This window comes from Melospiza melodia, chromosome 16, assembly GCF_035770615.1.
Source record: "Melospiza melodia melodia isolate bMelMel2 chromosome 16, bMelMel2.pri, whole genome shotgun sequence".
Lineage (NCBI taxonomy): Eukaryota > Metazoa > Chordata > Aves > Passeriformes > Passerellidae > Melospiza > Melospiza melodia.
Window position 1 is genome coordinate 13,973,613 of NC_086209.1, and position 67,334 is coordinate 14,040,946.

Sequence of the window (67,334 nt, forward strand, 5' to 3'; positions counted from 1 at the left end):
TCCTTTATTGAATCCTCAGTCTGAAGAAGTCACATGGATTAAATTGTATTTTTACAAAATCTGATGTGAAAACAACGAGCAGATAGGAGAGAGCTAAACACTTTATATATCTGAATCTTACCTATGGCTTGTAATGCATTTAATTCTTACTAATCAATATGCTTAATGTGATGTTTTGGGGTTTTTTTGACAGTTCCCCTCTCCATGGCACAATGTGGCAGATCCTCTTTGGCTTTGAATTAAGTCAGGAAAGGGAGTGGCATGTCTGACTTTCCATTTGGCCTCATGTTATCTTTCTGTAGAAAATTATTGGAGTTTTCTTTCTAATTACTACCAACTTATTAAAAAGTCTCCATAACAAATATTTTTTTTACTTTTAAAGACTAGCAGAAGAAACAATACTGCATTTAAACTACCACCCTAAAGCAGCATACATGTTCTGACTTACAATAGATGCAAGAATTGTTTACCCTAAATTGTCTGAGCTGTTTGTGTAACTTTAATTCACCAGCAAAAAGTGTTTTGGTTTTTTTTGACTTGCTTATGTGGCAGGTTTTCAAATTTCCCCCCTCCAGTGGCAGTGAGCTGTATTTCCATTCCCTGTCACTGGGGACTTAAACGAACTTGTGTGTATTTTTTGTTTCAGTTGTTTGTTTTTATGACTAATGATGTGGACCTTGGGAGCCACATATCACAGCACCATTGAGGAAATATCTAGACTTCTGTTAAAATGTAATCCTTTCCAGGGCATGCCTCTACAGGAGAGTTAAAGACAGCTCGAAGCTCTCTCTGCCACGCTCTCCGCTGGCTGGAGCCAAGCCAGTTCCATCTTAGGAATCTTTTAGCTCAAATCTCTGCCTGTGCTGCTGGGTCCCTGAGGTGTGCCTATGGACACAGTGAGCACAGCATGCCCGAGAGCCACATTTGCTGCAGAACAGATAAAATTATTTGAGGAAAATGCATCTTAAAGTGTTGCTGGCTTTAAAATACTCAGTGTAAACAAGGGCAGGTTTCATGCATGCTCAGTGAATAAGGCTAAGTGTAAGATCTAAGGGATCAAGTCCCCCTCTCAGATCTCATACTGAGTGAATTTTGCCCAAAATGTGTTTGCATTACACCTCAGGCAGGCATCAGGGTTCACTTCCTTGTACTTGGTGTTTTATGGTTCTTCATGTGGGAGCTCCTGACGTACTGTGCTCCTAAGCTGTATGAAAGAAGCCATAATTGAGTCTTAGACACCGTGGTATTTATAATAATTTTGAAACCTCAGAGAGAACAAACACTTAGAGGTTTATAGACAGTCATCATCTTTATGAAGTGTAGGATCTATTTCTGCATTGTCTGCAGGACCCTGCTGAGAATCTCCATGTCCTGCTCATCAGAAAGCTGCAAACCCAGCATGGGCTCTACTTTTTTCCAAGGATGTGCGCATACATCTCTTATAAATAAGCAGTTATGGTTGTTTCATTAGACCTCTAATAACATCTCTATTTTATTTTCCTTTCAAAGATGTTTATTCAGTGTTGACACATATTTATAATATCATCTCAACAGTAAGAGTCTATCCTGTCAGATTTACAGCTATTATAAAATATGATGCTATCTGCATACAAATGGATGGTGGGAGCCCTACAGACATTTCTCCTATTATTACTGCCTAAGGAAGCAATAAAAATTTAACATTTACCATGGGGAAACACCTGCAGAGATTAAATTAAAACTAGATTATATGCTTATCAGTTATATGTTACAAAGGCAAACTCTTTAGAGATTAACATAAAAATCATTGTTATCAAAATCTTATTAAAAGCTTCAGTTAATACGCTCCATTTTGCACCTCCACTGCTCAAGCATTCTCTGTGTGTGACTTACTGAGTCTTTGTGCAGCTGTGGGGAGGGGAGGCAGGGCAGCCTCACAACAGCTTTGCTATCGCCTCAGCAAACGCCTGCCCTGATATTTGGATTTGCTGCTGAAAGCTGCTGCAGGTACCGTTTGTGCTTCCCCCTGTGCTCCTGGCTGCTCTCTGAAGGGCTCTCCACACTGCACGCTCTGTTTCTTGAGCATGGCGCCAAGGCAGGCTCCAGGCTTCCCCATGGGGTTCTGCTGGGAATTACTCTGGAGAGCTCTCGTCCTTCCTGCTGAACTCGTTCTTAATGTGGTCAGCAGGACCAAGACAAGGGATTTTCTAAGGCTAGAAGTCGAAGACAAGGAGCTGCTGTTGCTGCTAAGCAGATGGTCTTGTGTTTAGTTTGTGCAGCTTTTGACACGTTCCAAACATGATGCAGAAAAGAGAGACCAGGAGGCAAATGGGCTGGAGCTGATCTCTGACCTGGAATTCAAAATGCTTCTGGATTTGGGCTTTGCTGCCACCAACGACTGAGAAGCTTAGAGAGCAGATAATCTACCTGCTCTGGCTCAAAGAGGACATGCAGATCCTACCTGTGCCTGATTTGCACACACACTGGTTAGGCTTTATTTCTCCATCTGGTATTACAGTGACCCTTTTACCTCCAGGAATTAGAAGCAACCTGCCTTGGCATGTTCCAAACTGTGCATGGGAGGGTATCACTCGTGAACAGCCTGAACTGCTTATGTGAAAGCCCAGGCGAAAACCCCCTTTGTGGAGAACCTGCCAAGTTTGGTGGATCTGGAGGAGGTCACACTAAGAAGAAGTTAAGATCATTGTTTCTGTGACTGTAAAATAACCATGTAGTTTACCAAAGGCCAAACCCAAAAGAGGATTAGGGTGTGTTAGACCATGGTTTCCTCAAGACATTTATTCTAAACACAAAGATGATGTAGGGAATTTTTTGGTAATTTTTTCCAACCCCTCTGACGTGTTGGCACAGACTGTAACATTTATTTAAGTGAATGAGGAGTGTTGGGGGAATCAAACTTAAAAAAACCCCCAACAACTTAGGTTTACAGAAATAGACAAAATAGTGCATAGACCTGTGGGGTGGGAATGCAGAGCCAAAGCATACGCAAAGAAAGGGAGATTGCTTTACAGGGAAGAAAAAATGTCTGTGCAACCATGGCCTAACATTTTAAGTAATAATGGTTTGCTGGCCCAGATGATTTTTTTCTGAAATAGGTTAAGGAGTGTTCAAACAAGTATATCCAGATCAGAGGGGTGGTAACCTATTGCTGGGCAATGCTCACCAGCCTCTGGGCAGACTGGGGGAGGACTGTGCTGTCAACAGAGCTGCATTTGGGAGGAGACACGTGTCCACAGCCTGACTCTCAGCCCTGTCACAGCCTCACCCAGGCCTGCTGTGTGTGCCTCCCTCTCAGAACAGCTGGAGTGTGCGCTCTGCCTTCCCTCCTGCCTGCAGGGACAGGCTGCACATTTGCATTTTTATAACAAGCTCTCCTTTGAGGGGAGGCAATGGCCAGACCCCATCGCTTCAGCCCAGCCACGGGTGCATCCCAGCTCTGTGTGGAAGCCTCAGTTCTGTCATTTTACTTGGGCAAATCACCATATTTAACTTGGAAAGGCTTGCTCATCCTCTCTTGCTCCACTTTCGGGCTCTGAGCAATGTGAATTATTGACAGGGGGATTTAAGGTTTCATTTTTCAAAACTGACGCACATTTTTGTATGTACACACCTATAGCCAAGATGTAGAAACTCCTTAACTGTAGTCTGAATTTTCCATCGTCATTATGCTAAATAATTCACTTCTGCTGCCACTAGAGGTATAACATTCACTTGAACAAATACCAAAGGAAACATTTAGTTGGAAATCTTGCCCATATTAATATTTCATTTTTCAAATAATGTTTTTGATCTTGGTTCTTTTGGAGGCCTCAGTCTACTTTGCCTATTCCTGTTGGGCAGCCTTTCTTTTATTGAACTACAGCTGGCTACTCCTGAGATGAAATGCCACTTTGTGATTAAAGGGTACAGAATTGAGTGCTCATTTAAACTGCATAAAAAGCTAAATTATAGTATCAGTCATTGTATCAATCATCTGTGACTACCTCATGTGCAGCTGTGTACCAACACATTTGTAAGTCTCATTCCACATCAATTCTGGTGCAAATTTACATTTATTCTGAAATGCAAACATAACAAAATTTATTTTAAATTACTTTGCTTTTTTTCCCCCCCCATGTAATAACCAGCTCTCAGATATAATCTCCCTCTTGAAAGTCATGAAAATGGCAGTGAGGACAAGAGTAGCAATGAAGTTCCCAGATTTCCTTTGGCACTGGTAGGAGAATTGCTGCATAACCTGGATTTTCACAGCAGATCTGCAGTGCCTACATGGGATGGCTCAGCTCAGGGGTGATGGCTTCTTGTAAGGGATCTAAACTACACCTGGTGGCAACCTATTCTTTGTCTGTCTGAAGTGTGTAACCCTTCTTTCAAAATGCTCTGCCACGCTCAGAGCCGGGCTCTGGGCGCTGAGGGCCTCGGGGAGGTTCCTGTGGGCATTGCCCGCTGTGCCACCACCAGCAGCAGCTCTCCTGCTGCCTTCCCACTGCAGTCCCACGGGCTGCTTCCCACCTCCCCCTCAGCTGTGCCCGAGCAGCCCGGCCAGACGCCAGCCCCAGCTCGGGAAGGAGCGTGGGGACAGCGAGTGACGCCAGCTGAGCTGCAAACCTGTGTGGAGAGCAAGCCCCAAAACTGCCTCCTTCCCTGCCGTGTTCTCCCTGCTGGGCTGCACCCACCTCACCCCAGGGACGGCTGGGAGAAACAGAAACAGCGTCAGCAGTGCCACAGGGAGAGATCTCTTGCACCTGTTTTGTGAAGTTTAATTTGTTATTTGGGTAAAATTGCAGCGCTCAGAAGGTGCAGGTGTGATGGTTAGACTGAAACGTGGGCTTTAATTTAGAATCCCCTGCACTGCAGCATGGTGTTCCCCCTGTTTATAGGCACTGTGCTACTTGTCACAGGAAAATTATTTTGGAGAGAAAATATAGAAACAAGACACCAGATGATCTCAGAAGTTTTCCTCTAAAATGAAATTTTGAGAAAGTTATTGATTGCTTGAAGCATTTAATTCCAGTCAAAGTGGGCTTTAGCTGGGAGAGGTGTTCCCAGCATAAATGAAACACAGATCCTCATAAAACCCCTGGCCCAGTGCAGTCTTTCCCCAATATAACTCTAATAGCACAGTTCAGTATAGAGCACATACATATTGCAGTTGGTATCTTATTTTTAATTTCTTTGTATTTTTTGTAGTAATACTGATAAATTCACCAAAGTCTTCCTACACTCACAAGAAATATTTACTAAGAGAAACAATGAACAGTCGGGATACTTTGGATTATATTAGGATAAAAGTCGATAAAGTAATACCACTGAAATTATAGTGATGGGAGATAAAAATTAGATCCACTAAATTCAGTGAAAACAACAGCACTGCTGCCTGGCCTTATTTCTGCCCTCTACACAGCCATTAGCAAGACTGTGCCATTTATTTACAGCTTCCTCCTGTTGCAGGCCCAATCTTAGGCAGTAAATTCAATTGCAGAAGTATTTTCACTGAAGCAGTTACATTTAGAATAAAGTTACCAACATACTTTCTCCCAAAATTCAAGAAAATGTGTGGCAACCTTGTATGCTTTGTCTGCAATTTTGATAACTCTTCCCAGTGATACAGTTTAGAGTCAAGTTGACCTTTATGGGTTTCACAGCTGAGGCAACAGTTACATAAAAAGGATGAACGAGCAACAACAAAACAGGAAGGCTGGGATCGTGTAATCTGAACACCAGAACTGCCTGCACTTCCATTTTACTGTTTCAGTGAGGGAGGCAGCACTGGAGAGTGGTAAAGCTCATAACTTTGGGTAAGGAAATGGAAGTTCTGCTTTAATTTCTGCCTTTTATTCTCTGTATTACCCTAAGTCATTTAAACTGCAAATGTTACCTGTTTTAGATTTAAAAGGCAGAAAGTGTACAATTAAAAAGAACAAATAATCAAACCAAACCTGTTACCGATAGTCAAAGAAAAGGGGGCACACAGCAAAGTGATTTTCAATGACAAAAGTGCCTTTGGCTCCTACAAATTAGACACTGATTTCTTCCTCAGTGAATGAGAATAAAACACTGACACCACATGAAACATGTTGGATGTGAATTGATTTATACAACTGTTAACAGTTGGGACTAATATCTGTCACTAAACTAAAATATTGGCAACTGCACCAGTAACAGGAGTGTCTCTGTTGCTCAGTCTCACTGGTTGGTTATGCTCCCTGCTTTAGTTTTTTGCTAAGATACAAAAGGCTCCATTTTCAAGCCAATTAATAATTTAATTATGACAAGAGATGTATGACATGCCCATAGCCATGGCTGGTAGAAGTGTTTCCATTTGTTATGATCCTAGGCCAGGTCCAGGCTCATCTGGAGATCTTCTTCCAGCATGGTGATACTTGGTTTTTATGGGACTTCCTTTCCTTTCTCTGCAGGATTCTGGGACACACATCTGGGATGGCTTAAGGACTGGGTAAAGTTTGGGTCCCCTTGGGGGAGCAGCAGAGAGTCCCTAGCCTTTGAGGGCAGAAATTCATGCTTTCTTCATTGAGTTTGCAAAAATTGACCTGTTTGTCCTTCTCTCCCAAGATTCAGAAAGGGAGGGACACTTTTGGAGAGGCAGCAGATTGGCCTCAATGCCACTCAAGCCAACAGAGTTTTTGTTCTGCTGCTGTATTTGAGGCCTGCCTACTTCTGATTTTAACTGTTCTTAAAATATTTCTGCACTAACAATGAGGAATATTAGCACACACAAATCTGCTGGGCTTGCTGAAACAGTTTGCTTATAGTTTCATTGACCCTGACAGCAACAACAATAGTGTTTCCAGGGGGAGAGCTGACTTTTTCTGTATGTTTGTTGTGCTAGTTCTTGGTTCAGAAATTTTTTCCACTATTGTCCGTTAAAATTTGTTTAATGGCCTGTGTGACACAAGTGACTGATGCTGAAATCCTCTGATGTCTTTTGGAAATGCAGTAGAAGCAATTTCCAGCCCATGTCACAGGAAATTTACATATTCCAATGAATAAAAATTAAGATGAAAGCAGGATGTGTGGGAAGACCTGGTAGTGACAGAATCATTCCCAGCTGCTTTCTCAGTTGCAGAGTAATCACAAAACGAGGTTTTTAACCAAGCTTGTTTAATCCTCATCACTGGATTTTGGAGGGATGTGGCCACTGCCAGCTGTCTTGCTGAGTTATGTGTATATTCTGTACCACTGGAAAACTCATGATTAGGCTCTGGCCAGAAAACAAACCTCAGTGAGAAAGAACTGTCACCAAACCCCTGAAGTCCACTGTCTACAGGGTCCTATTTCTTAGATGAGCTGGCTTTGTTTTAATGGTGTTAGGGAAAAGCTCTGTTTGGAGGCAGAAGGCAGAGTGCAGCCCTGGCCTCTGAAATCAGATCACACTCCTTTGCCTATCTGCTGGGAAAGGAGCAGCTGAGGATAAAGCTTGCACACAGGCAGCTCTGTCTAGTGTTTCAAGGAAAGCTTTGGGGAAGATAAGATTCTCATTTTGTACTTGGACAAAGAGCTGCACTGACTGCAGGAGTCTCCATGTTACACTCACAGCAAGTGCAGCAGTTTTCCATGGTGCTGCTGAAGCACTGCCCCACCTCATTTTATTGCCCTCCCTGTTTGCCACATCACCAGCTCCAGGGAGCTGGGGGTGCTGTGGCTGTGCCAGTCCCAGAGCCTGGAAGCAAAAGGTTCATGGGAGAGTTCTGAGTCTCTGCAAGCAATGGGAAGAGTCCAGACAGCCTTTGCTGCTTTTACTTGAAAATAGTAAACAAGTAAGAAAAATATTATGGTCATAGCTGGTATACAGTAAGGCTTTAAATTCGAGTTTACTTACCTTTCAAGTGTTCCACATATCCTACATTTGACCAGAGGTTTGCAAACGTGGCCCTGGGAGGGTTGCAGGGGTAATTGGCTGGCAGCCTAGGACTGTATTTAATTAGCAAGGAATGCACCGGCCCTAACTGCATTCCCTGCAGGAGCCACAACCCACATGGCTACAGGTGCTGTCCTGCTGGCTCCTCACCCCTGGGACTCTTCCTCAGGCAGGGGTGCTGCATGTTGCAGCTTGTGCTGCATTTGGAAAAGAACATATTTGGCTATCACTATCAGGACATAGGTCTTTCTTTTTTCTGTATTTTGCTCTGCCATGATGTCAGGCAGTATCATCAGATTTAGGATCTTGCTGCCCTCTGAGTACATGAACCCCTGGTTGCCACAACCTTGCTGGATTCACATTTTTTAATGCCTCTTTGATTAACCGTTTTGATACAGCTGGGCCTGACTCTGACTATCATCAGCTGCTGATATTCCTGAGTTCATCTGGAGTTTCGAGTGATTGATACCTCAGAGAATTAAGCTCAAAGTGCACCAGGCGAGACTGCCTAGAGCTAAAATACCCACAGTCAAAGCCCATTAACTGAAACGTCTGTGTTTCACTGAAAGTGTCTTTGGAAAGCTGAGGCTAATTTTTCCTTTGTTACCACCGCTCTAAAGTGTTCTGCCTTGATACACTAAGATATAATGTACTGTTCTGTTTTTTTAAGCAGTCTGATGGCTAAATATTTTCTTTAGTGCTAATTTCTGAATTTCAAAAGTTAACTTCTATTTTTATGGTGATTTTAGTTTTATCAGCTGATTGTTCTCCTGAGACATGATTCAGGTAAGCTCCTGTTATGTGTATCAAAGGGTAATTTATGGTTTCAACACATTAAGTTATGTATTTTGCATCATAGTGATTCCTCCTCAAAACAGCAGGAACCTTGTCCTTGTAGAACTGTTTTTCTCTCTGCTTGTTTTCCTTCTGATCTATGCTGTTTTTTTCATAACTCCTTTTCAAAGGTTTATTCCTTTAGCTTGTCTCTATCCATTTTCCTGCATCTTATTTTCTGTGTTCCTTAACGTGTGAGCACTGAGGAGACCTGAGCAAGTGCAGAAGGGAAGAGGCTTTGTGAGCACTTAGCTGGAAACCCCACGGCACTGTGCTGAGATACAAACCCCTGAGGGGCACAGTCCAGTCTCAGTGACTCCCTTCCCAGAGAACCCAAACCACCAGGGGTGCTGAGCAACTCAGGATCCCCCTGCCTTAGTGTAAGTCTAACCACTTGCCTCTATTTTTCATTTTAACCTGCTCCTAAACTGAGAATACAAGTGCTGTGGAAACCTTGATCCACCAGCAGCTCATCACAGCTTTCCACTGTGCCACACTGTCACTAGGCTTTTGAGGTCTTCCCCCTTGAATTTTTAATTACATTTCTTGTCAATATACATATATAAGGCCTGTACCCAGCATTGATTACCCACCATGTCCTTTTCCCTTCCTCCTTCTTTCCCTTTTCCCTTCCTCCTTGTCTGCTGCTTTCTTCTCTCCTCTGCTTTTCTGCTGGATGGTAAAATGAGGGAACATGATGTGTGTGCTGGGAGGAAAGGGGATGTGGCACAGGGGGTGGCAGGAGGATGGGGCTGCTGGGGATAAGGGACAAGCTGCCTGTCCCTGGCTCGGTGGTGATGCAGAGTGTGTGTTGTGACATGGGAAAGGGCTGGCACAAACTCCCTGTTCACTTGGATTTTCCTTGCAAACACAGTGGGTTTAGCTGAATAGGGAATAATTGAAGTTTGAAAATGTTTGGATGAGAACTGGTGTTATTACAGTTGGTTTTTTAATAAAAGGGTGAGCATAATCATAATTGGAAAATTTCGTCCTTTATATGAATGTTGAATATAAAATCTTTTATTGCAGATACTGTTTTGTAAAAATTAAACTGAGTGACTTCAGGGTGGAGTTTCTTGTTTTTCTGTTTGGTTGGTTGGTTTTTCTTGCTGTCTGAGGTAAATCATTACTTTCACTTGGCTATGGAGACCAGTTGTTTGGTTGTCTTTCTTTATTTTGTAGAACATACTGAATTATTATTTGGGACTGACAAGCATTTTGATGAATAATGGGGGTAGCTACATTTTCTACCCTTTAAATATGAGATAAATGCTACAATTAAATACCAAAACATAGGATTGAAACTTTCTTTGGTTTAAGCTGAGCTAGCACAATATTCTCTCTCTGCACAGTTATAAGTGTGGTTGCTCTAGGGAAAATGTGGGGAGGGTTGGATTGCAAAGCTCTGTCAGCAGCATCTCTGAGGGAGTCTGCTGGAAGTCAGAGTCAGGCAGGAGAATGCCGAGAACATTTCTGCTCTCAGTGATGTGCAAACCCGGCTCACAGAACAACAGGAACTGCCACGCTGCTTCCAGGAACAGGCAGCAGCGCTCAGGGAGGGAGGAAAAGGCCACACACCGAATCATCATGACTTGGTGCCTCCTCCCAGCTCGGGGGAAGGGTTTGAAAGCACAAAAGTTTCACCAAAGCTACAGTGTTTATTCGCTGTTGATCACACCGTCCCCCATGAATTTCTTTAATGCCTTTTAAAATCCATTTTCAGTCTCCACAACCTCCTGAGGCACTGAGTGCCACAATGCAATTATGGATGGTAGGAAAGAGTATTTCCTTTTGGGTGTGTCTGTTTTAAACCTGCTGCTAAATGCCTTTGTTGGATGCCCCCTCAGCTTTTGTACTGCAAGAGAAAGTGAACAATTACTCTGCATTTACCTTCTCCATTCGGTTTTACAGACTGCCATCATTTTCCTCTGCAGTCATCTTTTTTTTCCAACCTGAAGGGCCTTTGTCTATTTAATTTCTTCTTGCAGTGAAACTTCTGTATCTCAAAAAAGATAAATGTGAGCTTTTTATTACTCCTCTCTTTTTTTCTCCATTCAGACAAAAGTGTCAAGGAAACCCTATACAGGAATGCCATGGTTAAAGGTTTCTTTGGTGATTCTTTGTGCCAAAATAATTAGCTTTTGGCTCTTGGAAATTACCAAAAGGTTCTGAAAGGGGGAGAAAATGTTGTTCTTGTAATCTCCTCCAGTCTGAGATTGTGTTCATGTACAAAACTAGGAAAGAGAATGCAGCAAATAAACAGAAGTGTCTGGGTTTGAAGTTCTCCTTTGTTGCCAAGAAACCTTCCAACTTAAAATACAAAAATTGAGTGAGTGTGAGGAAGTGACAAAACTGGGACCTGAGAGTTCAGGAAGTTCAGTAATTCAGTCTGTACTCAGCAAGGTCGGCAGCACTACCAGGACACAGCATCTCCAGAGAGAGTGGGGCTGTTTTATTCTACTTAGGCCAGAATAAGCACAGTGTCTTCTATTATGTCTAAATCTGAAGGGACAGAGGAGTAAAAGAGAGCACATTTTTATTTGAAGTTTCTGTGCTCCTATCTGGCACAAATACTCCATCTGAGAGAGACAAATGCAAATGTCTCCAGATCTGAGCACAGCCATCTGCAGGGAGCACCTTGCTGTCCTTTCAGTCTGGCAAAGTCACAAAGCTCCTCCACCTTGTGCCCTTTTTTCCTACCTTGTCGCATTCGAGCTGACTCTTCAAGACTCTGTACACCTACTTCTTGCTTCCTGCTGTGTCTCAGTTCTTTGGATTTCCCATCTGCCGTGTGCTGCTGGCAGTGCTGCTGCCCTGCACTGTCTCCTCCTGCCATCTCTCCTTTCCATGCCCCTACACAGAGAGCTGCTCTCAAAAGATGAGGTTGTGTCCCTGCCTAAGGTCTTCCTGGAAAATTGTTTCTTACAAACAAGATACCAGATATATCAGGAGAGGAGCTTTCACTTCTTCTTCGTCACTGTCTATCTAAAAAAATATATTTTTAAAAAGATATGTTTATAAAAATATATATTGAAGAATGAAAAGATCTTTGTTTCATTTTCCCATGCACTTGCTTTTTGCTGAGTTTCCTGCTAAGCTTCCAGTGCTGCTTGGGCCTTTCCATCCTGTCCCGCCTTGTGTTCTTGTTACCACCCACTCATTAGATCATGGCTGAAATTAGCTGGTGAGAACTACAGGGCAGGGCTGATACGATTTTGGTTTTTTTTTTAAATAGTGAAAACAACAAAATTAGCACTTCTTCAACTGGGGCAACCAAGGTAGGAAACCATGGAAAGTGCTGGTGAATGTCTGTAATAGAATCAGCGAGAGCTCACGTGGCACCTTGTGTTCCAAGCAGATCATTCTGTTTGCTTTTGTAACTCTCTTTAATGATAAATAGTCTTTAGGATTAAATATGGGATACCTTTGGGAGAAAAAAATATTTTGTGAAAATTGCTTACAGTAAAATGCAATTATAATTAAACAATTAAATCATGATAAACATACTCCCTTCATGGAAGTGTTTGCTTTCAGTAAGATGATGATGATCTGTTAAGGATATGTTGGAAATGTTAATATTCATCCCTAAATGATAATATTTCCTGTTTGGGACCAGTAAGTTACTTTAGGTGCCCTGAGCACAGAGTTAACATCCCATGGAGTGGTGTCCCATTAATATTTTGGAAACTGTCCCCAAATTTTTTTTAAGACACAAGGTGCCGTGGCAGTGAGGGACAGTGGGTGCTCCCAGGGCAGTGAAATGATGGTGAGGGGTGAAAGGTGACTTGCTGAGCTGAAATCAGAGGGCTGGGGCTTCCAGCAGGGTCTGATCTGCTTTGGATCAGGCACAAGCATCATGTGGAGTGCAGTCAGGTTAGCTAAACTTTCTCTGTGGGAGATACTTTGAACTCTGCAAGGGAGAATTTCTGTTGCAGGCAAGCCATGTATATAGTAAAAAATCATAACTGTGTCCAGAAATGAAACAGCCAAGTGTGGCTTTTGCTTTATGATAAATCCTGTCAGTTCAGAGCAGGTCCCCAGCCCATGAGTATTCTTTGCCATAAAATAAATTCTGATAGGTAATAGATGGAACAGTGTGAACTTCTCACTTGGTGGCACAAATCTGTGTAGCACAGCCTGGTAAAACGACTCTCCCAACCAGTCCCTGTTGGCTCCAGTCTATTTAAACATATGTATTTTCAGGTTTCAGTTCTGGTAACGAAATGCTGCTTTTATGACTCTTCCTCACAGGAACCCAGGTAGAAGGATGTAGTTTTCCTCAGAAGTGGCAAGTTTTTAGCCTGTCTTTATATTTTACATTGTAGAATGTAATAAAATCCAAATCCTACCACTTGTGCATTAATTTAATTCATATTGTTGCTTTCCACATTGGTAATACTCTGGATTTTTTTTTTCTGTTTCGTTTTTTTTTTTTTTTTTAATGCTTTTCATCCCAAGATCCCAAGCTGATTTGGCCTGATTCCCAGGTACAGCTTAGCAACACTTAGCATAAGACCAGTAAAAGGAAGTAACAGGGAATTTCACGCAGTTCTTGGCTGGCTGTCAATCCAAATGCACCTACAGTGGGAGCATCCCCTGCCCGTGAGCCCCTGCTTCCATGGCTCTGACTGCCTGATGCAGGGCTCCTGTCTCAGCCACAAATCCCTCTCTCTTACCCCAAAGAACAAGCTCTGTTGTCTCCCAGTGTTTATCAGCAAGAGATGATAAATCTTTCCTAGGGGAGAACTTGGCAGGACATATGGCAGCTTGGGGCTGGGGCCATTAATCTGATGATGTTTGCTGCTGGATCACAAACATGCACCAGGCTGAAGCACACACTTTCGGTTTTGTGTCTCCCTGCATAGGTATGTGCACAATTTTAATTTTTTTCCTTATCTTCTGAGGTTTAGAGTAACACAATTCTCCAGTTTGCTAAACAGGAGAAGGTTTCAGTTTCCTTTTCAGCAGCCAGAACATTTTTCAAACTTTTATTCTGAGTGTTGTTTCTTCCTTGGCGAGACTCTTGGACTTTGAAACCTGTTCTCATATGGAAAGCCTTGCCTATCTGGAAATCTGTTCTGGCTTGCTTCGCTGTTCAAAGTGCTGCTTCGTGGGTTCATTTCATGCCTCCTCGGAGACATTTTGTCAGAATTTTGCTTATCTACCAGTATTGCAAAACGATCCCCCATCTTAGGCAACCAATCACTTCCTCATCCCCTTCTCATTGGTCTTTTAAGCAAAATGGAAATTAAACTGTCTGCTGTTATGCAGGCTGTGGATCTGGCTTTCACCTTTGGACTCTGGGCAGTGTTAGCTGTGCTTGCATAAAAACTTTGCAGGAAGAGGAAACCTTGCTGAACTGTGCACAGCAAAGGGTTAACACATCTGAGGGAGAAGGGGAGAAAATCAGGATGGCTGGACTCTGCCCCTTTGCTAAGTGGCTGCTTTTTCTGAAGTACATGGAAGACAGATGAAAAACCTCAGAGTTGCCCTGAATTATCTTCCTGAGCATAGAGCTTTCTCTTTTTGTAGTTAAATATGACAGTTATAGTGCAGTATTTATGCACAGTCAATAAATCAGCAGAAAACGTGCTGCAGTCAGGGCATGTATCCATAGCCTGTTCTTTACATTTTAGCTGAAAATGGAATTCCTGAATTTGCTGAAGCTTGGAAAAAGAAATTCAGGTGCACATCTGCACCGGAGGCTTACACAAAGTCTGATGGCTCACAGTAGCCAGGGTTTGCTCCTCAGCTTCCATTACTGTCCTCCCATCTGCAAATCCAGATTCCTGAAAAGCAGTGAAAAGGCAAATTTTGAATCAGGCTCCCAAACTCTTGAGTGGAATCATTGCAGAAAGGAGACAGAGCAAGTGAAAGGGGCAGAAATCTTTAAGGATGAGTTACAATTTTGTGGAAGTTTGTAGTGTAGTAACAAAATAGAAAAAAGGTCTTGCTGAGCAATATCCTGGAAAATACTGGTTTGGGGGTTTTGTTTGTGTTTGTCGGTTTGGGGTTTTTTTTTCTGTTTTGTTTTTCCAGAAGGGGCTGTGTGACACATTGGCAGAAGCAGCCTGGCCTTTTCTAGAGTGTGGCTTAAGAGCAGCTAACTGCTGACGGGGGAGAATATTTTGCCCTGATACAGCACACACAATATCACAGGACTTGAATTTGCTCAGCTTCTGCCATCTTGAATATAACTGTGAAGGAGCTGTTATTTAGAACAATTTCTTACCTTCCACACCCGGCTCCAGCTGCACACAAATTCTTTAAGTTAACAGCGGATTTCACCTTTCTGAAAGGGACAGCACAGATCTATGATTGCCTAAGAGCTAAACCCTTCTAAATTCTCACTGTGGCACTGAAAAATAGACCTTGTGTGGTGCCAAATAAGTCTCTTAGATGTGGTGACAGCCTCTTTTTTTGTGTGTGATAGGGATCATACCTCCCAGCTCCCAGCATGGATTAATCTGTATTTTTGTAGTGATTTAGCAGTGACCATTTCTGTTCTGGCTGGAAGTGTTTTAAATTAAGCAAAAAGTCATCAGGGCAGCTGTATTACGTGACCAAGACAGGGAGCCACAGCAGCAGAGGGAGGTTTGAAGGGTTTAGCTGTTGATCCAGATTTTAAGTAGATAATTTCTGCCTAATGTATCCAGTGTGCCCCAAATTCAGGTGGCTAATCAGTGCCAAAGCTGAGCGCCTTCAGTGTCTAAAGCAGCATGGCTTCTGTCTCACAGGTGTATTACTTGTTCAGGGCAGAAGGCAGCTAGGTGAGAAAAAAGTAAGGTGAAGCAATGTAAAAGTGTTAAGAAACAAACTGTTAGTGCTAAAATCCTGTTAGAGGCAACAGCTTAGATATTAAGCTGTGTTAGAACAAGAAACAGAAAAATAATACTTTATCAGCACAACAGGGAAAAATACCACTGATCTGTTTTGTTCAAAAATTGACTAGAATTAGCAATCCAGAATCCTGTTCCTTTTTATTATGGGATAGAATACCTACACAGAAGTTATTTCAAAATATTTAATTATAGGAGAGCTTAACCTGCTGTACCTGTTGTGATTAATTTCCCCATAAAGACAATTTCTTTAACTATTGCAGCTGAAGAAATGTAGTTGATGAGCATATTTTCAATTAAAAACCAAGAAAAGTTTAAACTTTATGGAGATGATAAATGTCCACTGCCACAGCTGCCAGAAAGTCAGCACTGAAAAAATAAACTGTATGGAGGAGGAGTAAAAGCCACTCTAGCTGTATTCATGCATGTTAGCAACCATGGTGTCTGTAATCTCAGGAACAAAAAGTGTCTCATTAAACTAAATAAATGTCTTGCATTGTACCTAGAAGATTGCTAGACTTTAACTCTTGTGGTGTCCAGCTGGAGCAGGATCTAAAAACAAGATCCTTAAGAGAGAAAGAGGAAGAGTATGTGAAGCTTGCCTGCTGCTGCCCTTGGAAAGGTCAGCCTGTGAATTGGGAAACAAGAGTTTCATCTTGACCTTTAAATACTATGTTTGGATAGCAAAGAAGCAGCTTTTAGGTATCTGGTGGTCTGGAATTATAAAAAAAATGGTGAGGATATGAACTTGTAATTGTTTAGCATTTCATAGAGCCAGTCAGGGAGGCTGCAGGACACGGGCATCAGGCTGCCAGCTGGAATTGGCTGAGGTCAGCTGGAGGCAGAAGGAGTCTCTGAGCTCATCTGGCTGCCATGAGAGCAATGCATAGGTGGCCTCATCGAGTTCCCCGTGCCAGGACCTGGCGGTGTTAGGTGGCATCTTCTACCAATCCTTCAGTTTCCATTCAGGCCTTCGCAAATCCATTCCTGACCAGGAGTTATCTTTCCAGGCTAACATGCAGCAGTACAAAAATACCGTATCTGCATTTTTATCTTATCTATAGAGATTCAAATCCCATTTGTTTCAGTCTGGCTCCATTCATGTGCACTAATGACTTGCGTAAAAATATTTATCTGTTTATCCCTCCTGGCCTTTCTGCTATGATTGTTAAAATTCAGAAACCTTAATTGCAGATACACATGCACAACTTATGGAGGGCCTGGATAATGGAATGGAGTCTCCATGTTTGACAGGATTCTTTTTCAACTATTTAACTTACCTACTTTTGGTTCAATAGAATTAATTAATGAGATAATGTTATTTGAAAAATATCTGCAGGGGATTTTTTTAAAAGACAATAGTCTTTCTAAAGTCAATATGAAGATGTGGCAAGTCCTGTGTGCAGGTGTTGGGCTTTTTCTGGTGACAAAAGGGATGAGTACATGCCTGAATCAAATTAGCTTACATCTCGTGATTATTCTGAGCAAAATGAGCAATGGTATCTTTACCAACATTTGTAATGGGGCATTAGAATTCACCTGTAATGTTGTGCAACAACAGTATTGTCCAAGTGCTTCACAAAAATGGAGTGAGAACTGAAGTTGATTCTGCCTGCTGTTGAAATGAATGGCAAAACAATACATGGAAAAAGCCTTTGAATTTAAAAGCACTGGAAAATATTATCAGTTTCTTTATTAATTTAAAGTAAGATACATGCTGGCAGTGATTGTTTTGTGTGTTTTGGATTTGCTCCTAGAAGAAAACAAGCATTCATGAGTGCACATAGTGCTAAATACTTCCTCAGCCTCCTTCCCCTTATCTGGTTGCTGTCGGTGGTGGCTGCCAGGCCTGTTGGAGCAGGACACCTTGAAGAGGAGGCTCAGGGAGGACTTTATTTCTCTCCAAAATTACCTGAAAGGAGGCTGTAACCAGGGGCAAGCTGGGCTCTTCTCCCAGCGGCAGGACAAGGGGACATGGCCTTGAGCTGTATGGCGAGGTTTGGGTGGGACATTAGGAGGAACTTCTTCACAGAAAGGGTGATTAGAACAGGCAGCCCGGGGAGGTGGTGGAGTCACCGTTCCTGGAGGTGTTTAAGGGAAAACTGAACGTGGCACTCGGTGCCATGGTCTGGCTGACAAAGTGGTGTTGGGCCATCAGCTGGACTTGATCTCAGAGAGACTTTCCAAGCCAATTGAGTCTGTGATCCCTCCTTTCAGAATTTTTGTTTTGAATTTTTCTGAGTGGTAGGAACTAGTGTAGGGTTTATGTATTTTCAGTTTTGCCACGATTAGTTTGTTGGCATCTTTCATTGATCCAGGTACACTGAGGTGCCCTGTCAGTGTGTGATGGCCAGATCCAGGCACTGCCTGTGGGAGATGTTACCTGACCCGGGAAAGGATCGCATATGGGCATTGGGGATTCAGTGCTTGAGTGAAACGTCTGGAGAGCAGGAACGGGGCCGATTATGTCACCGGGTGAGCTCTGAGCGGCTTCGCTCGGGTCCCCGGAACCAGCACACAGCTCCTGCATACTCCCCACCCATGGAGGGCAGCGCGGGCCGAGGTGGGGCGGCGGCGCGGTGACTCAGCCGCGGGTACCGGGGGCACACGGCGGGATCGGGACGGGGACCGACCGCGAGGGGCCGGGCGGGGCGGCCCCTGAAGCGCGGGGCGGGGGACCCCGCAGAGGGGCGGGGCGGGCGCTGTGTGTGTGTGACAGGTGCGGCGCGCGCGCGCCCGCCGCCATCCCTCTCCCCCCCTTCCCTCCCCCCCGCCCCGCGCGCGCGCGCGCGCCGCCATGAATATGCAAATGTCGGTATAATTGCCAGCCAATGGCGTGCGCGCTGGTCACATGGTGCTGGTGGAGGCTCAGGGAAGAGAAGTTGAGTCCGGGCGAGCTCGGGCAGCGCCGCCAGAGCCGAGCGAGCCGCGGGCGAGCGCCGCGCCTCCTCCGCAGGGAGCCCGCCGGCCGGGGCTCTGCCTGGACCATGCCGATCCTCCTCTTCCTCATAGACACGTCCGCCTCCATGAACCAGCGGGCGTACCTGGGCACCAGCTACCTGGACATCGCCAAGGGCGCCGTGGAGATCTTCATGAAGGTTAGTGCGCGGCGCCGGGGGAGCCGCCGCCCCCCTCGCCCCCTTCGCCCCGCTCACGCCGCTTCTCTCCGCTCTCTCCGCAGCTGCGGGCCCGGGACCCCGCCAGCCGCGGCGACAGGTACATGCTGGTTACGTTCGACGAGCCGCCCTACTGCATTAAGGTAATGACCCCCCCGGCCGCCTCGGCCCCGCGGCTGGGCCGCCCTTGGCGCGGCGCGGCCCCGTCCGGCCCGGCGGCGGCAGCAGCAGCCTGTGAAGATGGCGGACATTTTGCTTTTGTATGGAGGAGAGAGGCTGAGGGCGCTGCTGAGATGGAGGAGGGGGGGGGAGGAGACGGGCGGGCCGTGATTCACCGCCCCGGCGCAACGAGGGGCGGCCGCGCTCCGCCCCCCGCGGGGCGGTGGCTCCGGCGGGGCCGTCACCGCGCTCGGGCCCCGCGCAGCCCGAGCCCCCCGGGACACGCGGGCAGGGTGGGGCGGGCCGGGCCCGAGCCCGGCGGGCAGGCCGGGGCCGGTTACCCCTCACGGCCGCGGGGCAGCGCGGGGGCCCGGCCCTGGCGCCGCTGTGGGTGTGGGACAGCACCCGCGGCTGTTTCCGCCTCTGCGATTGAAGGAGCCCCACTCAGTGTTGGGGCTCTGTGTCCCCCTGCCTCGCTCCTCCCGCCCCGTTCATCCTGCTGAGCACGGTAGCCTGCACCAGTTCCGTGGAAGGGGCTCGCAGCCGCTGCTCCCTGCAGGGTTGTGGTGAGCTGGATGTGGAGCCATCGAATCATCGAGGTTGGAAGACACCTTTTAGATCACCAAGTCCAGCCATCAACCCCGTACTGCTACTGTAATTCCTAAACCACTAAATCACATCATCCAGTGCCAGCCTCTTTAACACTGCCAGGGACAGCAACTCTGCCACCTCCCTAAACGGCCTGACCTCCTGAATCCTGAAAATTTTCTTTCTAATATTTGATCTGAATTTCCTCTGTCCCAGCTTAAGGCCATTTTCTCTGGTCCTTGCTTCAGGCACAGCAGAAGAGACCAGCCCCTCTCTCACTGCAGCCTCCTGTAAAGGAGTTGTAGAGGTTTGCCCTGAGCCTCCTTGAGAGTAAACAAGTCTGCCCGGCTGGCTCCTCTTGTCCCTGTTGTCTCATTCCTTGAGTTTGAGGGAAGTACAGCCATGCCGTTCTCCACTGCACCACGAGGTTTAGGCAGAAGTAAAAAAAAACCCCATGGTGCTGCACCCCTTATACTGAAGGCTGCAGCTTGCTGATGGAGACATCCTAACTGAAAACACTTAGGTAAAGTGTGTCACAGAAAGCATTGCTGGGGGAATTTTAGAATCCTCCTGAACAGTCCTGGATTAAAACTGTATTTACTCAGAGTAATGCACTACTTGTAATAACTGTTGACCCATGAAGTTTATGTACAAATACATTGTTGGTCATCCTCGAGAAAAAAGGAGAATACTCTAGATCTCCCAGCTAGAACTTCTTGAGATGTTTAAGAAGTAAGTGGGCTCACTGGTGCTGTGAGCTTATTCACTACTTCACATCTTTGATAATGAGGAAATGTAATTATCATGAGCTATGAATCTTGGCTCCTTTCATCAGTAATAAATTTACACAGCTTTCCGAAGTGACAAGTCACAGAGTAAGTATTTATTGTTTGGTATTGCACCTTTCATTTTCTCAGAAGAAGGTGTGGAAATAATTTCTGTGAATTAAAATCATCCTTGACTTACAGAAAGTTACTGTCAAAAAACCTCCATCTGCCTAGGAGAGGTGTTTTTTAGACACACTGCACACACCATTTTCCCAATCCATGTTTGTGCCTGGATGCAAACCCTAAGTCTTTGTTATGCCAGTGTTAACTGGATTTCTTTTGTCCTAGATTTCTTCTAGTTTTGTGTCAAATATTTCACAAGTATATCTTATGTTTGAGGAATGAACTTGCTCCCTGCAGTGACAGCAAGCACACTGGTGATTTAATGAAAAAATGACTTTGCTGCTGGAGCTCTGTGTGGTAATGCTACAGGTTATTACCACGTCTGTACTCAGATTTGCTGAGGAAGATCCTTGTGTTTAATAAGCATCTGTGTACATTCTGATGTGCTAATGAGCATCTGACTGTTGACAGTTTTAGTAAATAGTAATTGAAATAAATGGGGCTGTGATACCCATCATAGCATTCAGTCATATTTAATATACATTAAATAGCCGAGGGAAAGGAAAAGTACTGTGCTGCTTGTAACTTGCTAATGCTTCTTCTTAGAAATTTTTATTTCTGCCTTTAGCACACTGTTTTCTAAATTGGACCTTAAACAATCTTAAAATATTTTTTCAAAAATTAGTAACTTTTCTAGGAACAGGCTGCAGATTCAATAAATATCTGATTATAGTAATTATGATCACAAGTGCAGCTCAACTATTGCGTAAAGGCTTCATGGAATAATGAGTGTTACTGGGCTGTCATCATGTCTGTTCCTTGAGCAGAGAAAGCCTCACAGCAGTGATGACTCCCTGGTTGGAGACTTGTTCTCAAGACCTGCTCTGGTATTTATGATGTTCCCCCTGTTGTGTTTTTTAACAACCACAGTTGTGCCAGGAAAACTTCCCGGTCCAGGCCAGATTCTCTGTGTCTTAGAGAACATGCCTGTAAAAGATATAAAATCTGGCTTCTTTACTAATGCTGCTGCAGTTAAACACTTTATTTCTCTTGATTTAGAGAAAGTAAAAACAAACCTGGCAAGTGAATGCATTTTGCAGGCTTGCTTTCCAAGTATGTGCAGCAGTGGCTGCTTTATGCTCTTGTTTTTCTTGATGATTTATATTAATTAAATACATAGTCTCTCAGTTTACCAGTGAAGCACTTGAGGGAAATAATGTGGTGGAGTTAGGACCACCTAGAAAGCAGAGGAATTACAGGAACTTGAGCTTTGGAGCAGGGGTAGCTGAGATATGTGCCTTGGGTTGGTTTATTTCAGAATTTGTCTGTAGCATTTAAGTATTTAAAACCAACAGCACTGGTTCACTTTTGATGGACAAGAATATATCAAGAAAGTATTATGCACATGTATTGTATTGTGCTAATGGAAGAATCATGCTATTGCAGAAATGATTTGCCAAAATCTGTGAAAGCAAGGTGCTGTTTTTGAAACTGTCTTTAGTATAGATGGTTTGAAATTATTTACAGGACCTGTTGATTGTGTTTGCCTGCTTGTAGCTCTGTGCCATTTTTTAAACATGGAATTATTTAGTCTGTCAGTTTGCAGTGGGGCTCTGCAAAGAGCTGTGATTACAAATGTCCAAACAGGAGTCAGGATGTTGTCCTAGGAAGATGGGGATGGCAGGAATCTCAGCCCCACTCTGGCAGCAGATTCCTCTGGAACCTCGTCAGCTGTTTGGCTCCTATTTGTTATATAATGTATAGGAGGTGATTTGTGACAGTAATTGTGGTGCAACCATTTATAGCTCTTACTTTATTCCAAAATACTCTACAGAAGGAGACAAATATTTAAGAGCACGTTATGAAAAGTAATAACCTTGTAATTGTCAAGTGATGTGATCCTGTTTAGGTCAGTGGAAAAATACCTGTACATTCTGTTGGATGTTGGGTCAAACTCTCATTTCATGAACTAGGAGGTAAAATTAGTATGTTACTTCATGAAGTAAGGATGTTCAGCCTAATGTTTTTAGTGTATTTTTTAGATTGAGATTGTGATAGGGTGCTGTCAAGTGAGTCTGTCTAGTTAGTGCCATGTTAACATGGAAGTGAGCCAGTCTGTTCTGGTATTTGGGTATCTGATTTTGGGTATTTGGCATGCATGGCAAGGTAATAAGATGTACAGTAAAGCACCTTTATAAAAGGTGTCTATTATTACTGAAACACTAGTGCCTAAATTTAGTTACGGAAGGAATTTATTTACAGTGTGTATCCAGTTGGACAAGAAAAATGGCTTCAAGAGCAGCCTTGCTGCCTGGCAGGGTGTTTGATGTTCCTGGCCTTCTGGCTAAGAGAAGTTCATTGTCCTGTTGAGGGAACAGTTCCTGATGTGTCCTTGTTGTGAGGACTTTGTGTCCAGGGATTGCTGGAGCCCGGATCTTGCTCCATGCCAGCCCTGTTGTGTCCTGGTGCTGCAGCACCTCCAAGCCCTGTGTGCCACCCCACCCTTCTCACCCTTCCTGCAGGACGTGGCTGTTCTGGAGTGCCTGGGCAGGAGGGTGGCAGCGTGCCAGGCGTGGCACTGGCAGCTCTGCAAGCACTGCCCCAGCTCCCAGGGCAGCTCCTGGCATGGCCCTCATGGCCTTCTGTGGATTTTTTCATAGATTTACCCAGTAGATTTTTTTCTGAAATCACATAAATTTCACCATCGTCTGTTGAATATAGATATTTCTCTGTACATAAGCACATGCTGTGGTGTAAGTGGGCAGAATCTTAAACCATTTTTTTTTTTGGTGAAGTAATGGTGCTAGAGTAAAAGTATGGAGAAAAGAGAACAGTCTTCTCACCTACCCTTTTCCCTGCAAGCTTTTCTTATTTTCCAGTGATGATGTTTCAGCAAGATCTATCTAGATTTGTCTGAAAATGGAGCTCATGCCAAAATCTTAGCCCAAAGAGTTTTTGAAAAGGAAAGCAAGGCTTAACTCTTCGTTTATTTTTTCCATTCTCAATTTTTGTGAAACCTCACATCCTGCAGTTTGTGGTTTTCTTGTGGATTTGGGCTGTAACTGGCGAGTTCAGGCCCAGACCAAAAACACAATGGTGGCCTTATGTGAAGTTATTGATTAACTGGACTGCCCTGTTCCCTTGTGACTGATATCTGGCTGTTGGCAGTGATATGGCCTTTCCTCAGGGCTCAAGGAATATTATTTATTATCTGGTCACAGAAATATGACTTCTGTTTTATGTTCTTCTGAGACTCTATCGTCTGACCTTCGTAAATGATCTGGTCACAAGTCAGAGGACTGAGAGAACATAAGTTATATTCTGAATTACATATTTTCCTCCTTCTGTTGTGTTATACTGAATGCAAGAGTCAGCTGTGACTGCACTGCAGAAATAGTCTCCATGAGTTTGAGTGCAGAAATATGTAGCTGTCTAAGAAGGAGCTCAAATTACTTTATACAGTGTGTGTGAAGCACTGCACTGTTTGAGATGTGCAAACTGGGACTGATGGATAGGATGCCTTCCAGTTCCACTGCTGTTCCCTGCTAGCCTGAACATATGTTTCAGTGCTAAAGAGCTCCCTTGTGGAAACAGCTCTTCATGATGGACTCTGAGCAACCTCTTCTTTTTTCCCCTGAAATTCTGGAGTTCAATTGGGTTATTTTAGAGGCTGGAGCAGGAATTTATAGAGGCTTTTTTAAACATTTGTCAAAGAGTACTTATTGTATGTAAATAACCTGTTAATTTATGATATTGAAATAGTGCTTCAAAACAGGAAATTCATAAGGTCACACTTGAGGAAAGTAATTTTGCCGTCTTCTATTTCAGTGGCACAGAAGCTTCTGCAAGCATTTTTAAATTTTGCTTTCATGGAGAACCTGTGCTGCTGCAGAATGGAACTGATTGCCACTCACTCTGCACAGGGCAGAGGCAAATGAATAAGCTGTGCTGCTGAAAGAGAGATGTGAGATCTGTTTGTCTGTTTCTGGAAGAAATTAGATCAGAGCTCCTGACTCTGAGCTGCAGGGAGAAAGAGGAACCCAGCCATGAAACCTGTTGGGTTTGAGGCAGAGATCTGCAGGAATGCTGCCTGAGGTGGTAGCAAATGCATTTTGTGTTTTTCCACTTTTGTGAATGGAGAAAACCTGAGGGATACCTAGTAAGCTTAACTGTAGCAGCTGCACAGAATAAGCCTGAGTTAAGTTTTTACAGGAACATTTAGACACTGAAAATCATTGGGTTTTACATGTAAAAGATCTGACTTTTGGCAGGCACGAGTTCTTGGTGGCCTGTGCTGTGGAAGGGCTGGTGTGAGCAGCTGGGAATACACTTGGAGGTTTACAAGCTGGCCCTGGGGTGTGCAGGCAGAATTTTTGGTGCAAGGCAGATAGCAGCTGCAGGGGCAAGAGGGAGCTGCTATCTGAGAGCTGAAACAGGGAAGGAGAGCTGAGCTCAGTGGGAGAGGCCTATCTTTGTCTCCAGATATGCTGTTAATGAGGAGCACACTTGGTGAACCCACTAGCCAGGCGTTGTTGGAAAGGGGGAAAAAGGTGCTGAATGTAGGACTGAGGGACTGGATGGAGGGTAAGCAGCACACACAGTGTCTGTTCTTGATAGCTAATTCAGGAGACCACTCTGTACTTGTTCAGTGCAGAGAGATAACCATTCCTGTTCTACCACTACACACTTCTTGGGTCAGTTACAGCAGTATTTTTATTTCTGAGCACCAACATCTTCCATTGCCTGGGAAGTACTGCACACACCTCTCCTCTGTGTCTTCCACTGTGCTTGTTTGAGGCTTTGTTGTGAAATTTGTGTGTTTTCAGAGGCTGTCTTCGTGCAGAAATGACTGGCAGGTTAAAGCCAACAATTGCTTTTCCTCTGTTAAACACAATGGCTTAAGGAAGAGAAACAGAAGTCAGTTGTTTAAGGAGCACTCATGCAGATAGGATTGTCTAATTTTTTTTGTGGGCAAAAGAAAATCAACTCAATACTGTTTGAGAATAACCACCAAACAGTTTTTACACACTTCTTTCAATTTAACTGCTTTATCACTAACTCTGACCAAAGAATGTGTACAAAAAAGTTCCTTTTTTAAAATTAGGCATCTGTTCTGAAATTGGATAAGTAAGGCCATAGCCAGAAGGTTCTTGTTGGTGCAGGTGGTAGGTTTGTATTTTACATACTGCAGTGCATGTGTCTCAGTATCTGAAAACATTTAAAATTGTATTCTAGTAAAATCTTGGGAATCATCAGTTGGCATCCCTGCAGCTAGCAAGGAAGTATTGTAGTCCCTTTTAGCTTATAAAGGTACTAAATTGATTCCTGTAGAGAGTGTCCTTTAAAAAGCACATTCCCATTCCTGAGAAACATCATACTGGGTAGTGTCAAACATGTTAAAATGCTTTTAAACATGCATAAGCATGCTGCTTCACTTCTTTGTGTCCTGGTTGTGAGCTGTAGTAAGCAACCTCTTCCAGGAATTGGTGTAATGAGGACAGAACATTATAATGAGGAATTTTGTGAAAAGTAATGTACCTTTTGCTTTAAAAAAAAACCCAAAGCAGTAGTAATCAGGGTGATTCATTCTTCTAAAAAGGTATAGAAGAATGTGCCTTCTGAAATTGAGGTATTTTGTAAAAAATCAAATTCATGCAAGAACTTAAAGGTGATGGCTAAAATTTTGAAAGGAATCAATTTAAATGGAAGGACAGTTCAGAAATTAACTTCTTGATAGATAGGAGGGACTGAACTCTGCTTAGCTGTCCTTTTTATTATTATAATTTTGAAGTAGTTAAATACTGGAACTTGTGCTTTCACCTGCTGCCTGTCTTCACAGAAGGCCAGGTGTGTGTTGCTGGGTTAGTTCTTAATGAAAATATTTTAACTGCTTCTGCTCATCCAGGAATCTGCAGAGTCAAAGCTTGCTTTTTCATGTGAGGTGGGTTTCTGCTTTGTGCTGTGCAATAGATGAGATGCCAGAGGCCTTGAATGGAAACCATCATCTGTTGTTCAGAGCCACTATAGCAGTTTATATTTTCATCTTTTTATTTGGTTCTGTATTTGGGCTTGGACACATTCAAAGATGTAAGCCCTTAAGACTACAGGATAAACTAGACAAAAGTAGATAGGTTTGCATTAAGAGGCTTTACTCATCCTCAGTGCAAAGGTCACTTTTATTTTAAAAATAGAAGCTTAAAATCAAACAGTTGAGTTGGATCTCCTGAGTTATATTTTTGTATATTTTTGTTCTGTAAGGAGGAAGGTGCTTTGTGAAGTTGGTGGTTCCTGGCACATGGAGTCTCTTTTGTGCTGTTAATATCTCAGTCTCACTTAGAAGTTGAAAAAAGACATTGTTGAAATACGTCTTTTTTGTTGGTATATGTATGTAAAAAGGCCTGGGTGTTGCACCCTGGCTGTGTGGTGTGGCTGTAAATGTGCACAGAGCACATGTGTGATACCTTGAGAAGGGGCATGCATTTTTTAACTTGATGAGAGCTGATGTGGTATTTGCTTGGCTCACATTTTAACAGTGGAAAAAGGTAATTAAGATTGCAGGCACTTCCACCTTGTTCACCCTTGCATATTTTATAACAGCTTGCCAGGAGGAACTATGATTTGCAGCAGTGCTGCAACAATGATGTTTTGAGCTTGCTGTGATCTAGAAAAGATGTATCTTAGAGCTGTCTCCTGCAGTGTTCTCATGGCTCAGGCAGCTGGGATCCACGTTCTGTACCGTGTGACCTGGGCTCTGGAGCCCAGTGCAACTCCAAGGGCCCTGGCAGAAGGTTCCAGATGGCTTCAGCCTTAGAGATTCTCTTCACTGTCTGTATTTTGAATGCCTGTATCCTTGATTTTATTTAATAACACAGGCTAACAAAAAACCCCAAAACAAATAACAAAAAGCCAAAAAACAAAAAAAACACCACTAAAAACCCTCACCAGAAATAAAAAAAACCAAGCAATGTGAAGAGCAGCTGGTGCCGTTCTGATTGTTACTTAAATAATTTTAAATGCAGATTGTTACTTAAATAATTCACTCTTGTAGGTTGACTCTTGGAATTTCTTTTTCTTTCTCAAACTTTATTTTTACAGCTCACCTCGTAATAATGGAACTCTTAGGCTTTTACACCCCCCAAAAATATAGCAGGCAATAATTGAAAGGAATTTTTTTGCTTTGTATTTTTTCTGGCTAATTTCAGAATACTTAAAAAACACATAGCAATTTCAGCTGTAAGCAGCAGGTTTTAGCATCGAGGTTTTAAGAATGTACCAAGAGATTCATTCTTGTAAAGGGACTCTTATTGTGCAGATCAGAATCTGGAGTTGCCCATAGACTTGTATTGATCTGTATATTCACTCTGCAGAGCATTAAAAAAAACCAAACTTTATTTTGGTGTAAGAACTGAGATTGACAAGGATCTCTGAAACTTGAACTGCTTATTGTCAGATAGGTAAACAAGTCTTGCTTTATTTTTAAATAGCTATTATTATTACTATTACTATTATTATTTTATGTCCCACGCAGTTATGATTCTTTCCTTGTGTATCTATGCAAATTTCAGCATAAGCAGCACTAAATTTATTGAATGTTATTCTAGACTAAAAAAACTAACAGTTCAGAATGCCTTAATTTTACTTTTTAAAGATAAGGCAGTTGTTGGTTTGTCTGTGTTCTCACAGATGCTTTTAAAATCTTAAACGTGTGAAATAGTGTTTGGAAAAATAAGGATCTTGATAAGATGGATGTTGTGGAGCAATTAATTGGACAGAAAACAAAGATCTACAGTGTGGTTAAGCTGGTGTTGCTATGCTCTGCTTCTAAGTGAGTATAATGCATTAGCACTGGTCTTCATAGCTTGTTAATGGTTCAGCCAGTGAGTTTTGATTAAAAAAAAAAAAGTTAAGCTCTGCTTTGTGGGAGAATGTGCATCTGTTGAGGCAGAACACTTGGTGCCTTTAGCTGCTGCCAGGGCCCTGATGCTTCTCCCAGGCTGGGGTGGGACGGGAGGGCAGGATCTGGACCATGTGCCCTGCCCTGGCCTGGGGGAGCTTTCTCTAATCACAAGAGCTTAAGCCCAGGTGGTTACTTTTGGTCCAGATGACTCTTGCATTAAAAAGAAATCCAACCTTGCCATCATCTGAAATAAAAATCTGACCAATAGTAATGCTCCCAAGGCTATCAGTGTATTTTGGCTGTATAAGAGTGAAGTTATTTGCTAGGCTGGCTAATTGATATTTCATATATCAATTGATCAATATGTCATATATCAATATTCATTGATATTTCCATGAGTGTATGGATTTAATGGTCATCTAAAGTATTTTCTTCAGCAGTGCCTTGAGCAGCATTTCAGACCTGAATTGAGGAAAGCTGGTGATTAGATGACTCTTTTAGATTCTTGAGTTTTGAAGTAAATTTGTAATACCTGTAGCACTTTGGTGTGGTGCTCTAGTTCCGTGATGTACTTTTGGAAGGAAGGAGGAAGGAATGTGGCATTTTGCAAAATAAATGTGAAACATACTGTGTTGCTTCAGCTCTGGGCTGTAAAGATAGAGTATCATCAGTAATGGTTTTCCACTTGATTTCCAGAAAGTGCAGTGAGGGATCCCTTGTGTTGGTAGCAGCTACTCTGTAACCTCTTAGCTACTGCCTTTGTTCCTTTGACTTCTGCAGCCATGCTGAGTGCAGGAGGGGACCAGCAGAAGGGCAGAGCTGGGGCTGATTGGCATTGAATGCACATTTGATAGGCTGAAAAAGCAGCAGGCACTGTGAGAAGCTGAAAATCTTGGATTGAAACCTCCACATTTGTGCAGTTGCCCTCTCTGCAGTGTTTGGATAAGATGCACCTATAATGGTATTTCTGCAATGACTGCTATGCTGCTGAACAGGAGCATGGAGCCTCTTGTTCTGCTTACTGTGCTAAGGCTGCAGACTGTGATTACTTCTGTGTTCCCTCTCCATTAAGCTGTCGTGTGAAATGTGGCTTGTTCTGGTTCAGCTCTGTGCTGAAATATCCTGGCTTCTCGAGTGTTCCTCAGAAATAGGTGCTTTTTAGCTGGATAGTGTTTTTCTATTTAAATAAGAATGCTTTTTGGAGCAGGGTGATCCCATGATCTCTTTGGTATTTATACTTTCCTTTCTTCATGTGTTTCCTTTTTTCCTTGTACAAGAAAAAGTGCAGTGAGAGTAACTGTCAAAATACATGAAATACTGATGACCAAAAAGCTAAATCCAGAGATAGATTGAAGCAGGAGCAGCAGGTAATAAATAAAAAGGTAGTGTAGGCTTTTTTCTTTCTACTTGGCATTGATTATTATCCCTTGGTTCCAAGCACTTTCCAGCTTTGAGTTGTTCATAAAGCTTCTGCATTTGGCATTCCTATAGCAGGTGCTGCTTCTCTCTAAATGCTGTTATTAACAAAAGGCCCCAGTACTTGTTTCATAACTGGAGATTGAGAACCTCTCTGCTTGTGTTTTGCAGGGGTGTTGTGCTTAAAGATTGAATTGTTTGTAACACAAACATCTTGAATTCTTCTTGAAGGAAAAGCATTTCTATGTCTTATTTAATGGTGAAGTCACCTTGAAAAGACAGGGAATTGCATGGTGTAGTTTGACTGAGCTTTCTTTGGGTTGGGTTTTTTTATTTTAAGGTTTCATGGAGAAATACTTCTTTCTATACAAGATGAAATAGTTTTCTGTGTGGCTGACTGCCTGTAATAAAAACTGGCACTTACATACTGTGCTAGGATGTAGTTAACAGTCACTAATGTGCTTTAGAAAACCAACTGGTTCAATCTGTCTCTAGAAATTATTCAGTCTGATGGGTGCAGGTACAGGAGAGTTCATCTTAGAAATGTGCAATTGCAGAGATCTCCTGGCATCTCCCTCCACACTGCAGCCCTTCCTTGGAGTGCAAGGCCTGCATTGCTTTGAGGGGAGGTGAAACTGGAGGGGGCTGCACCTGAGGGCTGTCCAGGAGGGGCTGCAGTGTGGCTGTTGTGTCCCCAGGGACAGCTGGGGAGTGACACCTTCCCTGCACTGTAGTGTGGGTGAGGGCAGGAGAGATTCTGTGTTATCAAGGTCCATAGTGTGACCCAGAGAAAAAGGAAGAATTGTGGTGCCTGGAGGTGGATGGAGATAGAGGGGTCTGCAGAGTGACAGCTTTCTGCTAAAAATCTGATGTCAGACTTTATCAGCTGTGTGGGATCAAAGGAATCATTTGGTGGCTTCTTTAAGATGTATTTTTTTCTAAAGATGTTTTAAAGCAGTTTATGCTTCTCTGGTCTCTTGGAGACGTCTTATGTATATTAAACTTGTGTGATATTTTATTTGGCTGGAATTTAGGTGCTTTTAAAAAAACTAAATTTTCAGAAAATGCCCACTGGATTTCAAGAGGGACTTTTGGTGGATGGTTTTCAGTTTGAGTGTGCTACAAAAGCAGCAGAAATAAATTCACAGGAAGAAACAATTAACTTACTATTGACAATACGTAGCCTTAACACTCTGACCTGGTGCTCACTAGCTGTGATATGAGGAGGAGCAAGTGATGCTTCTGTAGACTCTTCACTGTACTTGACTGCTCTGTGGGATTGTTGAGGGAGTAATTTAAACCTGTGAATTGGTTACCTGCTCAAATACTCCTCAGATGAGAACTGAGGAGAGTCTGTGTTAGGCAGGTCCAGAGCAGCCAGCAGTGAGCCCTGCAGCTCCCTGCTCTCAGCACCACCCCAGTGATGAGCTCAGTTCACACTGTGTGCCAGTGTCCTGGAGCTGTGCTCATCTCAGGTACCAGAGGTGGCTGCTGTGCTGCTCTCCTGTGCCAAGAACAAAAAATAATTGATCTTGGGAGTCTCTTTGCTGTGGGCTGTTCAGTGCTGTGCAGTGACAGGACAAACTAGAGAGTGGAAGTGCTGAAATGAGAAGAGTTCCGCAGCCAAAGGTACAGAAAAACTGAGAGCTCTGTTGCCTCAAAAATGGCATTCATAAGTATTTGGAGGGGAGTCAATGTCTGTAAGTGTCTCTTAGAGCTGTTTTCTGCCCCATTTGCACAGAAAAACGTTTGTGAGGATGAAATTAGTAGGTGATTGGTAGATCATATGATTCTGAATTATTTTAGGAAAATGAAAAACGTTAAATAAAAATATATTTGGTGTTCATAATGCAGTCAGTACCTTTCTTCTCCTGTGTGCTATTTTTAGCTAGCAAATCTTCAACTAACAAATCAAACACATGGGGGTAGCATGGGCATTGGCTGCTCTGTAGTGACAAGCAGCCTTACCCTGTCCTTCATGGGCAGGGGACACAGGTGCCAGCACCTCTCCTTTCCCTCTTTGTGGCAGAACTGGGGTGACCAGGACAGTCTTGGCTTGCTAAAATTCCTCTGCCAAAGTTGCTGGCACTCAGGCAGGGAAGCTCAAGGCTGCATAGGAGGTTATTCCCTGCTGCAGAACCCACTGAGCAGTGCTGGGACTGGGTTCAGGAGATTACAAAGAGGTGAAGATACTTGGGCATTTGGGAAGCAGCCCCCTGAATTGTAGGGTGTACAAAAGCATAATTCACTTCTGTACAAAAGAAATACCTGCTTGACTTTGGCTCAGACATGAGCAGGTCTGAGTTGTGATCATGTGTACAGTCACCAGTGAACAGAAAGGTAATTTAAAAATGAATCATTCTGGTGATTTGGGAGGCAAAATGCTCTGCTGGTTTCACTGTCTTCCTGTGGTACTTGGAAATTCCATTACAGGAGTGGAATCAGATTTCAACAGCTGGATTTTTTTTCTTACCTTATTTTTTCCAAATGATTGCTGCTGACCAGCTAGGATGCCACAGGCATGTTGTGTTAAGGTATTCTTGTTTTCCTAAGATGGGTACATTTAATAATGGCTTGAATTATTGAGAAACTTAAATACTTTAAACAATTTGTAGTATCTGAAATGCATTTGTTCTTTCTAGGGAAACATTAGCAGAACTCTTAAAAATCTTTATCTTTGACTAACTATTGAGTATGTACTGTAACACAGGCTGTTGTGATTGGCATGCAGGATTGCAAATTGTCTTCTTGGAAGATTATTTTTAGAAATGTTGCAATTTTTGAATTAGATCTGAAAGCAATCCAGTGAACAATAAACTGTGCAGTTCAGTCTTATGGCATTGCTTATTAGAAGCTCTGAAGATGAAGACTTGCAGCCTCCACATCACCATGTCCCTGGATTCCTGAAGCTGGTGAAACTGGGAACTGCTTTGGACCTGGAATTCTTGTGCTCTAATGCCCAGCCTTTGGCTCTGCCCCTTTTTTTTTTGCAAGCTGACAAAACTGTGCCAAGAAATAGTTGGAAAGAATAAAAGAAAAAAGCATAGCACCAATCAAAGCCAGAACAAACCAACAATGAACCAGTAAAACACTACAGCAACACCAGTAAACCTGACAGACAAACCAGTGTAGCTGAGATTTCAAGATCTGTGTTACATGTATTCAAAACTTGGTACTGTTTTACTTGTACATCAATATTACCCCTTTTATGTGATAAAGGTGGGATGGTTTGTTTTTGTTTTTTAACTCCTGCTACAGCATTTTATAAGATTTTCTTTCTTTCTCTTGCAGCTAAAATCTTCTGTTTCTCCAAAGTCTTTTTAAGCTACCAACCAATCTTTTTAAGCTGCCAAGATTTTCTTTTGCTGCTGAACTCTGTCCTTTTGATGTTCAGTTAGTCCTGATTCTGCTTGGTGTAAATAAGGCCTCCTTTTCCTCACTGGATTTTTCACCTTGCTGTTTGAATTCTCGTTAATCTGGGCCTTTCTCCTGCTGAAATAAGCTGGTTTGACCTTACCTGCTTCTTGAAGCAGCTGAAATACTTCTGGAGCTGTGTGGTGAAATATAGAGCAGGGCATGGATTTGGCTGAAAACTAAGTTAGCAGAGAAAAATGTTACTTTTGAAGTATGTTATTTCTTGTCAGTATGATTTGCTTGCCAAGGCCAAAGCCAGGAGCTGGAGGGTGGTGTGATGCTTCCAGATCTCTGGGTGCTTTGTAGGATGGTATCCAGAGCTTGCAGAAGGCCAAATGACAGTGCATTTTTGTCTGGTGTTGGCATAAGCAAAGAGAGTGAGATTTTTGGTTTTAGTACTTGTTTTTTCCTAGCTATATTTGAAAGTCTTCTGGTATGTGTTTAGAGTCTAAAATTATTTGTTCATATAAATTATCAAAGGAAAGGCCAGTAATATACTGGCAAGGTAAAGGCTGCTCAGATTGCTATTAATAAATTCTGGGCATAAAAGTGACTGAGTCGGAATGTAATATTGAAGATTAGAAGCAAATACTCTCACTGCTCAAATTGGTTCATAACAACTGAAATAACTGATATTCAGTTCTGACTTCTTATTACTGACCTGTGGAGGATTTGTAGTTTTGTGGAATATGTGTTTGCTCCTTTAAGGTTGTGGAGTTTTGGTTGGGGTTTTTTTGGTCATTAGTGTTTATCCTGGCAAGTAAAGCCAGTGAGTTTTTTGTAAGCAATGCTAGTGGCAGTATTTTAAATTTAGGAAGGATTATTATTTAATCACTTCAACGTGAACTCATTGTGCATCTGCTCAGTGTGGGGTACTTGACTCTGTTTTGCCCTAAGAATGTTCCTACTGTATCTATGGAAAGGAAAATATACAGACTCTTTGGGGCTGCAGTTTCTGTCCCTGAAATGCATGTTTCATTATATACATTGGCTTGAGTCTTTCTGGAGAAAAACATTTTACAGAAGTAGACTTTCTTGTCATTGATTTAAGTGGTTTTGATTCAAAAATCTTTTTTTTGAGAATGGAGTACATTACTACTAATCAGACTTTTAGTTAGAGCTGAGTATGGATATCTTGCATTTGCTGCTCTTGTTCTCATTATGAGAAGTTCTTCCATTTTACTCTGTTTATTTCAAAGGTACAGTTCTCCTTGACTTTATAAAGATCCTGTGAGAGCTGTAAGATGAAAAAGTTTCCTTGGACAGCCAACCATTGGTGATCAGCTGCTCCTTGTACCTTCAGCTTCCCAACTTCTGCCTGGGGAAATGGTACATGTTTTATTTTGCAGGCAGTTGACCACACTGCAGCAAGATCAAACAGAGAGCTGGAAGCTGAGCAAACATTTTCACAATGGGAAAATAGCAGAATCTCCAAATATCAGTGAAGAAGACTCTTACTGTTTATTTTATAAAGAATACTCTTAAATTCATCGGAGTTCAAATCAAGAAATGTAGACTGGGAATAATGTTTCTTTTGTAAATGTTTTGTTCCCCCCTGTGCTTTAGTAACAACATAAGGCAAATGGTCTTTGCAGGAAAACACTTTCTGAACTGCAGCCTGGCTGTTCCCAAGAACACTGATGGACTCACTGATGGGTGTTTTTGCCAGACAAAAGGGAACAGTCTCACCTGCATTTATGGATCCATAGAATTCAGACAAAACAATTTTGGTAACTGTTCACTTAAGATTGTTTAAGAGAAGCTTTTTTACGATAAGACAAATCATCCTGTTGAGATTTGGTGCTATTTCACTCTGGAAAAGTACCATTAACTAAGTCACTTTTATTCCAGAACGGTGACTCTCTGCTTGCATTTCATTTTTGCCTTGAGCTGACCACAGGTGTGGGAGGTTGCAGTGGCTCTGCTGATGAGATGCTGTATTTTAAGCTGTGGTTGTTTGTGAGTGTTGGTGTTTTATTGAGAATTACCTGGTTCTGTTGAGCTTCCAGGGCAGTTTAATCATAAAGCTGAAGCAGTCTTGGTGAAAGTCTGTTTTTTCTTTGTCCCATTGCAAAGTTTTCTCACTTGTATCCCTTGCATTCATCTCAAGCTTGAAGAACTGGTTAAGGGAGCTAAACTTGACCAAAATGCTTTTGTTGTATCATCTTATGATAATTCTCCATTCTGAAAAGAAATCCACCCAGCTTAGGCTTGTCAACTCAACAGAAGTGTTGATCATCACAAGTCCTTTCTGCTCAATTCTTCTGTCTTTTACAGTTCTGGACATGTTTGTCCTAAGCCCATTCACAGAGCCCTCAGTGTGTGCTAAAGGTTGGCAGTGGGCTGGAGCAGCTTAAAAAAGCCCAGGAAGATCCAGTCCTGGTGTTCTTGCACAACTTGGCACAGGCAGCAGGAGCTGCAGAGCCAGGGCACAGGGAGGAGAAGCTGCTTCACCTGGGGGTTGTGTTGCTCAGAGGCTGTCCCAGCAGCAGTCAGGCTTTCTGAAATGATCCTGTCCATGTCTGCAGAGCTGGGATTCCTGCTGGAGCACAGGGAATGTCTCTGGTGCCAGACGAGAGTGAGCCTGGGTGAAGAGCTGCTGCCTTGCTGCAGGAGTATGGACAGTGTGCTGTAATAGCAAGGCTGAGAGTTATAGGAGTATCCAGGACTTTGAGCTTTTAGCTGAGGCATCTTAAAATCCTGTACCAATTCCCTGTGAGCTGGTCTTCTTTAAAATAGCTTCTCAACTGTGCAGCAAACCACTTTTAGGGGAAGGGTGTGTGAATCACACCTGTTGGGCCTGCTCACCAGAGGGTCCAGAGTCCAGATGAGGGTGATCCACCCTCATCACTTGCTCTTCCTTTCATCCCTAGGCTTTGTCAGCAATAACTTTTTTAAAGACCTCCAAAATTTTAAGCTGTTACCCTGAGATACTAAACAGTGATTTGATTCTTGATAGGGTGTTGGCAGCCACTCCTTTCTTTTGTTCCAGACTTAATTTAAGGAAGAAAGGACAAAAAGGAAATGGGTATATGCCAGAAGAGACAGTGACATTATGGTGCTTTTATCTTGGTTTTACCTTTTTTGTTACTTTGGCAGCTGCATTTCTGATTTCCAAACTTGGCAATTTCTCCTAAAAAAGTATTTATGTGCTAAATCCAAATACTTCTATTAACAGCATCATCTCTACAACAGTTCTCATGGTGATGAAAAGTTTTCCTAGTACTTGGCAGTGTGTGTGTTTCTTGAGTCTCCCATTTAGGTGTAACCATGTTTCACATCAAGCTGTGCATACCTGGATTAGGTGTGTGCAGCATGAAAATGGTGCAGTGCATCCGTTAATCAGGAGCATAATTAATTTTTTGTTGGGAAGAGAGATAAATGCCAACTTGCAGTTGATTGCAGTTTGCTGCTAGAATAACTAATAAGCTTTTTTGTTTTATGTAACAGGCTGGATGGAAGGAAAACCATGCAACATTCATGAATGAACTGAAAAACCTTCAGGCTTCAGGACTAACAACCCTTGGTCAGGCACTCAGGTCATCGTTTGACTTGTTAAATCTCAATAGATTAGTGTCTGGGATAGACAACTATGGACAGGTAACAAATCTATCTGTAGTCTTCTGTCTATATTTCTATGTTTTTTAAAATAATAGTTGGTGAGGGATTTTGATGGTTCAAGTTCCTTTTTGCATTTAACTTTTTGTTAATGTTGCATAGTTCTGTGTAAGAGCTTGAAGTGGGAACTCAAGCTTTTTTGAATTTTTTAATAATAAGAATTTTTTCTTATTATGGGTACTGAAAAGACTCTGGAAAATGCTGGCATTTTCTTCCTTACTGAAGTACAGAGAAGCAGAGTATAAATGCCCCAAGTGTAAACACACAGAAGTGGCCCATCTTGTATAGTTCTATGTGGTTCCACACCTATTTACAAAATTACAGGATTATTTTGAAAGATTGCTTATCTTACTGTTTATTTTATAATGACAAAAATGCAAGCCTCTCATCCTGTGTGTTAAGGTTGCTCTTAGCATTCTTGTGCTTTTGTTTGTAGGGAAGGAATCCATTCTTTTTGGAGCCATCTATTTTGATTACCATCACAGATGGAAACAAACTGACAAATACAGCTGGAGTCCAAGAGGAGGTAAACTTTCATTAAGTTCTTTCAAGTTATGATTGTGCAGGTTGGTGCTATGCTGAGATGAATATTAATCAGTTTTTTCCTGCTAATTGTACTTTTTCATAGTTGACCTGCTTTTATAGAGAATAGAAACCAGCTATCCTGTCACTGCCCAGCTCCTAAATTCATAGTCTGTAAGGGTTTTGAGAACTTCAGATAAATTAGTGGGTTGGAGAAAACAGGGTCTTTTACAGATAAATGAATGAATTTAGATATGATGTTTTTAGCTGGTTTGTCAAATACTGGAAAATGTTCTTCAATCTTTTTTTACCAGCTTCATCTTCCATTGAATTCCCCTTTGCCTGGAAGTGAACTAACCAAAGAACCGTTCCGCTGGGATCAAAGGCTGTTTGCTCTGGTGCTGCGCCTGCCAGGGGCTGCCTCTGCTGAGCCAGAGCAGCTTGGGAGTGTGCCTACTGATGAATCTGCCATCACACAGATGTGTGAGGTCACAGGAGGTAACTGCATGCTTTTTTGCTTTGCTTCACATTTGGCATTTTTTTCCTTTAATTCACCTTCACCTCTGTTTTGTCTGTCTCACTCTGTGTCCGTGTGAATCCATGTGGTGCTTTCTTGGATTTCAGTAGCACAGGAGAACTTTAAAATAAAGCAATATTCCTATTTCAGATCTAGAGGTGAGAGCATTTTCTAAATGCAGTAGGAGGTTTTGGAAAATTTCTTTGGTTATTCTGGATGTTGGCTTTGCTCATCATGAGGGGGCTTTGAAAAAATTTTTTGTTATTTAAGTGTTGAATTGAGCAGGACTGCTATTAGTGAGATGACAATTCTGCTGCAGGGCTGATAAGCTAAATTTAATCTTAAAAAAATTAATTCTGGATCTTATTGCTTGATATGTTGATGAGATCTTTTTTTTTTAATTGGTGCTTGGGGAAGTTGTTGTGTGGGAGGAGGAGGTTTGGGTAGACAAAAGCAGATAGATTACATAGTCTTGGTGAAATCAGGCCTTTCTAAGGGCCTGTGTAAACATGGCCTTGGTCCAGCCTGATGAAGCCTTAGTGGCCTCTTTTTAGTAACAAAATCTCAGCAGGTTGTGGGGTTTTGGTGCTTTTTCTTGGTTGTATTGCATTTGCAAAGTACTTTGCCTTTTGCATAAACTTGTACAAGGTTTGTTGCTGTTATTTTGGATAAAATCTCAAGCCTTGGCAGTGTGGCTTAGGTAATAAAAGATCTTCCTCAAGTAAGATTACTCAAAATTTGCTTTTCTCTTTCCCCATGTAATTTCTCTCTTGCACAGGTCGTTCGTACTGTGTCCGGACACAAAGAATGTTGAATCAGTGTTTAGAATCTTTAGTTCAGAAAGTCCAAAGTGGAGTTGTTATTAACTTTGAGAAGTCAGGACCAGACCCAGCTCCTATTGGAGAAGGTACAGTGATTATTGTTTTTTTACCTGTTCCTAATATTTAAGACAAAATGTTTTGTTTGTGTGTAGATGTCCTTAAGTGTCTTCCATGTCCTTCCTGCCAGCTTTTCCCTGTAGTGTACAGGATACACCTTTTACCAGTGTTAGTTTGATCCTTGCTAAGTTAAATGATGCCATATGTCTGCACATGCTTGTATGGATCATCTACTGCTGGCTGGCTCTGTGTCACTCTTTTTACCTCTTTGGGTGGCTGAGGAAAGGGAATGTTTGCAGGAAGCATTGAAGTTTGAATTAGAGTGTTGTCAGGACTGTACTTAAAATAATTAAATCTAGCAGTAGTGTGTTTAAACACTTAAACATCTCTAAAGCAATCTCAGTGCTTAATTTTCTGTAGATTTTCATTCTGCTAAATGATCACAGATCAGTAAATGCAGGTGAACGTTCTTAACTGCGAGGGTAAAACTGTGCAAAGAACAAAGAGTTACTTTGCTCCCTTGAGTCAAGTGCATAAGAGAAAAAGAGGAAAGTGCACTCCAAATGTGAAGCAATTCTTCAGATTTACATAAGTTCATGGCTTAAAGGAAGAGGAGGAGAGGGCTGACCAGTTTAGGATTCTGGAATATCAGAAAACATAATAGCTTTTAGCATCACCTGAACATTCTAGCAAAGCCAGCTTTATTCTTGCTTTCATTCTGGAATCAGCTTTTTCTATGTTTGTTTTCTCCTTTTGCTTATTTAAAGAAGGCTTTCCTGTAATGCTGTGCTGGACAGCAAAGCAGCAAATTCCCAAATGTCACTGGTGGCCCAAATGTTCTCTCCTGTGTAGCAGAATGGTGAAATTTGGGGGTTTTGTTACCTTCATTTCTGTCACATTTGGATGGTGATGGATTGTGGATATGAATGTATAAAAATGTCAAGCCTTTTCTTTCCTATGGAAATTGAGAAGATCCTAAACTAGAGAGAGATTGATAGGATGTACCCAAGCTGTAAAAATCACTGTTTTTATAATGCAGAGGAACCAAACTGATGTGTCACTGAGACATAGGTTCCACAGTATTACTGGCTAATTCTCTAAAGCAAGGAAAACTAGTAATGTAAAATCTTTTTAAAACAAGGAAGATTGGTTAAGTTGGTGATCTCTGCTGTGCTGTTTGCTTTGAAGAGCAGTCTTTGAGAACTGCTGGTTACATCTGTAGTGCTACAAAGTTCCTTATCCTCAGCATGCAGGAGTCTGTGCTGGTGGGCTGGCAGGGAATGCTGGCCTGTGCAGCCCCTGAACTCAGGCTGTGGGGTTTAAGTGATCTGTGGATTGTTTTAATTAAAAATGTGGCAAAAGCTGCCTCCTGCAAGATGGATCCAACTTCTCCAAGGAACTTTGCTCCTCTTTGAGTTTCTATGTGTGGCAGCATCAGTCAGTGAGCCCTGCAGCCTGTATAGAAATGAAAATGCCAATTCTCAGCCTTTCCAGGTGCAGCAGAAGCAGCAGCAGTGGCTTGGTGCTGCTGTGGGAGCTGTGTCAGGCACTGAGCTTAAGCAAATTCATTTTCCATAGTATGTGAGTAGGCCTTGCTGCACTCACTGTGTGATGGCTGTGCCACAGCAGCAGAAGGGAGATCAGGGCAAATATTGTAATGGTTTCTCAGATGATTCTGTGATACCCCTGGATGCATAGGTTATTTCAGCCTGTGATGTAAATATCTTTGTCTTTAGAACAAGAGTAATGAAATGCCTTACTGACTGCTAATACAGAAATTTTGCTAGCAGACAAATGCGTGCATGTAGCTTTTCATTTTCTTTTTTTATTTTGCTTTGTTTAAATTTTAGATGGACTTGTTGATTCATCCAGGCCCATCAATTCATTTGCTTCTCAGCCGTGGCATAGTTGTCATAAACTCATTTATGTACGGCCTAACCCTAAAACGGGTGTTCCTGTGGGGCACTGGCCAATCCCAGAATCTTTTTGGCCTGATCAGAATTCACCAACACTGGTAAGTAAAATAAAAACTGAAAAAAGAATTTTACACTAATAGTTGAATAGACTGGAAATAAATAATGATAGTGTAGTTTTTACTTTCTCTGTTTATAATATGATGTGACTTTGCTTTAAAAGGTTAACAGAATGGTATTATCTAATGTGGATACTGTAACCTGTGCCATTTCTTGTATCCAGAAAGTTCACTTCCATGTGTGTGGTTAGTTAATTTGCTGAATGGTTTTAAAAGGTTAAAAAATTGAGCTCTAAGTTATTTCATGTAGCACAAATCATACTGAACCTATTAAATTTTAATCAAAACTTTATAAAATTCATTAACATGGAAAAAGGAGTATGTGTTTTTGAAAGAAGATCAACCAGGGGTTTTCTTCCTTAGTATTACTTCATGTGTGGACTCTTTCACTAGCAGGAAGAATTAAAACTGAAACAGAAGAGCTACTCCCTGCAGAAAATGAGGAGAAAGCAGTACTAATTTCTCCTTTTCTTACTGAGGTGTTCATACATTTGGCATGCCTTATTAGCCTATCTAAACATCTCCTTTTGTTAGGCATGTTCTGTTCCTGCACTTCGCAAGTGCACCAGGTACTGTCTGTCCATTCTCCTTGCTCCCACCTCCTGATTGAAGAGGGGAAAAAAAAGAAAGAGATTTGTAGAGAGTTCTTTGAGAGATTCTTTGTGGATTGAGGGCCCTCTCCCATCTGTTTTTCTGTCGACTTGAAGATGGGAAGAAGAGTTGAAGTCTCCTTTAAGCCTGTGTTGTAGCTCAATTGACATGAAGGCTTTTAAATATAAAGATAAATAGTGGCATATTAACCATGTTTTTCTCTTGGTGGCAAGAGTGTGTGAGCATTTTTTTCAGTTAGAGAAATATTTAGTTTATATTCTGTTGTGGGAGCTTGTATTTTATTTTCTTCAAAGGAATACTTTGGAAACTGAATGTTTTAAGACTTATAGGATGGTGAAATACCCACTTATGGATGTTTTTAAGAGAATTGGTTTGTTTACCATAAATAGGTGAAAACTGATACCCTTTTCCTCCTTTCAGCCTCCACGCACAGCTCACCCTGTGGTGAGGTTCTCCTGTGTGGATTGTGAGCCCATGGTCATAGACAAGCTTCCTTTTGACAAGTATGAGCTGGAGCCTTCACCCCTCACCCAGTACATCCTGGAACGAAAGTCTCCCCATACCTGCTGGCAGGTACTTGTCCTTTATTTGATTCTGGAAATGTAATGGGTTATCAGTACAGATTCTAGAAATATAATGGGTACTTCCATCTTTGCAAGCCTGGAGAATTGGGGTCTGGTTCAAACTCTGCAGCAGATGAGAAGAAACATGTCAAGGTTTCACTTACCTCCTTTCTAAGAGAATTATTAGGAGTCAGAATTGAGTGTTCCCTCCACAGGCTTTGTAATCTCATTTAATTCTCTTTCTAGGTCCATCTCATTTTGCTAAGAAATACGCCCCCCAGGTTCCATTTTTGGCTAAATTGAAACTCTCTGCAGGCTTTCATTTGCTTACAGGGAAAACCCAGCACTAGTTTCCATCATGTTACCTAATGAACAGCTGCAAATCATTTTCACTAGATGCTTGAGGCTGCTAATGGGAATTGAATGGAAGCTGTTGATCCTGTTGACTAGATTGGCCTTGAAGAGGTCGAAGTTCTGTTACTGAAATCCTTTGTCACGTGATACTTTTGTAATTTTTTAAATAAGTTTCTGTGTCCTCTCTAAAATCAGGCTCCCTTCTTGGTGGTGTGCTTTTAAATATTAGCCTAATGTGTACACCAGGAGTATGCTTAGTATGATGCTTCAGCTGGAAAGGTGAATTTGGAGGTCTGTTTTTATATCCCCAATAAATGCTACAATTTAGTTGAAAATATGACATGCATATTCAAAAGAAAAATTCAAGTTACTTAAAAAAACCTAATTTCAAAAATGTCCTTTATATTCTGTTAGGGACGTTATTTGCCTGAGTTACTAAAATTACTGCTATTTTTCAAAAACTGCTTTTCTTCTCCCAGCTACACATCAGACCCTTACAAATCAGAGAAATAGGCTCATTGTCATAGAAACCATGCAACAAACCCAGTTTCTTTTGCCCTGAAAAAACAGAGGAAAGCCACTTGCTATTTGCTGCAAGGTTTATTTTTTCTAGGAAAACTATTTTTGACTTAGATGTGGGTTATTTTGCTTGCCTCAGTCAAGAAGATCTACCATTTTTATCCTGTTTAAATATTGTTTACATGTATTGCTTTTCAGGGTTAAAACCCTCATATATCTGCACTTAAAAAGATAAAGTCAATTTTAAGAATGTTGGCACTAGGCATAATCAAGACATTTCTTGAGTGGTTGTTTGTTTTGTTAAATTTCTATGCTTAAAAACGTTTTGCATTTCTTTTTATCAGTGTTGTAAACATGAGTTGTGCTATTTTTGAGTCAGAAGACTAATTTCAAATAGCTTGCTTATTTAACATTCCTTCAACAGATGTCCCTAACCTGTTTTAAATAATTCCAAAAACTCTTCAGGGCATCACTTCACAGTAGTTTAACTAAAGCAGTAAAGATCACTCTGTGAAGAGCATTTCCACACTTGCTGGGTGTTCACTAAATGTTGCATGTCTCAGTTCATGACTGGGGAGTGTAGGTCCATACTCACCCTGATGTGTTCAGATTCGTCTGTGCTTGATAATTTACTGTCTTAATGCAGTTGGATTCAGATTGATTTGAATTTTTAAATGCCCCATGTTTACTGTTCTTCCCATTCTTCATTCTAATGCAGTGCTCTCTCTTATTCCTTGTCAGGTATTTGTGAGTAGCAGTGGAAAATACAGCGAGCTCGGCCACCCGTTTGGGTATTTAAAAGCAAGCACTACTTTAACCTGTGTAAACCTCTTTGTGATGCCTTACAACTACCCTGTTTTACTTCCATTGCTAGGTAGGTAACACCTCTGCATTGCACTGCCAGTGCAGCTGCTCCAGAGTAAAAGCAAAACAATAATGGTTGGTGTTCTGCCTTAGTTTGAGACGTTATAAAATAATGGAGATCAGAGAGTAGAGAATGTTGCAAACTCTTTTAACCTACTTTGGGAGGAGAGGATTTTCATACCCCCTCTCCCTTTTTTTCTCTCCAGCAGAGGAGGAGAGCTACCTGCTTCCAGTGCATGTTTGATGCTGTTCACCTCCTAGACACGTAGCCTCTTCCTTAACCTGGAGTAAGCTTCAACCTCCATTCTTTTCCCTCATTTAGGGTGTGGTGTATCCAGGTTTTGCAGTTGCTCTTGTAGCAGCTTATTTTTTACTGGAAGATGAGATGCAGTGTTTGTCACGGGTGTTGGGAAGAGGGAATTCCCTAATGCAGTTCAGAGCAGTAAGAAGGAATTGAGCAGTGAAACAGTCTGCATTTCTTTCCTGCCCAAAGGACCAGGTTTTGGTTTTGTTCCTTTTTTTTTTTTTTTTTTTTTTTACTCCCACAATGAAATTATTTTCTATATTTTCTAAGGAAAGATAATATGAAAAAGTGCTGTGTGAGTAACTGGCATAAAGGTAATGGCAGAGAGGAGTTTCCAGAGTGCCACTAACCCTTTCAGTTGCAGACGCTGTTATGGCTTTTTTGTTCTAGATTTTGTGGATGTTTTTAGTGATACAGAAGAACAATGACCAAGAATTGAGTCTTATTGCTTACACAGGATTTTTCTATTCATTTTTAGGAGAAAATAAAAGATCAGAACACAATTCAGGAATGCTTTTTTGTAATCCTGGTCATAACCAAAAAAGAAGAAACTTGTGCTTGCTCATAATGTGTCTTTTATAGTTATCTGTGTAGCCTGGTAATTGTCCCAAAGTATGCAAGGAGGATGAGAGTTTCAGTGACTTTGTGGTTCCTGAAATACTGCAGCAGACCCACTAGCTGAAAAGCCATCACTGATCCTAAGTTAACTTCCCTGTTCATTTTGATGTTGACATTTGCAGTTCTGCTGAGTCTTCCCTGGCAGCTCTTGTCTTCCCCCTGCCTCTTTTTTACAGGGGTGTAAATCTCTTCCTTCTCTTTGAGGAAAGGCACTTCTCAGTGTGTGTAGTGCTATTCTGCAGTTTACTCACCTGGTAATCCATTTCTTATATTTCTGAAGGCTCTTCAAAGGAAAATGCAGAGTTTCCACATTGCCTGAGTTGTAAAGTGGATGTTTTCTTGAGGTCATGAATCCCATGCATTCCATATTGTTCATACAAACACACAGTGTTACCTTCAGATCTCCTTCCAGGGCTTTGTTTGTCCTTGGTCTCTAAGGCATGGTAGGATTAAGTTCTGTGGAATATACCTTAAACACAAAAGTAGATCTGGGTCCTTTTCTACTTGGCACAGAAGATGAGTGAGATGATAAGCAGCATGCCTGGTAAATTATTTGTAGATGATTTTAGCAGTACTGACTCTGTATTTGGCTCTGTAGGTAGGTGGAACACTCCCCCTGTTCTACCTTCATACACACCAGTAGTGGATACTGATGGTTCAGCAGAGGACTGATAGGAGTGTGTAAAACCAATTTTTCATTACTCTCATCCAGATTTAAAAGGATGTGGAGAAGTCCCAAGACCAGGAGAAGTCTGCTCCATTCAGCCCCTACCTCCCATATTGATCAGTGTGGTTCTGGTGGCTCCTGCCCTACTGGTAGAATACTGTGTTGGAGGACTGGTTGGGACAGTACCATGGATAATCTACCTCTCTTCCTTCTGGTGTCTCTGTCAAAGACAAAACCACTTTACTACTGTATATTTGTGTGTATTATCAAATATGTTCAACCTTAGAAACAGATAGTAAGATGTTTAAAGTTTTTTTTGCTTGCATTTTTGTTTTCCTCCTGTATTACTGAGCAGGTGAAGTTTGAATTCTCTTTTTGAAAAATAATGTAAGACAGCCCTACAAACAGGTAAGGTAGGTAGGCATGAGGCAGCTTGCAGGTGATACTGGAGAAAACTGGAAGAAGTTGTACTGGTCCATGGCTGAAGGAGGTGAATTGTACCACATTCTGTAGCTTTGGTGATTTTATGTCTTGGTTTCTGCAAGAGTGGATTGGGGAATGCTGTAACTCCTGCTGGTGTTTAACTCCAGGGCCTGCTTTCAGAAGCTCTGTAAGGGAAAGGAGCCAGTTAATAGGAGTTGATAAAACAGTGGAGGCACACAGTCTGTTAATGGACTCATGCACTGTGCTGGGTTGGCTGACAAAAGCCCTGGTCTCTGGTCCATTCCCAGTCGTGATGGACATGTGGGATGAGAGCTCCAGTTTGCTTTCAGACAGCTAGAGAGAGTCCTGATAGCTTGGTGGTGGTTTGCTCCCAGAACTGAGGTGGGCTGCAGTTCTTTCTGTTCAGTGGGAGGCTGCTGAAGGCAGAGCTTTTCACAGGCAGATAGATGCTGATGTGCTTCAGTGCTCAGTGCTTGGCCCACAGATGATAGAAATTTCCTCTTGAAGGATTGTGCAAAGCTGTTCTTCAGGTGCTGTTCTGTTTAAAAACATTGTACAGCCAAGTTCATGAAGCAGAAGTTGAAGGAGGGGTTTTAGGGAGAGCTGAGTAAAGATGAGATATATTTCTAAATGCTTGTGCCTTGCCTAAGATGTTTCCTTGGTTCCTTTTAGCTGCATGGGTGGGAGGGCAAGCACTGCTGGGCAGTAGGAGTGACTGTGCATTGGGAGTGTCGGCAGAAGCAGCAGTGAAACAGCCATGACGGAAATGCCTTGAGAAAGTGGTTAAATACCCTTTTCCTCTGGGTCTAAATATGCAGCAGGATGAGCATTTAGAAGATGTCTGCCTGTGAAGGACTGCAGCATGCAGTTTCCTTTGATGCTTTGACAGGCTCTGTGAGAGAACCTGCAAGTTATGATTTTATATTTTGGAAATTAAGGGCTGTGTTCTCACCAGGGTGAACACAGCATGCTGTGGCTCTGGGAGGAGCAGCCAAATAGTTCTGATACATTTTGTATCAATGGGGAAACAGTGACACAACACCTTTCTTAGGTAGTGATGGATGCTGTTTTCCGTTGCAGTGCTTTATTTTTGCTTAGATGGTTTGCAGGGAAGGATACTTTTTTCTGTGAATGTAAAATCATGAATGTACTACCTAGAATAGAGCATTAGTGCCTAATTAGGAGAATTACAGGAGTCAACAGGGAATGGTGGTGTACTTGCTCAGGTGGAATTTAATGTGAGTGGTGATTTAAAAAATAAAAACAAGTTTTAAGTTTTACTTTTGGTTACATGGTGCATGACTGTTGTAATTTAGACTCCAGCTGAACTACTTAAATTACCTGCTGACTCTCTTCTCTCTCACACTCTTCTTTTTAACTGTTCACTGATCTTTAAAGGTGCATCCAGCCCCCTTCTGTAGTACTGAGTGTTAAAAGTGTGTATTGTGTCCTGTCACAATTTGTTTGTTTTGTACATTAATCTGAAGTAGATAAAGACTTTGCAATGCAATTTTCAGTTAACTAGTCTGTGTGATTTTACCTGATCCCTTGAGTTGGTGCTTGCAGCCTGTTCCTAATGGTTTTTAATACCATGTTCCCAATACTTTAACTGTGCTTTTAACTCCCTCTGAGTTCAGAAATAAAGAGAATTCTGCATCAAGTAGACTTTGCAGAAATTAGTATCTGAAAATAATTAGGTAGAAGTAAAACTAAATTGTGTAAGGGTTTTTTTCAATACTTTTGGATTTTTATCTGCAAAAATTTGGGGTTTAATCTGTGGAAGACATAGTTAACTGGATTATTTTTAGTTTGCTTATTTGTATAAATCATCATGTGCAGCTCAGGGCACAGGGGGAAAAGTGCCTTTCAAGTGCCTGTGTTGCAATCTGCTGACAGTGTGTGTCTCAAACTCTCAAGGTAGAGGCAGGTAAGATGCTGATGGTGAAGTTGTCTCTGAAACTTGTGGCTCTGCTCACCTCCCTTTTGAGAAGGTGGCAGTTCCTGCAGTGAGTTTGTGCTGTGGGGAGGCTGATTTTAAAAAGCTGAAGCTCTGGATAGGTTGGAGAATTTTTTCCTGGGATAGCAGAGATCAGGGAGGTGGTTTGCATTTGATGTCTGGGAGTAAAAGTGCTGTGGATTGGGAGCCCAGGTGGCTGAGCTGAGGGGTGCCTGTGCCATGTCACTGTGCCCATAGTGGTACAGCCTCACAGTGCAGCGAGTGAGACACTCATCAAGTGCTGATATGGGGTTTAAGGTTCACGCTGTACTCAACCAACCCAAGACTGTCAAATATTAGGACATACTATAATACTGAACATCTTGCTTTTTAAGTTTTTGATTTTATGTTGAATTTTGAGAGGGATGTAGTTTAACTTGCATTTTGCTGCAAAAAGGAAATAGATCTGTGAAATAAGAATGGATGTTATTTTTTTTTGCCATATGTCATGATATCACCCCAGGTTCTTTTGGATAATAGTGCTAAGCTTGAAGTATATTGAGATTTTAAATGGAATTTTGATTTGCCCTCTCCAACTCCAGCCCAATTTCTTCAGGCCAGGGAAGAGAAGAAGTAGCATCTGTAGAAAGGTTTTTCTATGTAATCCAGAATTGATTTGGATTGGAAAATACCTGTAATTGAGAGTGGTTTGTCTATGAGAACTTGGGAAGTAGTATCATAACATCTGTTCAATTTGTGCAGAGTACTGTGCAAGTCAAATTTTCTTCTCCAAATACATCTTCCTGAAAACTCAGTGTGGAGAAAACTATTTCTTTGCTACATCTGTCTTTTGCACACCCTCTTCTGTGCATCTCTGTCTCCTGCAGCTCTCCCCAGTTAATTTTTGAACATCCCTTTCTCCAGACCTGCAAATCCTTCCATTAGCCTCACTTTGCCAGCATGCTACAATCCTACTAAGAACCTTCATTTCAGTGGATAATTCATAATTGCAAATGGTAAATTGCAGGATGCTGTGTTTGGTGTAGAGTTCACAGTGTGCACAGCAAGTAGGCCCACGCTTCACCTCAGCCATTCCTGAAAGCCAGGTGCACACCTGGAGTGAGCCACTTCTAAAACACTACCCAAAGCAAGAAATGTCTGCTTGCCCCTCTCTTAAAGGACAGCAGTTTTTGTAGCTAATTTCTCTCTCTTGTCTATACCTGTGGGAGACTTTGCTGCCCTGGCACGAGGCAGGTGTTGTGGCTGGAGGTAACCCCTTGTCTGCCAGGTGTAGCTGCTGCTGTTGGCAGCAAGTCCAGCAAAGCTGTCCAGAAGGATTCCCTGATTTGACTTGTTTTATTTTTTCCCTTTGATGCCAAAGAATATTTTTACTGGAGACCAGAATTCATCATACAGGTTGAACAGAAGAAAGCTGGTTTGAAAATGGAGCTGGAACCAAATTAATGTTGTTTGATTTAATCAGATCCAGGGACTCCCTGATGTGCAAGAGAGAGGCAAGGGAGGTGAAACTCTTTAACAGGTGGATCTGTTGCACCTTCCATGCTGCTGGTAGTTGTGTGCAGTGTTTAAGTCTGGTGTACCTTGTAAGTTTGCTTGTAATGGGGACTTGCTCTGGATTACCTACTGCAGCTAGGAGTGGGGATTCCCAATCCTTCACACCTCAGGTTAAGAGCAGTTTTTGGGGGGAAGCCCCATTGGGAGATGGGTGAGGGGAGAAAACGGGGGGAAACCTGGCACGTACGATGTTGGACAAAGCTAAAGGTCTGGGACTGTGTAAGTGACACCTTGTTTTGTTGTTTTCCTTTTGCAGATGACTTGTTTAAGGTTCACAAACTTAAGCCAAATCTGAAGTGGAGACAGGCTTTTGACAACTACTTAAAAACAATGCCTCCTTACTACTTACTGGTATGTTCCTCTTCTCATCTCATTCTCCGGGGTATAGTGGCTGCTGTGGCCAGAGTCCTTTGCATCATACCTCTTCCCAGTAAAGTTTTTTTACATAATTATGATGGCATTTTAGGTAGTTAACATTCTGCCTTTCAGAGGTATGTAGATTAGAGTAAATATTTTTAAGAATTAAAAAAATTTGTAGAAATACTGAGGAGGAGGAGGAGTAGCTATGTTAATATATTAAGTGTTTAATAAATGTGTTTTCTGATCATTAAATATTAAATGAATTTTAACCAGAAGTACTTCAGAACATTCAGAGAAGCCAAATTTGGCATTTTTGTAATGGATAAGGAAAATGCAGCTTAGGTTGTTTGTTAATATGGGTGAAGTGCTACAGCTTGGGAAGCTGATATTGACTGGGCCAAATAAAGGGTGGAGGGAGGCACTGTGTCACCTTTTACGTGTAGCTTGGACAATGCACCTCAATATGGACTTGCATCATCCCGGCTATTCTGGACCTGAGCCTTGGAGTGGAAATTGCCAGTGGCACCACGCTCTGTGGTGTCTTGGTGATGTGGCATAATGTCCATTGTGAGCTAGTTAGACACCAAACTCATGTCACATGTTATCTAAATAGACTTGAATTTTAGTGGCCAAAAGTGGAAAAGCTAGAGCACTAATCTATGTGCCTTAGCTTCCTATAATTGAGCTTATAAATTTCTTTTTTAAATACTTATTCTCTTACTATTGTGTATTTTGTTTTCCTTATAGCCATTAAAGAAAGCCCTAAGGATGATGGGAGCTCCAAATCTGATATCAGATAATTTAGATTGTGGACTTAGTTACAGTGTTATCTCTTACCTTAAAAAACTCAGCCAACAGGTAGTATTGATGAAACCTTTGCAATTAGAAGTGCGTTGATGATTTAGTTTGTGGTAATCTCATTATAAAGCAGTTAATCCCTGTGGGCGTTCATATGGGTGTGCAGCATTTATTATCATTGAAGATTGGTGAGCATTTCCACTGCAAATATGGATGATTCCAGTATGGTTCTGTAGCCAGTGATTGTGCCTTCTGTAAGTGGTGGAGAGGAATGCAAATGAAACTTCTTCAGCTATACTTTAAATATTTGCTAGATTTTAAACTCCAAAGATAATCATTAATTGGATTTATGCCTGCTCTTGCCATTGTTCTTCACAGATGAAGTCAGAGGCTTGCTTTCAGTCTCATATTTATTTCCATGTGTCCTTTGGCAATGTGTATTTTCCAAAAAAAAAGTACATTCTTGTCCATGGGGAGTAAAATCACAGTTCAAGCTTTATATCTGAGCTTCCTGTTTCCTTCAGGTCAAAGTCTTTCTATGTGTTAAGTGTGACCTGGTGGGAAATAATCCTGTGTATCTTTTTCTCTTTGCCAAGACTGCCATCCCAGGTGTAAGGGCCTGGAAGTGTTTCCTCCTTAGCATGAGGAGCTCCTAAAACAGCATTTCAGTATCTAGAAAGCAGTGGGCAAGCAGCCTTTAAAATTACAAAGCAAAAATCCTCCGCCTTAAAGAATGCACAAAACACATCCCAGAGCCTCTGAATGACTGAGCCTCTACTAGACATAAAACTTCCTGTGGTATTTTGGTAATCCAGTGATATGCAAATTGCTATGATTTATCTGCACTGTGGAGTTGGGATGACTGGAGATGGCTGCTGTGGCTCTCACAGGCGTTCTCAGCACATGGAACAGTTTGAATGTGTGGAATGCATTACCAGCTCCTCTATAGGCACAGGCAATTCCAGAATTCTGCTGTGCTCCTGCTGTCCTTAAATTCAATTTCCCACAGATAATGAAGCAAACTGTGCAGAGGAGGAGATCTGGGGGAAGTGGCTTGCAATCGCAGTGGGTTCTGGGGTTTTGGTTGGTTGGGTGTTCTTTTTCTTTGGAGGTATTGCTAGTGGGTAAAAAAAACCTTAACTCTGAATACAGTTAGAAGTTAATACAGTAAAATTCTCTGTAACTGTAATAAGAAATCTGTGCTAATTGGAGAAGTGATGCATTTTTAGAAATGTACTCATAAACCAGATTTCTATTGCAACATTTCTCCCTTATGTTGTTACAAGCATACAGGGCAAACCTTAGTTCATAGGTTCAAAAATAAACTGAAATTTTATTATTGTATCTGAATAATACTGTTGTTTTAAATGCAATTTTATTATAACCTCAGGATCCTACCTTCCATTTTGTTTTTTCTTTCCATTTAAAGATGGTTCTTCAGGGACACAAGAGAGTCACAGACTTGCAGCAAAATCAGGGAATATTCACAGACCTCCTACTGGCATATAAATTTAGATACACTGGCTAAATATTTTTCCATATGCTAGCACATTAGGATTCCTTTATGCTTGAGATCTAATCTATGTAATCCAATGTATCCCTGGGTAGGTAGCAGGGAACTAAATTTGTAGTTTTATGCTGCTAATGTACTGTGTGTTTTGTACTGGAAATGTGCAATGCCTGCTGATTCTTTAACTCACGGTGTGATTCCATTTTAGACAAAAATAGAATCGGAACGGATAATAGGTTCAGTGGGTAAGAAAGTTCCACAAGAAATTGGAATAAAAGTGAAAAATCACTCCAGTGGCCTCTCCTTGGTACACAGTAGGGATTTTAAACAACTGCTGCAAGGGATCACTGGGGAATCTCCACTGAGACTGTCAGAAATGAATGTTAAAGAATTTGCTGGATTCCACATAGGACTTTTAAACAAGGTAAACAGCACCGTGATCTTGCATGACTAAGTAGTTAATCTCATCTGTTTTATATGTGTAACTTGTATGGATTTAGTGTAGAAGGAAGTACTTTTGCTGAACTGTGATGAGTACAGCGTAGACATAAAGAGGGAGAAAAGTAAATGCAATTTTTTTGCACTTGATTCTGGGACACTGTTTGAAAACCCATGGTAGTAAATGAAATTACTGTGTTTTAAGTGCCAGTCTCTGCAAAAGACAGCTATTGTTGTTCATCCACAAATTAATGTGCTTACTCTTAATGGAGCTGAAAGCACTAATGCTGACTAAGGTCGTGTTGAAAAGACAGCCACTGAGCTGCCTGTATCCAGTTATGAAGGTCTAAAGTTGCTTAACATCTTTTAAAAGTTAATGTTATTATAGTTCTTAGTGGAATTTCTCCATGCATGAGAACTGATGGATTAACTGAAAGCTACTGATTTTGTTACAAAACTAGGATTTGAAGCCACAGGCATTCAGAAATGCCTATGATATTCCTCGTCGCAGTCTTCTAGACCAGCTAACGAGAATGAGAACTAATCTTCTGAAAACACACAGACTTATCTTGGGGCAGGATGAAGGTAAGGAATCACAGTTCTTCATTAACAGTTTGAAGAGAATACAGCTATTTTTGTTATTTCTTTAAGGTAGTGGATCTTGATGTGGGGGCAGAGGTTGCCATTGCATCTCTTGCTGAGTCAGACAATGTCCTTTTTTTGACTCTGAAGGGGAAGGAAGGATATCTTTGCCTTCTGTCATGCAAGATGTCATGCTGGCTTTGAAATTTAAAAATAAATTCCATGGGAGAGCTTTCATATTCACCAGGGTTCAGTAGAAATGTGTTATAAAGTGATGGGGGCTTAGGGCAGAGAGGAGCTTGCTCTGTTTTTTGTGAGGTGCTGGTGATCTAAAGATGCAGCTGTTGGCATAGAAATTAAGCTTGCTTATTTTTTATTCTTCTTCTTATTAGGCTTATTTCCACAATTGTAGTCTTAGCTCATCCTCTGTAGTCAAAAGAAATAATCAGTTCAGGTTCTTAAATGCTAACATTTGAGGCATGAAGTTTGTATTGCCTTAATTTTAAGACTAAATTAAGAACTCTTTTCTGTTGCAGACTGCCTTCATAGTGTTCCTGTTGCTCAGATGGGAAATTACCAGGAATACCTGAAAATGATGCCTTCACCTCTTCGGGAAATTGACCCAGATCAACCAAAAAGACTCCATACATTTGGCAATCCATTTAAACAGGACAAGAAGGTAGGAAGGGCCTTGCTGCCTGCTGTTCCTTTGTATTTAATGCAACTTCGAATAATTTGTGTGTAGGGGGATAGAATATAAGAAAATTAAGATAGTGTAGAAAATAATCTTATCCCCAAGGAGTTGCAGCTGGGCCAATTATCAAAGATTAGGAGCAGGCCTGACTTTAACAGGCCACAGCTGTAACCAGTGAGAAGAAGAGTGCTATAAAAGAGTGGGTTGGTTGGTTGAGAGGGGAACTGAGTCAGTTGGCTGCTTTGTGAAGAAGAAGGAGTCAGTGCTTTAAGGAGCTACCCATGAGAAACACCAAGAAGGTGTGGAACTTACGTGATAAGGAGACAGCAGTATGGAACCCCTGCAATACGATGACAACATTTGTGCATAGAATTTCTACCCCACAGCAACAATATATTGCTAACCTTTGCAGCCTGTGGAAGGAGGGATATCTCCCATGTGGTCCAAGAGGAACGTGTATGGAATTGTGCTGCTTTAGGGAGTGGCACTGGGCTCTCTCTGGTTACGTTGGGTGTCTCTGTTCTGAGAGCTGTCAAGTGCTCTGAAAGCCACTCGAGTCTGAATGCAGAGGGACTCAACTTGGTGGATTGGTGAAACAGTTGCTGCTTTGTACTGCTACTGATATTATTACTCCTTTCCAGGGTATGATGATAGATGAGGCCGATGAGTTTGTGGCCGGGCCCCAGAACAAGATCAAGCGTCCCGGGGAGCCGAACACGCCGGCGTCGCTGAAGCGGCGGCGCAGCCTGTCCCCGCTGCTGCGGCGCCCGCAGGCACCGCCCGTCGTCACCAACCACGTGGGGGGCAAGGGGCCCCCCCCTGCTCCTGGCTCCCCCTCCTACCTGAGCCTCAAGGGGGTCGCAGCTAGTAAAGGTATGCTGGGCTCTGGTGCAGCAGCTCGGGTGGTGGGGGGATCTGGGGAGGAAGGGAAAAGGTTCTGCCAGCGCATCCGTGCATCGCTGTTATGTGGGAGTGGGTTTCTTCTGTTGGCTTAGGTGAACAGGTTGCTGCTACAGCTGATGAAATCTGAAATTAAACTGTTTGGTGATAGAAAGTATCTCAGATCAACCTTTAGTTTTTCTTTGTGTATTCTGTGGTGAAGAAGGAAAGTTAAAATACAGTTGTTTTTTTTCCCACAAATAGGAATTTTCATACCCACCTATTGCAGCAAATGGAGTCAGAAGAAAACTCTGTTAGCTGGGTTAGGGAAAGACAAGGAACACGTGATTTTACTTAGGAGTCGTGACATTGCACTAAGAATACAGAACATGGTGACTTAACAGTAATGATAGGGCATGCAGCAGTTAGTCCAGTAGTTATTCCTTTGGTCACATCCACAGCTGAATAAAAGTATTGGAATGTTGTCCAGTGCTGTCAGATTGCTACACAGCACTTCAAACAAAAAGGATACAGAGCTACTTCTCTTTGCTTCTTTTGATGCTGCACTTATGCACCAGTAAGATTTGTATTTTTCACTTGCAGATACCAGTAACAATGTTGTCCAAGATGGCAATGGAGAGAAGAAAGCAGAAAACTGTCAGTCAATGGAGAAGCAAATTGATGGCTTGCCTGTGCAAATGGCTCCTGTGGTTCCAGCTGCTGTGGGAGAGGATGAGATGTTACCCAATGATTTAGACTCCTTGCCTGTTGAGTTCAATTGCTTAAGTGAAGATGGGTTGGATCACAAACCTGGTACCAACGCACTTGTTCGAGGGCCTGTGAATTACAGTGTGAGTGGAGATGACCAAAAGCGGGCCATGGAGTCTACTTCTGAATCTGTGCCAAATTCCTTTAAAATAACACCTACCATGTTGGAGGGAAGCAATGCTGACATCAAAATTAAAGTGATGAAAGAGGTTCGCAAACCTGGAAGAAGTAAGTTACTTGGGTTTCTTTGTTTTAGTAGTATATATTATATGTGGTGTGAGAGAGAAGGCTTTCCTGGAATGAAGGAGCTATTTTCAATATACACCCAACTCAGATTTTGAGTAATTTCTGGTTGCTCATAAATGAGCAATGGAGGGGCAAAAAAGGAGGAGATGCTGGGCAGGTGAGTTGAAGTTTAGACTTGTGCTTGGAAGGTTGAGTGCCAAGGCACCTTGGTTTGCCCTTGAAGACAAGTTAACTGGTGTAAGAGGTGCCCTGTAAAAACAGCACCTTTCAGAGGTTTTGGTTTTGTTAAAAATGATCTAATGAGACTGAATACTCTGCCTTAGGCTGCTCCTGTGTACACAAAGTGTACTTGTTGCTCTGTGTCCATCAAAACTCCCTTTTGCAGGGCAAAGACACATCTCTGTAAGGCTGTGCAGCTTGGAATATGCTTGAAAAGGGATAGTACCAGTTTATAGCAGAGCGATTTTTTTTTTTTTAATTGTGAGACTAATTAGTGATGAAACACTAAAAGTTGCAAACTCTTAAGAGTCCAAGACTAAAAGTGACAGTTTGCAAAGTGGGCTCATCCAATTTTATACCGAATTCATGCCTAGTAAATGGTGATGCAGAGTGAAACTGTTCAGTGTGAGTCACCTGTCTTGCTGCAGAATTCCAGCTGTCATCAGGGAAAGAAGCTAAATTGTAGTGACTTGAATATGTAATTTGTTCAGAGGTCTCACCATTTGTGCTCCCTCTGCTTGCTGCATCACTCTGAGCAGACTCTTGATCACAGCACCATAAATGTATTCATACAGGGGTCAGTTATGGGAAATAATGAAACTGTGCTGGTTTTAAATTTGTTGCCGATTTATTATGTCCAGTTTATTCTTTTGCAGTGGACATATTTACCTTGTACCAATGGGACAGTGTTGTGCTCACACTAAGAGTTGATCATTTGTCTTTCTAGAGATGTAATGGCATCTTGTGCTTGCAGAAACAATGGCTTCAGGGCCAGATCAGGGTTTGGTGGCCCTCTGTGTGTAACTGTGATCATGGAAATGGGAGGCTTCTCTCTACCAGCCTGCATTTGCTGAGAATAAATGTTCCTACCTGCTGCTTTTTAAAGAGAACCTTAATCTTTGGTGTCACATTTGAATTCCCAGATCATCAGTGTTACTTTAAGTTATTCTGTCACCTGTGTTCTGCTCTTAAAGCCAGTGCAGGTGTTTTTCTTGCCTTATGTGTTTTATCATACAGAGATACATGAAACTGAGCTTTGTTTTTCCTTCTTGCCTCTTGAGCTTTTCTGCAATTTTATCTGCAACATTCATTTTTAATACTTGGTTGAATTTTTATCTCTTTTTCTAGATTATGAAAAAATATTTTCTCTTCTTGAGGAGGTGCAAGGACCTATGGAAGTTCAGAAGTATTTCATTGAATTTGCTATCAAGGAAGCAGCAAGGTTTGTTTAGATAGAAATGACTCAGACTCATTAATTTAGTATTGATTTAGATCATAGTAGTAAATAGTAAACTATCTGTGATAGTATTCTGATTTTCTCTTTTGACATATTTAAATTATAATTGTTTTAGTGGTCAAACTACTGTTACATTTTTATGTAGTGAATGACCTTAAAGTTTAAATATGAATTACAGAGATAACAGGTTGTTCTTGAAGACCAACTCAAAATATGAGTGGGCTGGGGAGGGGCAGATGTAGTAAATTAAAATTTTTAGCCATTCTAATGCCAGAAATAAAGCAAGCTCTTCCCTACTGGAAACAGAGAGCCTCTGGGAATGTGATTTGTTATGGCTGAACATTCTTGAGTGTTCAACTGTATTTTTGGAAGAAGAAATTTATATTACTCTCCCTCTCTTCTGCAGGTTTAAAAAACGGGTCTTAATACAACACTTAGAGAGAATACTAGAGGAACTAGATTTCACCAGCCCACCCAACAGAGTTAATCATGTCAACAGCAGATAATAATGAACCAGCCAGACCAATGCGGACCAGGAACGAGTTTGCTGTGCCACAGAAGAGTGCAAGAGGACGAGGCTGCTGCCCTCACCATCTCGGCAGTCAAGTGATTTTACTGTCACAGTCTGAGAAGAAGCAGTGGAGCTTTAACTTTAAGAGCCTGATTCGGCAGAAGCTGGGCTATAACCTTAAGGATTTGCTATGAAAGGTGTGGCTTTTTCCTGTGGAGGGTGCTCTTTGCTCAACAGGCGGAAGAAAATAACCATTGCTGCCCCTCCTGCAGGTGATGAGAATTTACTCATTTGAACGCTGTCATTAGACATTTACGTGCTATAGGCAGCAGGTTGCACTAAAATGGGGCACTGTCAAATGCACACACTGTCTGCATCGTGGAGAGAGCCCGTGTGTTCCCAAAAAAACCCTCCCAGAAACACCTGCACTGGTAAAATTGCATGTTGCCACCACAGAGACAAGGGTCTTTTTCCCAAGAACTGCTAGCCATGCCTTTAAACTTGAGATTCAGTGTAGATTGAGAGTAAAGAAACTGCTATTGTGTTAATGAAAGCTAAAGACAGCCCTGTGACTGTTACCACCTGATGGTCACTAAACAATCTACCTCAGACTCTCTTCTGTTTTGTCTGCAGACATTATGAAAGTGCACCTGAGGCTTCCCAGGTCCCCGACTTCAGTTCTCTTTCATCCTGTGAGGAGGACGGAGATTCTTCAGGTGGCCTTGGCACACGCTGTGCTTTGGAAGCACTAAAAGGAAACGCTTTTAAAAAAACGTGTATTTTAATGTTCATACAAAAGAGATTATTTTGAACAGTATTGTTACCAGATCACTAATTTGATATTTTAACTGTATAAATTTTTTGGAACATATGTATATATAAAATAAACCATTTTATTAATTTTTAAGAAGTGCTAATCTGAGGAGTCTGTAGCGGGCAGCACTGAGTTCCTCCAGTTGTCTGTTACCAGCAGACTGAGGATATTTTTGTAAAACCAGCTGAACCTGGTCTTTCACATCCTCAAACACAGCTTGTGGTGTTAGCTGCAGAATGTGTTTGTACCCTGGAGCAGCTGCCCAGGTGTCACTCAGCTTGGCCTCTGGGGTGCACATTTTTACTCACTTTTGAGGGCCCTAAGTTCCAGTTTACCAAATCCTTGGTTACCTGAGCTGGTATCCTCTCCTCTGTTCCTCTTTAACTATTTTGTCCAAAGGCAATTCCATAGATGAGAGAACATACACAGAAGACTGAAGCCACCTGTATTTAATTTTTTTTTTCTCCTTAAAGCAGTACAGTACCAGTAATGTGCCAGTATGAAGTGGCTCTTGGGACGAGTGTGTATTTTCAGTTGTTTGCTCATAACCTCCTCTGATCCTCTAACAGCTTTCTTTAAAAGACAGGTTACAGTTGTGCTCGTGCTGACTTGTGCTCTTGGCCTAGTATTGGAAATATCCCAGGGATTCCAGTGGACTGGTCAGGCAGGGAAACAGATTCTCCTGGTGAACCTGTACTTCTTTGTTCCTGCTGGTATTTTTAGTACAAACCAGCCTGTGAGACATCTTTTCCATCTGCTCTCAAGCAGTGGCCTTGGTTTCCTTGGAAGATGCAGTTTGGCCATTGGAATGGCACCAGTGAAATCCAAGAAGGAAATGAAATTCAAGAAGGAAATGAAATACAGCAGCAGCAAATCTCTGTCACAGTGGATATGAATGAAGTGACATAGGAGAAGACATTACTAAAATATGCCCTGATTCTTAGAACTTTTATTCATCTGTGCAGATGAATAAAATGGAATATTTATTTGAAAACCCCACAAATACCTTGAAATGATGCAAAGGAGGATTTACTCCTTCAAATTTCACATGGCAGCTGTTTGTCACTATGAGGGACATCCCATGCCAAGTGTTGGACTCTTCTAAGGGATTTTATTTACAGAGGGTCAGATATACTGTGCATACCTCGTTGTAAAACAGCCTGGTTAAATGCATCAAGTTGCATGTAATGTGCTATTCTTGAAATAGTAGGTGATAAGAGGAGACAGATTTCTTCCATATTGTTAATGGCTGTTTCAGTTTTCATCACTGATTCCAGAGACACTCACTTGGTCATTGTGTGTCTGAGCAAGGGCCATATTTTTCACCAGCGACCTTGGCAGTGTGCAGATCTGGTCTTTGGTGGGATGCAGTTGGCTGCCAAATCAGCTGCAGGGAGCTGGAAACTTCCATGCACTCCTTTGGAATCTTGTCTCAGAAGCTACAAAATATTCAAGTGCAAGCAGTGGGAATTTTCCCTGACCTCACCATTATTTTGTCTGAATAGAATGAATTTGAGTTAGAATATTAGAGCAGCAGAGACCATACAGTGAACTGGACATGAGTTTTCATAAAGAGGAAGGAAGATGTCCTCAGGGGTTGTCAGTGCAGAGATGAAGAAAAAGGAGCAATAGCAGCTGATGAAAAGCACACACAACCCTGAATTCCACATGGAAATGTTTCATTTAGGAGGCAGCACAACTGGTTTAAGAAGATTCCTAAAGGAGAGAATTCCTTGTGACCAGAGCCCAGTGCTGGATGTGGGTGGGACATGCCTTGGACAGGCACAGTCCCCAGCTGTGCTGGCACTGCAGGGACAGCCAGGAGAGCTGTGCTGGTGTCAGGCCTGGCCTTTCCTGGGACAGAGCACAGCCCAGCAGCAAGAGCTGTGTCCCCAGGGCTGTGACCTGGGTGACAGCTGAGCCTCTCGCAGCAGGAGTGTCCCTCAGCAAGGGCTCAGGAGAGAGGATGGCTCCACTGATGCATCCTGGAATTGGAAGCCATTTGTGCTTTGCTCAAACTTATATTTTTGAGCTGTTGTTTATGTGAGGTTGAAATAATGTGGCACAGTTGAATGTTGGGAAGTAGGGGGGAAATGTAGCTCTATGCTTCCAGTACAGAGCACTGTAACAACCTGAACAAATTTAGCATTTGCCTTCCTTGGGTTGGAAGGGTTGTGAGGTGCTTTGGAGCCTGGATGCCTGTGCAAGTCCTGCTGCATCTGAGGGTTTTCTGACCCTCTCTTAATTAGGCCTCCTCAGTGTATGTTACATTTATTTTTTCCCTTGTAGACATCAAGGGTTTTTCCTCCTAAGCCCTGCAGCTCCCAGGCTGGTCACTGTGGCAGGTGTCTGTTGGGTGCTGCTGTTCCCACTTTGGGGGTGCAGTGCATTAATTTTATTTATGTGTATTCTTGCCCAGGTTTAACCAGCATCAGAGAGTGATTGTCATCTTCCAAAATAGCAGCTGCAGAGCTGTTACTGTGCTGTGGTCAAGCAATTTTATGTCTCCCTTTGCAGGAAACTGTTAAAAAAAAAAAAAACCTCAAACCTATTTTTTGGGGTTTTTTTTTCCATCTGGTAATTTTCTTCCTCTAAACTGCCTGGCTGAAATGGCAGCAGCATAGGCTGTTGAGTTTTCATTTCTTTTGGTCTGTTCTTTAGTATCTACTAAGAAACTTCTGATGGAAGAATACAAGGAATGCATTACCTAACAGGAACAAATGGTTAAAAAAACCTTTAAAGCTCAATTACAGTGTTTCATACCAGCAACATGGCAACATCACACCTTTAGCAAATGGACTTGAGAGTGCTTGTCTTGAGAATGTGCAACCTAGTTAAGCAGAAAACAAGGCCAAAGACACTTGAGATCTGGCAGACAGGAGGTTTGGCAGAGATCTGAAGGAAGGATGTTAGTCACTGGAATTAAAAGGAGCTGCTGCTTGCAGGTCTGCAAAAACAAGTTGAAGTCTATCCTAAGTGGAAAAGGAAGAAACTGGAGAAGAAGAATGCCTTGGGATTTAGCAAAAATCTTCTGGCCTGCAGGAATTGTTAAACTGTATTCTAAATCTGAATCTTGAGGTAATTTCAAGGAGAATGGACTAAACAAAAAATGTTGAACTTTCCTGAAATTATCCATTCAGTTGAGCTGCAGCCTGGCTTGTTGTTTCATCCCTGAAAAACTGTTAGCTTGGCTTTGGCATTGGTGTTTTTCTTGTCTCAGTCTGTGATGGGGTGTTGTCTCTTGATAGTGGCTAGAGCAGTGTGCCAGGGGAGCCCTGTGGTTGTCCATGGAGCTGGAAATGCAGACAGGGGCTGGAAAAGGCAGGTGCAGCTTGTGTGCTGTGGGAGGTGGTTCAGTTTCACCTCTTCCATGTCAGAACCTTCTTATAAAAGTGCACAAGATGCTTTTCAGGGTTGAGAGTACAGATCTGATGCCTTGAGCAGGTGATTACTCAGAGTTCAGAGGATGGATGTGCCAAGGAAGGAGTTAAATTGTTGTACAGCCTCATGGTAAATGCTCCAGCATGGATGTTTCCATATGCAGTGGAAGAACTGAGCTGCACATGCCTTCACCCACACAGCTCTGCCTGGGATGGGGACTGCTGGCACCATGTAAGGAAAATTGCCCTTCACCAGGAGCTGGGAAGTGCTCAAAGCAGCTGCTTATTTCTTCAGATTTTGAGCTCAAGATGAAGCTCTCAAACAATTTATATTGAAGTCCAGAAGAATAGTTTGGCCTGGGAAAGGTGGTGGAATGAAAACCTCTGATGAGATTTTTGCTGAAGATGTGATGTTTTTGAGAGCCTGGGGAAGTTTTATCTTCACATCTGCAGTGGGAATTGATGGCTATTTCCTAGTCCTGGGCCAAGTCCAGCTGCAGTGGAAGTAGCTGGATCCTTGGCACTTGTGTGTGCTTGCTGTCATCTCCATCACTGTCACTCCTCTGATGCAAACAGTCTTGCATAATGTCCCTTCAAATATCAGACACCTCTGGCAATTTGCTGAATCCCAGTGCTCCAGTTGCCACTGCTGAGCAGCTGGTAGGAGGGACAGAGCTTTTTGGGAATGATCCCCATGGTGTGTGCTCATTTACAAAGTACTTAGAGGAGAGCCCTGCAGGATGCTGAGCAGGAGGAGAGGGTTATAAAGCATTTTGGTAGTTGTCAGGGCAAAGCTCTTTTTGCATGGTCAGCCTGTTTCCTGTCTTTTACTCCAGAGTAGCTGTATATTTTAATGTTAAATTGTATTTGTAAATATTTAATATGTAGAATATATCAGAGAGGTGCTTTCTTTTGTAAAGGATGGAGTTGGGAGATCTCCCCCCTTGCTTCATCTTGCAGCTGTGACCATGTGCTTGTGCAGAGGTGGCCCTTGCAGAGAAGGATGCTGGGCTGTGCTCAGGTTTCCACAGGGAGGGACTGCTCTGGAACCACCCCAGGTCTTGGATCAGTGGCAATAGGCAAATGGAGCTGATTTTTGCTGGGTTTGTGGAAATGCCCTTGCTGTTCCTTGAGGTGGTGGTAGCAGTGTGAGCAGTTCCTGCTGAGGAGGCTGTTGGGTATTGGTGGTTTGAGCAGCCACAGGTCTGGTCAGGGCACGCTGCTCTAGTGGCTGCCTGATCCCTTGGCACTGGGTGTCTCAGGGATCAAGGGTGCTTTCCTAAGTAGGACAGAAATAAAAATGAGCCCTGTTCCCCAAGACTAGAAAGTGATTAAAAAAAAAAGGCATTTTGCTGATTGCAGATGATTATAATGCAGCTGTTCGACAGTGACATCCCAGCCATGGAAAAATAACATTGATTCTTTGAGCTGTTTTCCAGTCTGCACAGCATATTAAAACCCTTCATGCACAGCTGGCACATTTAACTTTGATTATGTTGTTGAAGTGACTGATCTGAGAGCAGCCTGGATCCCAGTTGCTTGCAGAATTTGAAAATAAGATTGTTCCAATTCATCTGCAGTTGGTTATTTTGGAAGAGAGACAAGCTATCTTGAGCACTTTTAGGGCTGCTAATTAAAGTCTTGTGGCTCTCCTCTGAGAGTGCCTTTAAAGATGGATGGAGGGACTTACCCAAGGTCATATAGTGTGTCACTAACAAAGATGATTATAAAATCTGTGCCCTAATTTGGTCTTGCACACTTGAATTACTTCCCCGGTGCAGACAATCCCACCACAAACCAACTGGCTGCTGGGCTCTTGCACTTGTCAGTGGGCTCCTTTCTCCCTGTGCTTTCCCACCTGCCAGCTGGATCCGGCATGGGAGCAGGGTGAGGTGGAGGCAGGACAGGCTCCCTGCACCACACAGAGGTGGCTGCAGTGGGTGCCTTTTGGCTGCAAGTGTGCTTCTGGGGCTGGAAAAAAGCAGGAGCTTGGAAAGGGAGGTAGGAGGAGTGCAGAGAAGCTGCCCAAGCCTTTTGGCACTTGTGGTGGTGCTGCCTCTTTGTTAAGAGTTTGGCTTCTGACCTGAGCTGCTCCAGCACCTTTCCTTTCCCAGCTCGGTGGAAGAACATTTTGAAATTCCACTGGCATCCCTGGGCTCAGGGCTCCTCCCTCTGCACACACAGAACTTAGAAGCTGCTCTCCAAAATGATCATTAGTGGAAAAGGAGCCGGTGGGGGACTCGGGAGCTCGGGAAGAGGCTGTTTTAAGGCTGTTTTAAGTGTATCCCATCCATCAAACCCTCCCTCGGGGGTTCTGTCAGAGAGCAGGAGTGCAGGAGCTGGATGTGGGCCGGGCGTGCCGGGGCTCGGTGGGCTGGGAGGGCTCTCACCGAGCTGCGGCAGCGCCTGCGGCTCCAGCAGGTGAAACGGGGTCACAGCGACTCCTGGGAACCGCCTGCGAATCCCCGCAGGAAAGGCAGCTCTGGTGAGTCACGGCCCCGGCTGCCATGGGAAATGGTTGCTGGATAATAGGTTGAGTGGTGGTGGTGGCTTTGCTTCGCACATCAGGACCCTGAGGAGGCTCTGACCTCGTGGGGCAGCCAAAAGCTGTTTTTTTGTCTGGGTTCCAGGTGGCCAAAGGTGAATTCTTGCAAATGTAGATACAGCAGGCCCTCCTTCCCAGGGTATGCCTTCCACCCCTGGACCTGGTGTACCCACTGTTGTAGGGAGAAGGGGTTGTAAAGGTAAGGAGATGAAAAAAACAGCTTTTTCTATGACAGGAAAGCAGAAAGAGGTTGAAAACCTTTCCCTGTTATGTTCAGGCACGAGGTGGGAGCTCTGAGGGACTGAGCAGTGCTGAGTTTGGGAGGTTGGTGCTGTGCTCAGTGTGAGACTGATGTGGGGCCCTGCAAGGGGGTTTCTGCTGATGGTGTGCTCTGCTCTGTCTGGAGCTCATCTGTCCTGACTCACTTCTTATTTCTCTGCTCCTGTTTTGACTTATACTTCATCTCTGTGGAGCATCCCATTGCTCTGCTCCTGGAGTGTGCTGGGGTTGAGCTTCAGCTCTGCCCCTTTCAAGCTCTGCAGCTGCTGCCTGAGCACAAGAAGCAAAGGCAGAGAATAAAGTGCCTTGAGACTCCCCTGCCCACTGCTGCCATGCTGGGAGACAGCTCAGGCTGTTCCCATGGCTGTTTGTCCTCCCTGCCAGCCCAAGGCAGCAGCATGGCCATGGCTGTGCTTGGCCACCAGCAGAGTGGGGTTTTTAACCAGCCCCGGTGCACCCTGTAGGATATGTGGGGTATGTAGGATGTGTGGGTCCCTCCCATGGGAGATGAACATGAGCCTCACTCTGCTGTGGGTTTCTCTTTGTGATCTGAAGCTGCTGTATTTAAACAGGCAGGGAAGGAGCAGCTGGCTCCAGCTTCAGAGTGGTGGTGGTGACTTTGGAATGGTGCCACCATCTCCAAGGTCCCTCAGCAGGGATCTGTGTGTGACAGGAGGCTGTAGAGCAGCATGGTGGCCTTGGGCAGGGAGGGGGCATTATCTGACCCCTTCTGTCCCCTCCATGTGCTTTGCATTGTGCTGGGGAGGTGGGGGCTCACTGGGAGCTCCCCAGGCCTGTGGGTGCCTTGGAGGCTTCAGTCGTGGCCATGGGAGTGACAGCCTGGAGTGGGTGTGGGGAGCAGGAGTGGAGTCCCTCTCTGGCCTGCCTGCCAAACTGGCTGCTCCAAAACTCCTCTGGGCTGTGTCCTGTTGTGTGCATTTCTGTGTCTGGGATGGGGAATAAATCACTGCTTCAGCCTTTGCTGTGCACAGAGGATCCTCCTCCTGCATCCTGCACTGGGGCAGGGACAAGGGATTCTGGAGCAGCCTGTGGCTCTGGGGACATCAGCACTGGCCTTTTGTGGCTGGTGCTGAACTGCTCTAAAATGCACAGCAGAAATACCGTGGGGGAGAAGGGGAATATTTTCTTCCCTTCTATTATTTCTTTTTTTTCTGAACTGAAAGTTAAATGCCCCTGCAGCACAGCCTGCCTCAGGCAGATCCTGGGGAAACTGGTTCAGCCAGCACCAGTCTGGGCAGGGAGGGCACTGCAGTGCTGGGTGCTGTGCCTGGCAGCACTGGGGGATGAACTGGGAATGAACATCCACATCTCTCTGAGTGTGGGGCTGTGGGTTCCCCAGGACCACTGGCATAGGGTGAGCCATTGATAATCCAAATGTCACCTTTTATTTTTTTTTTTTTTTTTTCATCTCCCTTCCTATTAGAATGGCCTGGGAAGCTGTGACACCACACAGCCTGGGTCCCTGCCAGGGAGCCCTGGGGCTTGTGTTCCTGCTCACACTGCCAGACTCCGGCTGCCTCGCTGCTCTGTGAACTCCCATTTGCCTTTCTTGGCTGGAAAAAGGATTAAGTTAGCAGGACAGGAAAATTAATTAGCTGCCATTTTAAGGATGTAGCTTTCATCGCAGTCCGGAGTGTTTGGAAATGGCATTGTGTCACTGGGACCAAGCTGGGGTTGATTAAAAGGCTTTTACCTGCTGCAATATCAGATTTATTTCCGCCAGGGTTCTGCCCCTGGTGATTATGGCTTCAAGGTGAACCTCAAGGCCAAATCCAAGGAGTGTTTTGCCTTTGCTGTTAGTTCTGGCTGTGGAAAGCTGGTACCAAAGTCTTTTCTGCTTGTTTAACATTCCAAATAGCCTTGCTTTGCCCTTCCCCTCTGCAGGCAGCCTGCCAGTCTGGCACAGCATGGCTGGGACAGCAGGGAACTGCAGAGCTGCAGCTTCCCTGCCCGGCTGGGGGCTTCCCACTGGGAGCCTGGGGGCAGCACCGTGGCCCTGGATGCTCTGGGGGGAGCCACAGCCTTCCCAAATTGTCTGGTGGAAAACTGCTGCTGTTGGTGCAGGTGGCAAAAGGGAGCAGAAATGGTGCCACTCTTGGTGGGGGGCTGTACCCAGCTGGAGGCTGTCCCCACAGTCATGTCCTTGCTGGAGGTGTCAGAGATGGAGAAGGGCAGATCTGCTGCAGTGTGGTGAAGTGTGACAAAACCCGAACCATGAGAAGCGAGTGATAAGGAAGCCAAAAATCATTTTAGGGTTAGAAAGTAATAGTAATGCCCTGCTTTCCTCAGCAAGGGAGACTGTGGGTGCTCCAGAGCACCTGGAAGGGGCCATGAGCTGCCAGCTTTCCCGAGAAAGCTGTGCTCCACTTTGGGCAGCAGTGGGGACACGGAGCACATGGGAGCAGACTGCAGCTTTGGCTCTGTCTGGGACACACAGAGGGGACACATCAGATGTGTGACCAGGAGGGATTTCCACACATGGTGCTGCAATTCAGCCCTCACTGACCTCTAGAATCAGTGCTTCTGCCAGCTGCACTCCCATTCCAGCCTCACACAGAAGGGTTGCACGAGTGACAAATCTCCAACACAAACCGTGGTCCCCATGCCCCCACCTGCAAGGGTATAAATGATTCCTGCCCTCCTCAGCAATTCCCCACTGAGCTCTCATTGCAATAGTTCAAAAACCCAGCAAAATGAATGCAGATTAAAGCTGCTACTTCAGCAATGAATGGAAATTACCAGCACATATTTTTTATTTTACTATTTAATGTAGTAGAAATATCAGGGCTCGTAGCCAAAGCAATTGAAGATGTGACGGCTGTAAATGTGCATTGGGCGAGGCTGGAAACTCTCCAGTCTAATTCAAGAAACTCTTGGCTCCACTCTTGCTTTGCTTTTGAAGAAGAGAAGCTCATCTGTGAAGAAGCCCATGCTGCAAGGTAAGCACGAGGTGGCTTTGGGAGCTGGTGAAGGTGCCCCTTCCCCAAACAGTTTCATT

At 42.9% G+C, this 67,334-nt stretch overlaps 1 protein-coding gene across 6 annotated transcripts; it reads left to right on the plus strand.

The window, feature by feature from the left end:
- The first annotated feature begins 18,472 nt into the window (after nucleotides 1-18,472).
- On the plus strand, nucleotides 18,473-58,207 carry LOC134425766 (integrator complex subunit 6-like). 6 transcript variants are annotated; one of them, XR_010029760.1, is made up of 19 exons: nucleotides 18,473-18,650; nucleotides 18,734-18,811; nucleotides 36,483-36,632; nucleotides 37,087-37,176; nucleotides 37,487-37,670; nucleotides 38,468-38,596; nucleotides 40,418-40,581; nucleotides 41,632-41,784; nucleotides 43,389-43,521; nucleotides 49,312-49,406; nucleotides 50,163-50,273; nucleotides 51,932-52,147; nucleotides 52,623-52,746; nucleotides 53,280-53,422; nucleotides 54,079-54,310; nucleotides 54,920-55,312; nucleotides 56,678-56,771; nucleotides 57,193-57,569; nucleotides 57,931-58,207. XR_010029760.1 is itself a non-coding variant. In XM_063170718.1 (18 exons), the coding sequence occupies exons 1-18, from the start codon at nucleotides 18,540-18,542 to the stop codon at nucleotides 57,290-57,292; spliced, it is 2,700 nt and encodes an 899-aa protein (XP_063026788.1). In that variant the 5' UTR covers nucleotides 18,473-18,539; the 3' UTR covers nucleotides 57,293-58,207. The 6 variants fall into 6 exon arrangements, 4 of the variants coding, with proteins under 4 accessions (XP_063026788.1, XP_063026789.1, XP_063026790.1 ...); XR_010029761.1 differs by having other exon boundaries at nucleotides 57,193-57,494; XM_063170718.1 differs by having other exon boundaries at nucleotides 57,193-58,207.
- Nucleotides 58,208-67,334: the final 9,127 nt, after the last annotated feature.

Coding starts and splice junctions, on each gene's coding strand:
- LOC134425766 (XM_063170718.1), top strand. CDS start 18,540: ATGCCGATCCTCCTCTTCCTCATAGACACGTCCGCCTCCATGAACCAG. Junction 41,785..43,388: donor CTCCCCATACCTGCTGGCAG/GTACTTGTCCTT, acceptor ATTCCTTGTCAG/GTATTTGTGAGTAGCAGTGG. Junction 52,148..52,622: donor ACATAGGACTTTTAAACAAG/GTAAACAGCACC, acceptor TTACAAAACTAG/GATTTGAAGCCACAGGCATT.